General features: G+C 43.5%; 5 protein-coding genes across 7 annotated transcripts; 1 reads left to right on the forward strand and 4 right to left on the reverse strand.

Moving 5' to 3' along the window:
* Positions 1-4,902: 4,902 nt before the first annotated feature.
* Positions 4,903-10,773, reverse strand: LOC109739812 (uncharacterized). Its single transcript, XM_020298851.4, has 14 exons — positions 10,525-10,773; positions 9,954-10,098; positions 9,402-9,469; positions 9,262-9,315; positions 9,073-9,156; positions 8,811-8,896; positions 8,503-8,583; positions 7,720-7,850; positions 7,029-7,070; positions 6,232-6,308; positions 6,061-6,151; positions 5,887-5,968; positions 5,513-5,585; positions 4,903-5,372 (listed from the first exon to the last, which is right to left on the reverse strand). The coding sequence occupies exons 1-14, from the start codon at positions 10,626-10,628 to the stop codon at positions 5,204-5,206; spliced, it is 1,287 nt and encodes a 428-aa protein (XP_020154440.1). The 5' UTR covers positions 10,629-10,773; the 3' UTR covers positions 4,903-5,203.
* A 4,472-nt stretch (positions 10,774-15,245) lies between these two features.
* Positions 15,246-17,086, forward strand: LOC109739820 (transcription elongation factor 1 homolog). 3 transcript variants are annotated; one of them, XM_020298857.4, is made up of 5 exons: positions 15,246-15,491; positions 15,921-16,061; positions 16,146-16,216; positions 16,662-16,683; positions 16,786-17,086. In XM_020298857.4, the coding sequence occupies exons 2-5, from the start codon at positions 15,949-15,951 to the stop codon at positions 16,847-16,849; spliced, it is 270 nt and encodes an 89-aa protein (XP_020154446.1). In that variant the 5' UTR covers positions 15,246-15,491; positions 15,921-15,948; the 3' UTR covers positions 16,850-17,086. The 3 variants fall into 3 exon arrangements, with proteins under 3 accessions (XP_020154446.1, XP_020154454.1, XP_020154450.1); XM_020298865.4 differs by having other exon boundaries at positions 15,254-15,467; XM_020298861.4 differs by having other exon boundaries at positions 15,265-15,459.
* A 2,189-nt stretch (positions 17,087-19,275) lies between these two features.
* LOC109740203 (uncharacterized) lies at positions 19,276-19,975 on the reverse strand. The gene has a single exon (XM_020299243.4). It carries the CDS (start codon positions 19,825-19,827, stop codon positions 19,390-19,392), a length of 438 nt encoding a protein of 145 aa, XP_020154832.1. The 5' UTR covers positions 19,828-19,975; the 3' UTR covers positions 19,276-19,389.
* A 3,273-nt stretch (positions 19,976-23,248) lies between these two features.
* Positions 23,249-32,142, reverse strand: LOC109740019 (uncharacterized). Its single transcript, XM_073506512.1, has 13 exons — positions 32,069-32,142; positions 31,803-31,947; positions 31,560-31,600; positions 31,415-31,468; positions 26,599-26,682; positions 26,314-26,402; positions 26,080-26,160; positions 25,643-25,776; positions 25,146-25,187; positions 24,758-24,828; positions 24,578-24,671; positions 24,186-24,267; positions 23,249-23,274 (listed from the first exon to the last, which is right to left on the reverse strand). The coding sequence occupies exons 1-13, from the start codon at positions 32,140-32,142 to the stop codon at positions 23,249-23,251; spliced, it is 1,017 nt and encodes a 338-aa protein (XP_073362613.1).
* Positions 32,143-53,106: 20,964 nt separating this feature from the next.
* On the reverse strand, positions 53,107-55,946 carry LOC109740031 (uncharacterized). Its single transcript, XM_040398416.3, has 9 exons — positions 55,891-55,946; positions 55,618-55,762; positions 55,368-55,411; positions 55,198-55,251; positions 54,985-55,068; positions 54,688-54,773; positions 54,373-54,453; positions 53,851-53,981; positions 53,107-53,418 (listed from the first exon to the last, which is right to left on the reverse strand). The coding sequence occupies exons 1-9, from the start codon at positions 55,944-55,946 to the stop codon at positions 53,344-53,346; spliced, it is 756 nt and encodes a 251-aa protein (XP_040254350.3). The 3' UTR covers positions 53,107-53,343.
* Between the last annotated feature and the right edge of the window lie 15,159 nt (positions 55,947-71,105).

The following is a 71,105-nucleotide window of genomic DNA, read 5'->3' on the forward strand; positions in this document are numbered from 1 at the left end:
CCAGATCTGCTAGAGATGCTCTAACAACGCTTCGATTTTGTTTTCTTTTTTGCGGGAAGGTATGACAACGTTGCCTCAAAAAAAGGCAAAATCACTAATTGTGGAGTACTCCTTTCAAAGATAACTTCCACCTTCACAGGTTGCGATAAGTGGCCTGCTGCATGTGCGCCATTTGTCGCAACCTGTGATTATTTTTCGTAGATCCGTTTATTCAAAATATTTTATCTCTTAAACCGTTCGTTCGAAAATCAAACCGTTTTCATCATTGGATTCCTCGTGTCGAGATCTTCAAAACTAGATTCCATGTTGATAGGTTTTGCCGAACTTTTTTTTACAAAGAATACAGGACGAAAAAACCATGCTCTTGCGGAAGGAAAAAAAGAAAACGTGTTTTTTCTTTCCGTTTCCGAGAGGCACAACTGTGCCTTTCACGGAAGCAAAATCGTGCCTCTCGCGGAAGCAAAACCGTGCCTCTCATGAAAAAAAAAGAGAAAACATGTTTTTTTCGTTTCCGAGAGGCACGATCGTGCCTTTCGCGGAAGAAAAAAAGAGAAAACGTGTTTTTTTCGTTTCCGAGAGGCACGGTCGTGTCTCTCGCGAAAGCAAAACTGTGTCTCTCTCAGAAGAACAAAAGAAAGAGAAAACATGTTTTTTTCGTTTTCGAGAGGCACTTCTGTGCCTCTCGCAACAGCAAATCCGTGCCTCTCGCGGAAGCAAAAAAACGCGTTTGTTTGCGCAATTTATTGCTTCAATTTTTGTTTGTCCAAAAGCTAAGAGCATCTCCACTAGTCCTCCCAACAGGCCCCCCGGGACCACTTTTTCACCGTCGGCACTGAAAAAAGTCCCCACTCACGCCCCCAGGATCACTTTTTTCGCCGGATTTGTCAAGTTTTAGCGCCGGCAACCTCACCCCAAACCCAGCCCCCCGGGGCGCATCTGGGGGCGCCGGCGATTCGTTTTTGCATGCAAAGGCCCACATGCAGTCTCTCTTTCTCTTTTCCCCTGACACACACGAGCGCTCTCTCTCTCTCTCTTCTCGTCTTTTTTATCACGCACCCGCGCCGCTCGTCCTCTGCTTGCCGCCGTGCTCCTCGCCGGGGCCGCCCTACCTGCCTGCTCGCGCGCGTGCGTCCAGAGCCGCGGCAGCTTGTCGCCGACGCCGTGGGAGCTCGTCCGAACAGGAGACGGCGAGGGACGGGAGACGGCGAGGCCAGGGAGCGGACGGGACGGCGTCCGCGTGGCCAGGGCGGAGGAGATGCGCGTGTGGCCGTGCCGGGCAGAGTAGGAGCGCGCGGCGGCCGGGCGGAGCGGCGCGGGCGCGGCCGTGGACGCCTGCCTGGACGGCGCGGCCGGGACGGCTGGGAAAAATTTCGTCCCAGGGCCAAAATCTTCGCCGGTAGCCCCCCAGGCGGCGAAAAAAATGCCTCCTGGAGGGCTCAACGGCTGAAGATGCTCTAAGACCGGTGGAAAACCAAAATACTGAAGAAAAAAAACGTCTAAAAAGCCGAAAAAACTTGTGAAAAAATAAAATCTGGAGGGAGCGCCTAGAGCGCGACATGTGGCGACGCCTGGGCATTTGGTTTTGACGGTCATTTGCTAGCTCCCACCCCCAAGTGGTCATTGGGAGGCTCGCGAAGGAGCGCTTGTCAACTAGGTAGATATGGCAACACTATTACTTGGGTCATTTCCTATTCGACGCTGATTCGCTAGCTCCTGGACGCATAACACAGGCCCATTTAATCCATTTTTTAAACCTTTCTTGGGGGAGCAACTAGGGAGCTCCTAATCCGCGCTTTAAGCGCCGGTTGGCACTTCTAGCGCTCGCAAGGAACGTGAAGCGGGCCGGCCCAGCAACCTGTTCACAAAGGAAAGGTGGAGAAAAGTAAACATCAATTTTGGGAGACCTAGGATTCAAACTCAGGCACCACAAGGAAGATAATCTACCGCAATAACCATTGTATCAAACTCGCTATGTTATTCACTACAAGAAAACATTGGTAGTTCACCTTTATTTTAATAAAGCATTAAATTATTTAAAAAACGAAATTTGAAGAATAAAGTTCGTTAATTTTTAGGAAAAGTTCACAAATATGAAAAAGTTCATCCATTTTAAAGAAAAGTTCATCAATTTTCAAAAAAAGTTCTCAAAACGGGAATTTTTTTGATCATTTAAATAATTTGAAAATTTTCATCAAAGATTGGAAAATTTTCATTGAATTTCAAAAACCATCATCAAATTTGATAAAAAAGTTCATCAAATCTAAAAAAGTTCATCAAATTTGAAAAAAAATCATCGAATATTAAAAAAGTTCATCGAATTTCAAAAAAGTTCATAAATGTGAAAAAAGTTAATTAAATTTGAAAAAAGTTCATCGGATTTGAAAAAAGTTCATCGGATTTGAAAAAAGTTAATCGAATTTGATGAAAAAGTTCACACATTTCCACAAAATAAAAAGAAAAAAGAATCGCGATTCTGAAAAGTTCACATATTTAAGAAAATCAAAAAGAAAAATAGAAAAGAGCTGCTTTTTTACTATCTGCATTTAGGCGTACAAGAATGAATATAGCACGTCAAGTGTGGGGTGTGAGCTGGTTGTGCTTTCCGTGTTCAACATGATGATTCTTGGTTCGAATTACGCTGTTTGCACAGGTTTTTGGATCTGTAATAAGAGAAACAGTAATGGGCCGAGCCCAACTAACGCCGAGCAACAGGTTTTTGGATCTGTAACAAGAAAACAGTAATGAACTTTGTGTTGTTCTTAATGCAGACCGAGACGGAGAACAAGGGCAAGAAGGTGGTGCCGCCCTTGGAGAAAGGCAAGGAGGATGTGCCGCCCTTGGATGACGACGTCGTGCTAGAGGAGCCCTTGAGTGGCAAGCGGAGGAACTACGAGCACTACCATGAGGAGGAAGGCCCAACTCACTTATGTAAGGTGATCCTCGCCCCGAAGCTGGAGTGCCTGCCAATGCCTCTAGACTTCAAGAAGCACTTCCCAGTCGTGCCTCGGGAGTTCAGGCTGAAGACACACTGGCTGCGGATGGAGGGTGGCTGTCCCGGCTGACGAACGGGAGGGTCACCCTCGATCAGGGTTGGGCCCCGTTCACCATGGTCCACCAGATCAGGATCGGGCACATGGTCACGTTCAAACTGTTGACTCCTGACACCCTGAAGGTGATCGTCTTCAACGACGACGGCATTGAAGTGGTGACCAAGTGCGGGAAGCAGGACGACGCCTTCGCGATGAACATCTAGGAGAGCTCTCTGTTGCGTGTGCTGGTTTGATTTGGACTATGTCATACTTATTTGGTTGAAAACTGCTTGGTTTAAGTGTCGTACTACGTTGAAAACTACTTGATTTGGTTTAAAACGGTGTTACCAGACAACATGTGTTGCATGTAAACAAACACCATGACTTGTGTTTCCGTCTAAAAAAGCGGGCAGCAAAACAACATACTTTTCGTTTCACCCAGGAAGGCTAGAGTATGCATGCAACCAAACAACATGCAGATGTTGATTTTTGGCTTGTGTTTCCTCAGCAATGAACCAACCAAACACACGCGCAGCAATGAACCGAAAAAGCATCGTTGAGGCTGTGCGTCACAGAGCTCTTTATTTTTTTTTTCAGCGAAAATACTATTTTCACATATTATAAAAAACTGAAAAAAAAGTATATACATAGGTGTATATTTGCCGTATACACGTATAAAATTTCATAAACATATATGCTTACATGTAATGTATACAAAAAGATAAATACACAGATTAAGATGAGCTTTATCTTTGTTGTTTTTGACCCGATATTTATCTTTTTTGAGCAGCATGCAAAACGGGCTCCAGGGAGCCACGCCGCTTTCAGCGATGATCAAACTACTACTGCAATGCACTGCGCAATGACAAAGGAGCAGGTCCCCGCAGAGGGCTTCACTGCACAAAGTAGTAGGGGCTCTTGGCTGCCTAGCTAGGCAGGAAATGCTAGCTTGCTGGTCACTGTAGACTTTTTCGTTGTGCCTGCTTATTTTGGTTCATGGCCTTTCTGTGATGATTGATGCCTCAAGCGTTCCTCTCTTCCTCACCCTCCTGATGCTTTTTCGTTCCTTCTTGTTTCTTTGCTTTGGCTGGTGGCTGGTGGCTGGCGTGAGGTGGATAATCTAGTTTGGTTTCTTGTAATGAAAATTGGGGAAAACATTTTCTTATGCGGCGTGCTACGCGTCGGCCGGGTTGCGAGCCATCAGATCGACGTAACCTTGTGGCTGAGCTTGTCCTCACTTTTGGAGCAGATGTTGTGTTGCAAGTTCTCTTTCGCAACACAACATAAAAACATCTTCAACAAAGGTTGTACTGCAGTTTTTTTTTTGCAACATTGGTCTTGTTGCAGGATTTATTTATTTATGCAACAGAGGTCTTGTTGCAGAAATAGGTGTTGTTGCAAAAGGAACTTTTGCACATGATGTTGTAGAAAAAATTATAACAAAATAGTTAGAATGTGCGGTGCGCGGTCCATACACGGGACACGCGTCAGGCGCTGGAGGCGGCGGACACCCCACCGGAACAGCCGGCTAGTCCCAAGCTTTTCGAAAAAACAACAACAAATCCAGTCGAAAGAAGCCTATTTTTCACCCCTCAAATTTTAGGGAGTTTCGACTCTCTCTCTCTCTCTCTCTCTCTCTCAGAGAAAAAGAAAAAAAGAGAAACAAGGAAAAAACAATAGTACATTGTAAACAGTTAACCGGACGAGGTTGGGTGGCGTGAAACGGCGTGCCACGTGATTTGTTTATTCAACCCAACAAGTGAAAAAACAATGTGCTACTCTGGTGATTTGATTTGTTTACTAGTGCCATCCCAGGGTTCCATGGTCATCCGTCCCGCCCAAGAAACAAAACGAAAATCTAGAGCTGGCCAAGTAAATGAAATGCAAATGTATCACATCACATGCCTAGTTCAAATGGCCTTTTGGTCTATACTGCATTCCTGATGCAGCACGAGCAAACCATCTGACGGACTAATACTTCAGCACGCTCGGCTCAACCATCACTACAACTTGACTGCCTACAACCTCCTATTACATGTCTATATAAGTGGAATAGCTGCGCAAAAGAACTAGCAAGCTCTCGCCAACTGAACCTGAAACCGGCCTGAAACTGAAATCTACAAGTCTTTTCACAGCTACTCTACTCGCTCAAGGTCCTGCGACCTCTGGAGATCCTAGATGATCTTGCTCATGGGCCTGAGCTCCGTGGGCAGGTGGTCGAAGTTGCCCGAGTCCACGTCCGCCTGGAACATGGGCCGCTGCCCGAACTCACGCAGGGCGGCCGGCGCCAGGTGCTCCTTGTTCGTCGACATCATCACGTAGTTCGGGTCTGCCCTCTCGTAGCTGCATTTTTTCCAAGACAAAGAATTCATTCTCAGTCAGTCAGTAGCCGGCAATACACCGCAGATGAAAGGCAGTCACAAGAACGAAAGCCTCGAATGGAGACTGTCGCAATCATCCGATGGGGAAACAAACGGTGGTACCTGGGCTTCCTGAGATCCTCCACGCGGATTCCAAATCCGTACGACGTCGTCCCCTTCGAGTGGTCGTTCTCCGCTGCAAACGTCGCAGCAAGAGTCAGCTCAAAGTTGTATCAAGTCCTCCGTCGATAATTCAAAACCACTTTTCCATTTTTTACATTTTGTGCATTCAGTTTCTCTACATCAGAATGCATACATACAACACACAGAATCATTTTTACGTTTTGTGGATTCAGTTTCTCTACTTCATCAGAATGTATACATCAACACACAAAATTGGATTTGGTTGTTCTCAATACGAGCCATTTTGCTTTAGGAAATGCGTGCTGCTGTCCGCTCTTGTACGCACACAGAAGTATAAAGAAATGGTCGCGCACCTGTGACGCTAAATGTGAAGGATGGTCTCCACCATGACTTGAATGCCAAAGCTACGGACGACTTGGAAGGACCCAGCTTTCCCTGTTGACAAGAACAGAGCAACGGTGATCAGAAGCAACTGAGTCCATAAAAGAATTGCTTACAGGTCCCATTGATGTGTGGGTCTACTTCACCTTCAGCAGGAAGTTCTTGTTAGCTTGCCAGCTTGCACCTAACTGAAACAAGGAGTTGTTGCCACTCTCTGCTGGTTTACTTTTATCAATCCTGACAACAGTGAACAGGGAGTTAGTGGGCTGATTTCATGAAAAGAAACAGAGTTATGTTTATTCCAATGTAAGGCTTACCCTGTAGCCAACTCAAGCCCCAAGTCTATGTAGTTTGTGATCCCAACAACCTGATCATCTTCAAAAGGGTTTTTTATCTGATGGATACAAGCAGCATAGACTCTCAACAAGCTTGGATACCATGATTAAAATTAACACACAGCAAACCCAGGAAATATAAGAAGCAAACAACTAGGGGGAAAAAGGAATGATACATATGAACAGTCATAAAGCATTTCTTAGCGACACAGAAATTTTAACTGTAAACATCAATTGCCAATTGCATGGAACATCATCTGTATGCATAATGACATACTGGCATCTTCAATTTCAGTCAAAGCATGGTGGAGTTTAACCAAATTTGTGGCTAAGTACACATCTCTTGGAGATTCTTCTATCCTCTAACAAAAATTAGACTTGGCACCTCTTCTTACTATGTGCCTGTTATCTTGGCAACAGCAGGCAAAGTAGCATGGACCGTTATTTATCTTATGAACTTTGTAATCTTACCCTCTTACTATAAAAGATAATCATTCTTGTGCTTTCTCAGTTTTTTTACTAATATGTATTTGTCTAACATATTGACTATTGCAACACTGAAACAGAACAAAGGAACTATAAGTCAGGATCCACAGAGAGCATAAAAGGCTTGATGTTCTTATTTGTTTTTACCTAATCAAAGACAGATAATACCAATTAGTTTAATCTTATCGAGGACAGGCACCTCCATAACCAAACAATAGTTGCATAGAGATGACAGAAAACCAATAACTCTCTCCGAATAAGCAAAATACAAAATCAAAGAGAAGTGTCCTTACCCTTCTTTGAACAACCAGGTGCTGATAGAATGATGCAATAAGCTGCACATCAAGGAAAACAAAATTCCATTGACCATGAGGCTCGGTGAAGGTAAACACAGTTAGTGTTAGAGATATCAAGGTTTTCTTTAAATACCATAATAAATAACAATTTAGTTTATGTAGTAGTTTTTTTAATGAAGTACACCATTGCTCCCTAAGAGAAAGAAAAGTAAGAGAAACGATATGTATCAGACCAGCTGTTTCATGGCACGCTTCTATGTGACTAATGATAGAATTCTTTGATGCCTAGGTGAAAAACATTTTTTCACAAAGAAACATGTATTGTCACAGTATGTACTCCCTCTGTTTCCAAATTCTAAATACTAGTCCAACTCTAACTATCTAATAGGTGTTGAAGCTTGTCCCCATAGTGATGTGTCATGGGGAGGTACCCATGCATATATGAATTATTCTGTGCAAACTCACAGTTGCCTACATATATTCAGATATATCAACATATAATGTTTTCCAACCAGCATTTTTTTTCTTGAGAAAAGACACCTCAACATATATATAGCTAGTTCTAGATTTCACATCCATTGAAAGGGCCAATTATCCGTCATAATGTCTTGTTTATAGCCTTATTAAAGTATCCTAGCAAATGCAAGCGAACTTTCCAATCAACGAAACAGCAAAAACTAGAACAGACCTGTGTATTTCTGGCAAGCTCTAGGGAAAAATTGAATGAAGGGCTGAGAGGGCTTGTTGAGGCCACACCATAACTGATTGCATAATTCCAGTTCTTCGGGTCAGTGTATGGCATAGGATGTTTGTTTCCGCCTATTACAGAATGGTCACAAGAGCAATAAATCTAATAACACAGAAAATCTCATAAAGTGCAAATAAGAAACTGAATGTCCTCATCTCCTTGACTACATGCATGAAGAAAAAACAACTGCCATTAAAGCAGAAACCGATTGTACATGTCATAACATTACAAATATTACATTTCAGTCAAATATTAGAACAAGAGGGAAAAAATGTTGGAAAATAGAATAGGAATAGAAAATATTCAGAATTGCGATGTACTTCCATTCTTTGTGATTTCATGACTAAAGAAGCTATATGCTAATAGGGCTTGATAAATAGAACATGCATCCTTTGGTGGTGAAAAAAACGAAGCAAATGCAAATCATCAGAGTGATAACTTAAGGGAAATTTACATGCATCTATACACAAAAGAATTGTAACAGATGAACAACCAGTGCTGCAACTCTTTACGGTGCTAATATGCTCCGCTTCAAGCAGAAACCCAGAACCATCATCAAATGTTAATGCGACTCAGCAAGATACAGTGATTTTTTAGTTACATCTTCTACCTATGTACTAAGGTGTTGGAATTTTACAGGTTGATGAACTGGCAGTCTGGCACCGCTATTTGCTGAGCATTTTGCTAACAATAATAAGTTATCATTCAGAGAATAACACTCACTAAGTGGTTTATATTGTGCTCCTGCACATAAACTCCCTTTTCTCCCAACCAACCATGCCCCATAAGGCACCTCAGCAGATTCTGCAAACAAAGGTAATGTCAGCAGGTATTAGTGCTTTCAATATAATATATATTGAAATTATAGTGAAAATAGACTCAATATAACCAAGAAAAGATTGAATATAAGCATATTATTCGGCAATAATTCTAATCCTTTAGATGGATCCAAATTAAGTGGGTTTTCTACTTCGTTATGTATAATCTTTAAACACAATTCAGAAAGTACATAAGACATAAATGACACATACCAGGCAATGGCACAAAGGACGCCCCAATTGATAGATTCTCTGAACCATATCTCACACCCAGGACAGCATAGTCCTCAGAAGACAGCCTGAAAAACATAATTCGCTCACTGTGATGGTTTCCAACTATATCAACTGAAACTGACAATGAAAACGTCTAACATAGTTTGCCCAAAAATAAAACGTCTAACATCATATTGGGGAACATTTCTCAAAATAACAAAGGCTTCCCTGATTTGCAACAGCAACTATATATGTAGGTTACCTGTTTCCCATTAGCAAAGGGATTGTCCCAAATGCACCAAGACGATACTCAGGGAAGTAAGCACATGACCTTAGCTTCAGCATGCTGGATAAACAAGTATGAGCCAAAATAGCATCATCTATACAATTTTCAGAATAAGTATTAACAAATGCAGTAACAGTATTATCCAACCAACAAGAAAGCACATACGGCTCTGAAGTCGACACTTGAACGTCCACAAAGGTATGGGGATCATACAAATATCTAGAAGGACAGTAAAGCATTTCTTGTGTCAGAATAGAACAAGGAATGCATAAATACAGAGTGCTGGTAAATTATGGAATACGTACTTCTGCCAGCGAAATAGAGCGTCTCCTTTTACTTCTGTTCCACTAGCTTTATCTCCAGCTGCAGATACCTGGTGATATTAAGGTAGGCAAAGACTTCACTAGCAATAACTAGATGTCAATCGACAGTGTACTGCATTGGAATAAAACATCTCGACACTTCAACTGCAAGACCTATAATCATTCTACAAGTCAGGAATACAAGGGTATGGGTACAGGCGTACAGCTTTATAAACATGCACATCAGCTGAAAATACTTTCCAGCACCAAGGTGGTATGAAGCACTGTTGGCAATCTTAAATTTGTTGATTGTGCATAGCATAGATGAGGCTACCCAGTGGAGATTGGTTTGCATCAGAAGGGTAGCATCCAAATGGCAATGCAGTTTTATTGCAATTGACAGAACAAGCAAAAAATGTTATCATCATTAAGCAATTGAGAAGTTACAGGAAGGAACCATTTGGAGATCCACTGATCCTCATGCCTACCTAACTTGGACAGATGCAGCAGAATAGAAAACAATGTGGTAATGAAAATTCATGTCTCAAAGGATACGTTGGCGACCAGATCGACGTGAGGATCTTCCAGCGGCTTGAGCATGATCCTCGAGGATATGGTCCCCGCGTTATCGAAGTAGTCCTCAAACAGATTGCGCAGTGGGAGCTTCCCGAACATGAGCTCATACGCCGGCACCGACATCCTGCGTGGTCAACACAAAAGGAAAACACTTGAGTAAATCACAGCGAGGATTCAATTGCCGGTCCCATCTGCTCCCATATGCACATTGACACGAAAATCCATCAGAATTCAAGAATCACGACTGTATAGCAAATGGCCATAATCAATCAACAGGTGTCGGTCAGTGGCATGGTAGAAAAAAAATCACATATCTACCGCTTCATTTACCAACATAGAAACAACGAGGCAGCACAATTTCACAGGGGGGGCGTCGCTAATCACGGTCATTAGTCGATGAATTAGTACGGAGATTAGGAACCCTTGGTCACTGAGCCGCACTGCGCAACCTGAAACTCCGGATCGACCCGTGCTGGAGCAAGAGGGTTCGGAGCGGATTTTTTATTCGCGGGAGAGGGAAGGGGAGGGGAGACGGCGGGGGGTGGGGTACCTGGTGCGGGCGGCGATGGGCGGGTAGTCGAAGAGCGGCGGCACGAGCACCATGGGCGGCGGGGGCTCCGGCTTGCCCAACAGGCTGCTCAGCAGGGAGCCCATCGGGGACGCGCGCGCGCTGGCGAGAGAGCCGGGAGCCGAGGCCTCGACGCCGGCGGCGAATCGCGCGGCGGGGGAGAGATCAACTTGGGGGAGAAGAAGAAGAGGAAACAGAACAGCCCGTTACGCTGGGACTGTGGGGACGGCAGCTGTTGGCATTTGAAGCGCAACACCGCATTGCTCCTTTTTGGGGCGACTTTTTTTTCAGGGAGAGGGATACGTGGGCCGGCCCAACAGAGGTGCGCATGCATCACATCCTCCATTTGTATCCCAAGCACCCTGAACTTCGAGTAATAAAGATTTGGGATTCTCACATTACATTACTTGCTTGTTTTCTTCTTCTTGAGGATCATTACATTACATTATTTGTTAAATATTGAAAAGTTCTATCATCACACATTTTAAGAAAAATGTTCGCGCGGTGTACAAATATTGAACTAGAGTATAAAAAATGTTTTAGATGTGTACCAAAAATCTACAATGTGTATGGAAAGAAAGAGACATCAAAACATATGTTTGAAAAAATGTTAATCATGTATTTGAAAAATGTTAAATGCGCATAAAAAAAGTATCTGATGTGTATGAATAATATAGCTGGCCAAATGGGACGGTTTTTTCGGGCCGGCCCGTGAGCACGCCGGCATGGCCCACCTTGGGCCAGGCACGGCACGGGCTAAACGGGCCGGGCCCAGCACGCGGCACGCCCTGGGCCGTGCCTGGCCCTGGAGGCTGGGCACGCGGGCCGGCACGGCACGGCCCGATTACATTTTTTTATTTTTTTATACATCTATATATGGCCCAAGATGTAAAAATAGGCTAAAAACGCTCGGTGCGTCAAATAACAGGCTGAAAATATGCGGCCCATCGTGCTAATCGGGCCAATGTGCCGGCCCATTTACTAACTGGGCCGTGCCTGGGCCTGGGGCGCAGCACGCGGGCCGGCACGGCACGGCCCGTATAGTAATCGTGCCCTGGCGGGCCATGCCGGGCCAGACACGATTACGATGGGCCGGGCCGGGCCGGCCCATTTGGCCAGGTATGATGAATAATATACAATGTGTATGACAAAACTAGACATTTGTTAATAAAAAGGGAAAAACAAAGAGAAAACCGGTGACAACCGAAGAAATAAACAAGTGGGAAAGGGAAACTGGAGAAAAACGATAGGAGTTGGCTCCCTCAACTTTCATTCCCCTTCCCACTTAAACTCTCATGCCCTCTAATCAGCCAATAGACTTTTAATCTCCTCACCCTTCAACTCTCATTCCCCATTTCTAACTTCCATTAACCAAACACGTTGTCGGGGCATGAAGATGATTGAAAAGGAACGTGGGGGGAATAAAATCCTTGCAAATCAAAATCCCCTAAATCTTCAATTCCTTTGGGGAGAGGATTAACAAAGCGTGCCTCATGGTCGCTTCACGAAAGGGATCCTTCCCCTAGTCGCTACAAAGAATTATTATTTTAGATTGTTTCATTACTTGTTCTTTGCATATTTTAATAATATTTTTTGTGTGGTACTTATTTATTTTTATGAAAAGGCTAAAGAACATATATTAAATTAAGCAAACCCTTACAAGGTCACTTTTCCAGAAATTAAATACTATACACGTGTCCTTGGAGAAATCGACATTGTCTTCCTCCTAAACTTGGCGGTGTGGCGTGAGTGAAGCTCGATGCCGCCTCTACACCTCCTAAACACCATTGAAGCTAGGTAATCATTGTTGACGCAATGGTTAGGAAGTCGTTGGTCGAAGCCACACAATCGGTGAAAATGACTTGGGCAACCCATTGCTATCCTAGAGAGGAAGTCGACGACGAGGGTTGGACGACTACTCCAGATCTTATCAAACAGATCCAAGTATACCTAACTCACAAGTTCTTCAAGGATACCAAATCGAAGCCAAACATTGCCATCAAATAAGTAGCTAGAGGACATACACCAATCGTCCACTCCGCCGACCGCACGTACAACGAAGACACAACCAAATCCACCGCTCTAGGAGATCAATGAGTAGATGATTCCTTGTCCTTCTCTACGCCCCCGACAAGGTCGACCGGGGGGTTGGGGGGACCTTATTCTCGATCTACACGATGTCACCATCACCACCAAGTGCCAGAATCGACATACTCCAATTATATGGAGGTGATACAGTTTCGTCATGAGTTACCTGACGTCTAATCCACCATAGAAACCAACATGCCGTAGCAATGACCTCGGCCACTCCCACACTTTGGAGATTAGAGTACTGGTTTGTAGAGGAATACAATAGTTCTTCCAACATTTGGGAAGCCTATCTGTCAACAGCAAAAGATCCATGTATGCACTCATCAAGCTGCAGATCTGTGGCTCTTTCAGTAGCGATTGACGAGTTCTGCCGGTTGCCGACCCTCATGGATCTGGTCGTTGACGAGTTCCAAAATGCTCTGCCGGAGATCTTCATTGGGTGCTTGACGCCTGTAGATTGTTGGATCGGATGGGATTTGGTCGTGTGCGCCCCTATTTCAGCTCGAGTGGCTTCAGGAGGGTGTGACGCGAAGCTTCGACATCTGTTGACATTATGGGCCACGTCGGTATTTCGATTTCTATGGTGAACACAATGGCGGATGAGGTCTGAGGCCTCATAATGGCGGATCGAGTTTTCATGGCGATGAGGAACTTTGCTTGGTGATTCATGACTCGTAGCAGCGGCAGCACATGTGGAGTACAGAGTCTTAACTTTCAGGGTGAAATCCTAAGGCCTGGCCTTAATTGGTTGTGCCTGGCAGTGACCTTGTTGAAGGCATTGTATTGATAGCGCATATTTTTTCCAGAGTGAAAACCTAAGATATAGGATCGAGGTGATGACGGTGCTTGTGCACTGTTTCTTTTTTGAAGGCGTCTCTTTTGGAGAGGTTGTCTAGGTAGTGGTTCGTGCTGCAGCTACAAAGAATTGATCACTGTAGCATGATCGTTCTTTTTTTTTTTTGGCTGTATGCATCCATGTTGTCTTTACAACATTGCGTTGTTGCAGAGACTGGGTGTAATTGGTATCTCCGCAATATTAATACATTCCCATTGTCGAAAAAATCAAGCTACAGAGTTTTTCCAGAGATATTGAGCTGGCGAGCATTCAAACATGAGATGTGAAATATCTTCATTACATGTATGGAAGATTGGACACAAGGGATCTGTACCTATATGACGGTTTACCAATACACCTTTCACTTGGATTGTGGCATGCAATGCCCTCCAACGATCTTTACCTTACCATAACAGCTAGCTTCCAAATCTTACTCCATATAGGATTAGGCCTAGTTTGGCAACAACGTTTTTCCGAAACTATGGTATTCCAAAACCTAAGTATTTCAATACATGGGCAATAAATACTTCAGTTTCTAAAAATCATAGTTTTTTTTTTCAGTTTTCATAAAAACTGCCGAGTTGTTTGGCAAGTGCTTTTCTCAGTTTTCTTTGGTTTGCATCGATTGTTACGTTGTTGCATGCATATTCAGCTACACTCAGGGATCAGCTTATACTAATTGCCACCGTATGCATTTAGCCTTGCACGAGCATGTTCTCCTAGATGCTAGGATCTGTAGTAGGGTTATCTCTTGTAATGAATCAAAGACCGAGGTAGTTAACACATGCGCTGATGGTCGACGTTTGCAGCTCGTGTACGTGTACGTCCGCCTCTAGCCGGACGTATCGATGGGCTAGCTATCGATTTGTGCATCACAGGCGTTGATGGCCAGAAGTTGGACACAAGAGAGACCAAGCAGCGAGCGCTTTCTCGGTTTTAAAAAAAGAGGCCAGGGCCTCTTTTTTATATACAACAAAAATACCACAGTTTTAGAGATACCATGGTTTGTTGAACTGCAGTATTTTTTTCATCCAAACGACTCAACGTATTGAATACCAAAGTTTTTTCAGAAACCACAGTGTATTCCTAAAAAACCACAAAAATACTTTGGCTTCCAAACGCACCCTTAGTTTTGCGGATGATGATGTGAATTGCTCGATTCCCAAATTGGTGTCGCCACTCAACATGATATGCTGATTTGACCGAAAAGGTTCCAGACCTACTATACTGCCATGCCACAAAATCATCACAGCCATTCGGACATAATGGTATCCTCAAGATTCATACTGCATCAACTATTGAGAAAATGTCCCCAATCAAGTGTTCGTCCCAGACAATGTATCAATTAGACCAGACACTTTATCAATAAGCACAACACCTCTCTGCGTAAGGACCATCCTATTAGGACCGTTTGGCACCCATGGGTCTTTCCAAATATTAATAGATTCATCATTACCCACACGCCAAATGCACCCGCTTTTAAATGTTTGGATACCGGCAACTATACTTTTGCCATGTAAAAGATGACCCTTTCTTTTGCCCAGCATCAAGAATGTCTTGATTTGGATAGTACCTTGCTTTCAAAAATCCTAGCACAAAGAGAATCTAGATTAATTATCAGCCGCCTTTGCTAACATCGCCAAATTAAGAGAATGGAAATCGCGGAACCAAGGCCCCTTGATTTTGCACATTTCGTCTCTAGACGCTCTAAAGTGAGTTGAAATTGGAACATCGGTGGGTCCCAATTTGATAAACAACGACGATTGCGTGTGAGGTTGCCCTTACTTTTTTTTTCTGTGGATATTTAGAAGAAGAATTTTTGGTTTGTCGATTCCCCACCTTCCTCTCCCCTCGTCCCTCCCCTTTCCCCTCCCCCTTCCCCTCCAACGCCGGGGGCGGATCTACCCGCCGCCGCCTGAATCCCTTCCCCCTCCTCCCGCCACTAGGGGACCTGCGCCGCCGTAGCCGTTTCCCTTCTTCCTCGCAAACAGGTCACCAGGTCTCCTCCCTCCCTCCCTTTGAGGTATGTATGTATGAGCAGGTAGCTAGGTTGTTTCTTCGCAGCATCGATTCTCTCTGTCAAACCAATCGGCTAGCTCCGCTAGGGTAGGGACGGGACCTTCCAATTCTGGGCAGATCTGCCCCCCCTGTGGTGTCGCGTGTTCCTGGATCCAAGTTTGTGGATGATACGAGTAGGATTGGTCTGCGGATGATATGATCTATATCTTGCGTCGCTACAAATTTCGGTTGATTTTATTACAAGGGATGGTGCGTGATGGCTCGATGCTTTTTAAGTTAATAATTACAGTAGTAATAATTACTACTCTGCACCTGGATACCCTTGTGTGTACAATTACTGTATCTTTTAAAATATACTAGGAGTATTAAGTAGTGTGTTATATGTCTTATCATCATTTGATAGATAGATTATAACTGCTGCTGCTCTTTGTAGATTTTGAAGTAAGGAGAGAGGCCGAACCATGGGGAAGAGAAAGGCGGCTGCTAAGCCACCACCTAGGAAGAGGATGGACAAGCTCGATACCGTCTTCTCCTGCCCATTCTGCAACCATGGGAGCAGCGTTGAGTGCCGGATGTTAGTACTATCTTCAACTGTTCTCCTGTTAATTGGGAATGCCTATCCATTCAACATTGTGACTGGACTTTTTTTTTCCTTCAGTGATTTGAAGAATCTGATTGGTGAGGCTAACTGTCAAATCTGCCAGGAAAGCTTCAGCACCACTGCAAATGGTATGTATGAATTAGACACACAACCGCAGATTGTACCATCTAATGTGGACGTAGATGCCATACTGAATGACTTTCAGCTGGGAAAGAAATTCCACACCAGACATCTCATTGGTTTTGTTCCATCTCAACCAAAATGATTGATTGATTGCAACTCTAGGAACAGGGTATAGCTTATCTGCAAATTTCGTACAGCCATTCCCATTTCATACACTTGGGGGTTTAGTCACTAATCAACTAGGTCATTAATAGAGCGGCCATGTGTCTCCCTATTTTATCATGTCCCTAGTCTGAGTTGACTGAATTACTCGAAACAAACCTGCATTCATCAGAACTGAACCTGTATGATAATATATCCTGTAAAGGAAATACAGTGTTAAGTAGTTGTTTAGCTTTGTTGAGCTAATGTTCTCAGAATTGTACTAATTCTCTGTTATCTTTGGTGCAGCGCTGACTGAACCTATTGATGTGTAAGTCAGAATCCAACAAATAACTCTTTACTCGTTGTTGCAACTCCGTCAGGTTTATCCGCACCACACCTGGAACTGAAAATTGAATTCCTTGTCCTGCAGATACAGCGAATGGATCGATGAGTGCGAGCGCGTCAACACTGTTGAAGATGATGATGGTGCATGAGCATGTGTAACTATAATACTCGTATGGCCTCAATGTGTTGATGTCATTTACTGCCACCGTCAGCCATATCTGTAGTAGCATTGTAACAATGTACTGGCCGATCGAAACGTTAGTAGGCAGTTTGTCCCGTGCTTAATACACAACCGATGATATTGTGTACCTGTATTTGTAAACCTTGATATAGCGGCTGAGATTACACCTAATCTCGGTACCTGCAAAGAATTTATACTTATGCTATGGTGGTTGTTTGGTAGGCCTTTCATGTGAGTTGTTTCTCTAGCCTGTGGTTGTCCCATGAACTGTGAATCGTAGAATGTATGCTACTTTTGGGATGTGCAAGCCAGTATGAAAAAAACTCTCTTACCAGCTCAGGGACAGTAATTTTCGAAGTATGTCATGTGGTTGAAAGGATTGCCATACATTTGTTAATCAGTCAAACTAGCCCAACTTGTTAGCTGTTCTCAGCAATTTTTCAAAGAGAATAACAAGACTACTCTATCGGTTGGGTGGGTCAAATATATAATGATTGGTTTAGTAGCTTGGGTGTGGGTTAACCTGCATTTTGCAACACATCAAACAGTGGTGGCTTGCTTTCAAGTTGCCTGATAGAAACAGTTTGGTTTGATTTGTTTGCAAGGCCGACTTGATTTTATGCTATGCTGATTGCAGCCAAGATTATTAATCAATTAGCAATTGCCTCCTAAGGTTCCTGGTTTAATTTCAGAGATAAATAGAGGAGGTCAGTAATTGAAACGGTTTATTCCAAACTGCAGCCACTCTAACAGCACGCTGCACTAGTTTTCCAGGATGGATAGATTACTACAAAAGGAATTTATCGCGGTGTGCAGCAGAGCTTCGCGAAGGTAGTGTACTTTGTTTACTTATTATAGCTCACTAACACAGTATATGCAAAAGAAATTACTGCACATTCTTTTGAAGATAAGACAGTGTAGTAGTAGTATTTGGGGTATCAGAAGTAAGGGAGTGACTGCACTTTTTTTAAAAGAAATTACTGCACATTTTTTAAAGAAATTACTGAACATTTTTTAAAGAAATTACTTGAGGCTACTCTTGTGTTTCTCTTGCCTTGTGACTGTTTCAAACTGCAACAATCGTTTTGTTCTTTTAATGTTCGAATGGTCATTTTCGTCTGTTTGGCTGCCTATTTATATTGCTACAGGAGTAGCACCACTCTTGCTGCACATCTCTTGAGATGTATATACATACTCAGAACTTAGGTATCATCAGTAGCTAAAGAAAACAGTTGGATCTCTTTGTAGTTCCTTGCTGAATCTCAAACTGCGGCAACAAACTATAGGTATACCTGACAAAGGGGATGCTGGAACAAAATAGAAATAGCAACAGTCAAGATATACACGAAGCTAGTAGCCTTTTTGTTTTCAGAAGCCGTCTCTTTTCTGAAGTACAGAAACCGCAACCCTCATGACTTGTCTTCTCTGAAAAGTACCCCAATGGAAAATTATTCCAATAAGTAGTAGATACAGAAGTGTACACGAAAAAATATATAAATTTTGACCATCTGTTTTGGCAATAAATAAAGTGAACTTATACCACTTAATATCTTGGCAGGGATCACATTGCGTTGGGAGAAGCCCTAAAGACTCTTATCTCTCCCCATCCCCCCTGTCTATATTACCCTCTTCTTCCGCAATCTCCAAAAGCTGAAATTCCCCCTCCGCGAGCTGTGGTAGTCTGAATTATGCCAAGTGCTGATGAAGAGAACTCTACTCTGACCGTACGTGTGTGCCTCTGTGGATATGGTTAACCTTCTAGGAGAGACCTTTCTGTCCATGTGGAATTCTGAACAAAATTATCTCATTCCTAGACACATCTAGACTTGTGTTTTCGACTATGTTTAATTGTTAGATGAGAGGTTTGTGCTAACAGTGGGCAATTTGCCCATCAGACATTCAGAGTTCCATGTATGCTATGGCTGTTGGCACGAGCCACTTTTAGGTATACCCATTCCCTCGTTACAGTGTTGGGGCCGCCGCTTGAAATCGGTTATGGAAGCACACTCACTCCTTAAGACATCCAAGCACAAAATCAGTGGAGGAAGAATCAGAAACAAACTCTGTTCCTGCAGACACAAGTCATACGTTACAAGTCCTCCTATTCATATTCAGGTCAGCAATCTTATACGTTACAAGTGAATCATCCTCCTATTCATATCATATTCAGGTCAGCAATCTGGTTCCTCTGCTTCTGCACTGCACTACACGTATTTTCTTGATCTGATCGACCCAATTTCATTTTCTCATTGTTATTACTTTGCAATTTATTTATTTTGCCTGTTGCAATTAATATATACTAGAAGAAATCAGAGGAAAGCTGCTTGACACATAAGGTAAGTACAAGGGATGATGATGATCTGACGGAAGAAACCAGAGGGATGATGAGAGAGGTTAATTGATCCACTTCCACGCTTGATTATTATTTATCTTTTGTTACACATATGCATGGTAAACAGAGCGCAGAGGAAACGAAGATCAACACGACACAACACACACGATCAGCTCCTACTGCTGGTGGTCATGGAGGAGCGGCGGCGCGACCTCGACCCTGGCGACGCCGGCCCGGGCCTGGGCCACCTTGGCGACCTCCACCTCCCCGACGACCACCTCCTCGGCCACCTCGTCCTGCTCCCCGCCTTCCTCCTCGTAGTTGGGGTCGTTGCGGTCGATGGCGGCGGGCGCGGGGTCGAGCTCGCTGTCCACGAGCCCCTCGGGGCCCTCCCAGGTGTACTTGCCGCCGCGGCCGGACTTGGGCGGGGGCGCGCCGATGCCGACGCCCCGGGGCGCGTTGGCCGGGTGGCGCTCCAGCCGGTGCAGCCCCTGCTCCTCCAGCTTGCGCTCCACGTGCCTCGCCGTGTCCGGGCGCCTCGTCTCCGGGACCGGCACCTTCTCCGCCACCTTGTGGCCCTCCTCGTCCCGGTGCACCACGCGCATGTGCGCCATCTTCTTCTTGTGGCCTTCCTTGCTGGTCGGTCGGCTCGGCTGCTTGAGCTGAGCTGAGCTCTCCTGTTGTTGGTCTGTGGAACTCTGAGTCGCGCTGTGTGGGTGGATATGGATGTGATGGGGGAGAGCGACACGGCGCAGCGGCGGGGCTTATGTAGGAAGCCGGCGGGCTTGGGTGAGGTGGCGGTGGAGGAGTCTAGAGAGTGCGTGAGCGGTGGAAGGTTGGGGAGGAGTCTAGAGAGTGATGGAAGGTGGCGGAAGCGGAAGGCAACATCTAGACGGGCGCGAGGAGCCACGCTAATATGCTCGTGACGCGACGTTCACCGCCGTTGGGGTCCTACTGCGAGGCGCACGCCTCGCCTACAGAACGTGACTTGTCCTGCTGATCTGTGATCTCATGCTGGCATCATCTGGTTTTTTTTCTTTATATATTAAAATTAAATGCATACATTAATAAACTAAAATTTACTTATAAACTTTAGAAACATGAATCGAAAAAATATCAATACAGTATAAAAGTTTTGTTAGCACAGCTTTACAAAATGTAGATAACATTAAAATATGTTCGTGACTATGGAAAAAATATTTCCGGTTTTCCAAAAATTTATACGAATTTTTTCAAAAAATATGTGTACAATGTAAAGAATTTTTTTGCAATGTAAAAAAAAAAATATAACATGCTACTCGAAAACTGAACGTCGCTTTGATGGAAACATTACCGCGTTTCAAAAAAAAAATCTTTGTGTCGTTTAAAAATGTTATGTACAAGGAAAAAATGTTCACATAGGTTAAAAATGTTTATTTCCATAAAATATGTATCGTGAAATTTTACAGAAATATATGTGTGCTTCCTGAAAATGTATGTGGAAATTTCAAAAGTATTATAAAATGTAAAACAATGTTTGCATAGTTTTACAAAAATATCTATTGCCATTTAAATAATGTACTTAATGTATTTTTAGAAAATGTTACCATGTATTCAAAAAGAGTTCAAAACATGTCTTTAAACAAAAGTACATCATGTATTTGAAAATGTCCAAAGTGGATCAAAAAAAAAATGTTGCACGTGTCCGCTAAAAACGTACATTGTGTACTCACAAAAAGTAGACATTTGTTAAATAAATATCCCGATTAAAAACAACAAAGAAACAAAATAAAAATAAAAGATAACTGAGGAACACGAAGAAAACCAAAAAAGAAACAAATGTATAACGAAAAAAATAAAAGACAAATGTTAGGTGAAAAACAAAGAAACACAAACCAATGAAAATCGGTGGAAAAATAAAAGAAAAGAAAAGAAAACTAAAAACTAAATAAAAAAGAAAATCACAGAGAGTGACCGAACCTACGGCGAGGTATGAGCGGCAACAAGCTATTGTGCTGATGGGCCGCCCCGATTCTCTCGCCTCTAGGCAATTGCTAATAGGAATGTAAGGACGAGACATAACACATGGACCGCAATTGCGGCTATAGCGTGAGTTCTTCATATGTGATTTTAGGTGGGCTTGGGCCATGCAACATTGATGATGGATTAGGGTGTGTGTAATTTTTTAATTTTTATTTTTTTTGCTGGAAGATGGTCAATGTGGATGGCACACCGGTCTGTGGTGAGATGTGGGTGCTGATTTGACGCGGTATATGGTAACTATGTGTTGTATCTAGTTTTCACATGATATTTTGTGTAATGGCCCGTTTTGCTTTGCATGTAGTCTGTTTCTATCTTACGTGAGCATCCGATCTTCATGTATTGTGGACAAGCACTAAACTGTCCACTGGTATGAACAGACGCAAACACAACCAGCTCTAGCCCACAAGGCAATGACCACACCGCTTAACTAAATGGCCCCACAACATGGACCGTCCACAATAAATTGGTCATACCGACGGGAGTGCCTATTTGGCGCCTTCAGCGCCGCAGAGGGCAGTTGGCGCCTACACCAGTGCCTGGTGGGCCGGCCCACGAAGGCGCACGCAGAAAGAATTGTTATTATAGTGGCTCTCTACGAATCAAACTCGCGCCTTTCCACTCGTCTTCGAGTTTGCCTAACCTCTAAACCAACTAGATGCTAGTGGCTCCCTGCAGCGCCAATTGTTTTAAGAACCAGCGTACCTCGCTGAGATTTTTCAATAATTTGAAAACATTATTGAAAACATGAATTTTTGGATAAATAAATTTGGAAAGTTCACAAACATGCATACAAAAATTGGCTAATGCAAAAAAGTTAATGTATTCAAATAGTTGACAAGTTTAAAAAGTTGATAAAAATGAAAAAAGTGCACTAATTTATGAAAATAGTTCACAGCAATGAAAAATGATCATGTGTTTGAAAAAAGTTCACGGATTTGAAAAAAAAGTTCATCAAACTTGAAAAAAATTCATTAATCTTGAAAAGTTCATTGATTTGAAAAAAGTTCATGAATTGGAAAAAGGTTCATCATTTTTTGATAGAGTTCACAAATTTGGAAAAAGTTTGTCAATTATTAAAATGAGTTTACGAAATTGAAAAAAAGTTCATAGATTTTCAGGAAAAGTTGACAAATCTTTTGAAGAAAGTTTTCTAATTAAGTAAAAGAAAAAAAGGAAAAAAGGATACACAGAAAAATCATAGAAAAGACGGCCAAATAGAACAAAAAATTAGAAAGAAAAAACATATAAAGACGTCAGTTTTTTTAAGCTCTACGATTGAAGAAGAGAAAAAAAGAAATAATTGCACAAGAGAAGAAGCTGTCGGACTGAACGAGGAGGGTTGGAGTTCGAATCCTCCCATACACATATTTTTCTAGGTAAAGAATAAAAAATGAAAATGGGCCGAGTGTTCCGCCTTCAACATCAAATAGGAATCGCAAATATCGACTCCCTAGAGACACCCGCATCGGTTGCCCCACGGCTCATCCAGTAGGCCCATGTCATAGGTAGGGTGCACACTGTTCCAGCACGAAGGCCCACCTGCCAGCCAGCGCGAATCTCCAAGTAGCATGAGGATCGGCCTGATTAGCCATGCATAAACTTGGAGAACCACATAAACTTGGAGGGGGTTTAGAATGTCTTTGCCAACATTTTGTCACATTATAGAAAATAAACAGAATAAGATGTTTAACAACAAAGGGGCCAACATTTTCAGAACCAGGTCTCTGCTTGGAGGCTCCAGTCATATGTTCAAGTATTTTGTCAATCTACCAGCAGTGTTGGCCACAATCACCTTCGTAAGGCAAGTTCAATATTGTATATCGGAAGACAACTCCATCATCTTACATCTCCATACCTCTCCAATTTAAGCACCAGTTTTTTTTATCATGTACCATGCCAAGGAGAAACAGCTAGAAATTGTAAGACGCAACTAAAATCCTGTGCAGAGTACATACGACCTGAGCAAAAAAAGTGGCAAGCCCTGAAATGATTGCACCTTGCAAAGCCTAACATTCATGAAGCACAACAATCATGAGAATCTGCAATTTGACAGCATAAAAGATGCTTCAGAATCAGTATAATATCAGAAACATCATTCAAATAACATATATTTTTAACATGTAAATTGCAATTTCGGTGTTATTTTTATAGTAAGAAACGTTTATATGTTAGAGAAACTATGTTGGCTCATACAAAGTTCTCAGAGTTATAAATGGCTTTAAAATTTACACGAGTCAAATTCAACATGCGGGAACAAAGCGATTGTAATAATAGATGTTGGTCCATGTAGAAATCGTCGATGAACTATCAATCAGAAACATTAGCAACATGTTATTATACTTGCTGATTTTTGCAACACTGCATGATGTATGCCTCTAATATTATCATCTCCCGAAGTTAACTAAATGCAAAATAATACATGAAGCATAATAATTAATAAAAATTTCTATTGACAAGTAACTTTTACGAAATCCAAGGTACCACAAAATAAACATAATTGTTCTTGTAACAAGACAACATCCTATGTGTAGGCTCTGAGCCCTGCGGGTAAATGTGACAATGCACATATGCTGTTCTTCCCATTCTCTCTCACAAGATCTGGTGCAAAGTCCTCATTTAAACCGAATCAGCTACTTGGTAACTGCGGACCTGGCTTCTGATCATATATCCTCGACACGGAATCCAACTCCGTATGATCTAGTGCCTTGCTGGTGATCATTTTCGACTGCAAGCAAGAAATTATAATTAATTTAGTTGTGCCACTCAGAGTGCTTAGGGTAAACATTTTTAGCCTATCCCAATTCACGGTGAACAAAAAATTATAATTAATGACCTATGCAGGAACACGAAAAAATAGAAGCAAAACGAGTTTGGTAGTAGCCTTTTGCCAAAAAAATAAAAAAGTTATATTCGCAAATGATTCTTTCTTAAGAAGTTGAAGGATGCGAACCTGTGGCGCTAAATGTTAAGAAGGGTTTCCACCAAGAATTGCACACCAAAGCAGCAGACGACTTGGAGGAACCCACCTTCCCCTGTTTAGAAAACAATACTGATTTTCAGATATAAATAGACATAAATAGATATAGATAACTATATACAAAGGTCTACTCATTGCAATAACACATTTTAGTGGGAACATCTTAGTAGATGCCATGTCTTACTTTGGCTTGCCATGTTATGAAAGGCCAGACTGAAACACAAATTCGAGTAGAAGGGAAGTATATACATATGCAGACGCGCTGATTTTTTTCTTTCTTTTCTATATGCACATACTAATACAGGGATACATAAAACATTTCACAATGAAGGCCTATATAATTAATAAAGAGGGGTGCAACTAACCTTTACTAATAAACTTGAATTAGGCTGCCAACTGGCAGCTACCTGAAACAAGGAATCGTCCGCCTTATTTTCTGCTGGTTTGTCTTTCTCCAAGCTAAAAAATCATACAGAACTGAAAGTTGTCAGGTGCTTAGGTGGATCAATGCAAAACCGAGAAATATCTCCTCATTTGAGATTTACCTTCTGTTCAACTCAAGCCCGAAATCAACGTAGCCTTTGGTTCCAAAAAAGGGAACACCTTTATTTATTTCCTACAGATAGGGACAAAAGGTATCCAATAAAATTCTGATATTTCTTTGCTACAACTAGAGGCTAAAATACTACGATTCAGACAAGGCAAATTAGCCTATCTTTAACAAATTGACATGGTATTTCAATGGAACTGAAAAACTCAACTGAACCTTCGCAAAACAGAAGTCAAATTGAAGTATGAGTGTCAGAGTTTTTTGATTTTTTAAACTTTCACTGGGGGAATGGCTCCCCTAGTAGCAGAGTTATAGAGTTAAATAAGTTGGCAAACGAGAGGAAGTAATCTATCGACCATGAATTGAAATATAACTACACTTACCTTTGTGTCGATAACATGGCGCCTATAGAATGATGCAACCAGCTGCACGTCAAAGAAAAGAAAATTTCATTGTGAGTTCCAATAAAGGTGAAAGTAGCCTAATACATACTATGGTTTTGTTTTAGCAATAAAATTGTTCTCTTTTTTTTAAAAAATAGCCTAAAACAAACAAAGAGAGAATGAAACGTGCATATGCACCATATTTCACTCTGATGGATCATTTACCGAATACTCTGTTAAGTCAAAAACCAGATATTTTAGAATGAAGCACATACTAGTTTTAACTTCTAAAAATATAACTCTTATGTGTAGAAGTGAAAGTTGATTAATCCATTGTTCAGAAACATGAGTTCATATTCACCAGAGTTGAAAGGAATAGCATTTTGCAAGTGTCCATCAGCATACTCTGTTTACAATATTGTCAAAAGACCTTAAGTGTTGTAAGCTAACAAAAAGATGCGAGTCTCTTATCAGGTAAGAAGGAAACTACAACAAACCTGTGTACTTCGAAGAAGCTCTAGAGCAAAAATGTATGAAGGGCTGAGTAGGCTAGTTGACCCTGTGCCATAACTGATTGCGCAATTCCAGTTTTTCAAGTCATTAAAAGGTGCAGTGTTCTCGCTTTCACCTGCTGGACCTGCTGAAGTATTATAGACACAAAAGTAGAATTAAATTCTTGATGCCCAAACTAGAGATAAACTAGAAGATATGTATCTGACCGAGGCTTTCTTGCTTATCTTTTGCACTTGGCTTGGCTACTGATTGAGACTAGTAACATATGGGAAATATACAATGTACATAGACCTTTGTATATAAGGCAGAGTTTCTAGCTATACATGTGAATGGCAATGAACTTTGATGGTCATTAATATTCATGTGGAGTAAAACAAAGGTCCTAATGACGATTGAAGGTTTAATAAGTTATAACACTCACCAAGTGGCTTGTACTGTACGCCTGCAGTTAATCTTCCTTTCCTCGTAACCAGCCATGCACCATAGGGTACCTCACCAGATACTATGCAAAGACAAGTAATAATATCAGCATATCATGGCATGTAATTAGAACAATTAAATTGTTTCAAAGCTAAGATGACCATCTACTTGGGCATAGATTTTTTCACTATACCATACTTCGAAGTTCCAACTAGAGATATAAATAATAGCATACCAGCAAATGGCAGGAAGGACGCTCCAACTGACAGATTCTTTGAACCATATCTTACACCCATGACACCGTAATCTTCTTTACCCTGCCCCCTGTGGGCCAGGAAAATTCGACTTCATTAGTCATTCTTACGGCGTGCAATCATATTCAGAATCAATCAACAACGAGAAAAATCTTTTAGTGAATCATAAAAATACACACTTATCATAACATGAATTAACGGAATTAAGCTATACGCAGCAACTCTAGGCATGGTGTGCAACCAAGAAACACATACAGTTAGCCTACCTGTTTGCCATAAGCAAAGGGAATGTTCCGAAAGCGCCAACGCCATACTTCGGATAGTAATCACATGATTTCACCTGCAACATACTGGATATACAAGTCATAAGAACCCAAATTAACACAAGTCACATCTCGCAACAACACTACTAGTAAATGTTGCTAGCCACGCGCTTACGGTTTTGCGGTTGACGCGAGCAGGTCCACATATGTGTTGGGATTATCCAAATCCCTGCAAAGAAAACAGTAAAATCCATTTTGTGTTTAGGGTACATGTCACAGAATATAATAGGCTTGGTAAACATATGAAGATAATCATGCACCTCTGCCACCGAAACATGGCCTCCCCACCAGCTGGAGACATCTAAGTGAGTTTTAAGTTAGGGAAAGTTAAATGGCACTTCTTTGATCTTTCGCTAACTCAGGAACTATTAACTAAAAAGGGGGTCAAAAATCATTTGTAACACCCTCTCTTCTTCTAATTGAAAAGCAGCGCTCCTGCTAGTTGTTGGAAATATGCCCTAGAGGCAATAATAAATGGTTATTATTATATTTCTTTGTTCATGGTAATTGTCTATTGTTCATGCTATAATTGTATTGTCCGGAAATCGTAATACATGTGTGAATACATAGACCACAACTTGTCCCTAGTAAGCCTCTAGTTGACTAGCTCGTTGATCAATAGATAGTCATGGTTTCCTGACTATGGACATTGGATGTCGTTGATAACGGGATCACATCATTAGGTGAATGATGTGATGGACAAGACCCAATCCTAAGCATAGCATAAAGATCGTGTAGTTTCGTTTGCTAGAGCTTTTCCAATGTCAAGTATCTTTTCCTTAGACCATGAGATCGTGCAACTCCCGGATACCGTAGGAGTGCTTTGGGTGTGCCAAACGTCACAACGTAACTGGGTGACCATAAAGGTGCACTACGGGTATCTCCGAAAGTGTCTGTTGGGTTGGCACGGATCGAGACTGGGATTTGTCACTCCGTGTGACGGAGAGGTATCTCTGGGCCCACTCGGTAATGCATCATCATAATGAGCTCAATGTGACTAAGGCGTTAGTCATGGGATCATGCATTGCGGTACGAGTAAAGAGACTTGCCGGTAACGAGATTGAACAAGGTATTGGGATACCGACGATCGAATCTCGGGCAAGTAACTTACCGATTGACAAAGGGAATTGCATACGGGATTGATTGAATCCTCGACATCGTGGTTCATCCGATGAGATCATCGTGGAACATGTGGGAGCGAACATGGGTATCCAGATCCCGCTGTTGGTTATTGACCGGAGAGGCGTCTCGGTCATGTCTGCATGTCTCCCGAACCCGTAGGGTCTACACACTTAAGGTTCGGTGACGCTAGGGTTGTAGAGATATATGTATGCGGAAACCCGAAAGTTGTTCGGAGTCCCGGATGAGATCCCGGACGTCATGAGGAGTTCCGAAATGGTCCGGAGGTAAAGAATTATATATAGGAAGTCAAGTTTCGGCCACCGGGAAAGTTTCGGGGGTTACCGGTATTGTACCGGGACCACCGGAAGGGTCCCGGGGGTCCACCGGGTGGGGCCACCTATCCCGGAGGGCCCCGTGGGCTGAAGTGGGAAGGGAACCAGCCCCTAGTGGGCTGGGCGCCCCCCATGGGCCTTTCCCCTGCGCCTAGGGTTGGAAACCCTAGGGCAAGGGGGCGCCCCACTTGCCTTGGGGGGTACTCCACCCCCTTGGCCGCCGCCCCCCACCCTAGATGGGGTTTTGGCCGGCGCCCCCCTCCTAGGGAGCCTATATAAAGGGGGGGGAGGGAGGGCAGCAAACTACAGCCTTGGGCGCCTCCCTCCTCCCCTGCTACACCTCTCTCTCTCTCTCTCTCTCTCTCTCTCTCTCTCTCTCTCTCTCTCTCTCTCTCTCGTAGAAGCTCGGCGAAGCCCTGCCGGCATCTCGCTACATCCACCACCACGCCGTCGTGCTGCTGGATCTCCATCAACCTCTCCTTCCCCCTTGCTGGATCAAGAAGGAGGAGACGTCGCTGCACCGTACGTGTGTTGAACGCGGAGGTGCCGTCCGTTCGGCACTCGGTCATCGGTGATTTGAATCACGGCGAGTATGACTCCGTCATCCACGTTCATTGGAACGCTTCCGCTCGCGATCTACAAGGGTATGTAGATGCACCCCTCTCCCCTCGTTGCTAGTATACTCCATAGATGCATCTTGGTGAGCGTAGGAAAATTTTAAAATTATGCTACGATTCCCAACAGTGGCATCATGAGCCAGGCTATGCGTAGTTACTATGCACGAGTAGAACACAAAGCAGTTGTGGGCGTTGAGTTTGCCAATTCTTCTTGCCGCTACTAGTCTTGTCTTGTTTCGGCGGCATTGTAGGATGAAGCGGCCCGGACCGACCTTACACGTACGCTTACGTGAGACAGGTTCCACCGACTAACATGCACTAGTTGCATAAGGTGGCTAGCGGGTGTCTGTCTCTCCTACTTTAGTCGGAACGGACTCGATGAAAAGGGTCCTTATGAAGGGTAAATAGAAATTGGCAAATCACGTTGTGGTCATACGTAGGTAAGAAACGTTCTTGATAGAAACCTACAAACCACGTAAAAACTTGCAACAACAATTAGAAGACGTCTAACTTGTTTTTGCAGCAAGTGCTATGTGATGTGATATGGCCAGAAGATGTGATGAATGATATATGTGATGTATGAGATTGATCATATTCTTGTAATAGGAATCACGACTTGCATGTCGATGAGTATGACAACCGGCAGGAGCCATAGGAGTTGTCTTTATTATTTTGCATGACCTGCGTGTCATTGAATAAACGCCATGTAAATTACTTTACTTTGTTGCTAAACGAGTTAGCCATAGAAGTAGAAGTAATCGTTGGCGTGACGACTTCATGAAGACATGATGATGGAGATCATGATGATGGAGATCATGGTGTCATGCCGGTGACGAAGATGATCATGGTGCCCCGAAGATGGAGATCAAAGGAGCAAAATGATATTGGCCATATCATGTCACTATTTGATTGCATGTGATGTTTATCATGTTTTTGCATCTTATTTGCTTAGAACGATGGTAGTAAGTAAGATGATCCCTTATAATAATTTCAAGAAAGTGTTCACCCTAACTGTGCACCGTTGCGAAGGTTCATTGTTTCGAAGCACCACGTGATGATCGGGTGTGATAGATTCTAACGTTCGCATACAACGGGTGTTGACGAGCCTAGCATGTACAGACATGACCTCGGAACACACGCAATACACTTAGGTTGACTTGACGAGCCTAGCATGTACAGACATGGCCTCGGAACACGGAGGACCGAAAGGTCGAGCATGAGTCGTATAGAAGATACGATCAACATGGAGATGTTCACCGATCTTGACTAGTCCGTCTCACGTGATGATCGAACACGGCCTAGTTGAGCTCGGATCATGTTTCACTTAGATGACTAGAGGGATGTCTGTCTGAGTGGGAGTTCATTAAATAATTTGATTATATGAACTTAATTATCATGAACTTAGTCGAAAATCTTTACATTATGTATTGTAGATCAAATGGCCCACGTTGTCCTCAATTTCAACGCGTTCCTAGAGAAAACCAAGCTGAAAGATGATGGCAGCAACTATACGGACTGGGTCCGGAACCTGAGGCTCATCCTCATAGTTGCCAAGAAAGATTATGTCTTAGAAGCACCGCTAGGTGAAGCACCAATCCCTGAGAACCAAGACGTTATGAACGCTTGGCAGCAGCGTGCTGATGATTACTCCCTCGTTCAGTGCGGCATGCTTTACAGCTTAGAACCGGGTCTCCAAAAGCGTTTTGAGAAACATGGAACATATGAGATGTTCGAGGAGCTGAAAATGGTTTTCCAAGCTCATGCCCGGGTCGAGAGATATGATGTCTCCGACAAGTTCTTCAGCTGTAAAATGGAGGAGAATAGTTCTGTTAGTGAGCACATACTCAGAATGTCTGGGTTGCACAACCGCTTGACTCAGCTGGGAGTTAATCTCCCGGATGACGCGGTCATTGACAGAATCCTCCAGTCGCTTCCACCAAGCTACAAGAGCTTTGTGATGAACTTCAATATGCAGGGGATGGAAAAGACCATTCCTGAGGTATATTCGTTGCTGAAATCAGCGGAGGTGGAAATCAGAAAAGAACATCAAGTGTTGATGGTGAATAAAACCACTAAGTTCAAGAAGGGCAAGGGTAAGAAGAACTTCAAGAAGGACGGCAAGGGAGTTGCCGCGCCCGGTAAGCCAGTTACTGGGAAGAAGTCGAAGAATGGACCCAAGCCTGAAACTGAGTGCTTTTATTGCAAGGGAAGTGGTCACTGGAAGCGGAACTGCCCCAAATACTTAGCGGACAAGAAGGCCGGCAACACCAAAGGTATATGTGATATACATGTAATTGATGTGTACCTTACCAGTACTCGTAGTAGCTCCTGGGTATTTGATACCGGTGCGGTTGCTCATATTTGTAACTCAAAACAGGAACTACGGAATAAACGGAGACTGGCGAAGGACGAGGTGACGATGCGCGTCGGGAATGGTTCCAAGGTCGATGTGATCGCCGTCGGCACGCTACCTCTGCATCTACCTACGGGATTAGTTTTAAACCTCAATAATTGTTATTTAGTGCCAGTTTTGAGCATGAACATTGTATCTGGATCTCGTTTAATTCGGATAGTAATCACATGATTTCACCTGCAACATACTGGATATACAAGTCATAAGAACCCAAATTAACACAAGTCACATCTCGCAACAACACTACTAGTAAATGTTGCTAGCCATGCGCTTACGGTTTTGCTGTTGACGTGAGCAGGTCCACATATGTGTTGGGATTATCCAAATCCCTGCAAAGAAAACAGTAAAATCCATTTTGTGTTTAGGTTACATGTCACAGAATATAATAGGCTTGGTAAACATATGAAGATAATCATGCACCTCTGCCACCGAAACATGGCCTCCCCACCAGCTGGAGACATCTAAGTGAGTTTTAAGTTAGGGAAAGTTAAATGGCACTTCTTTGATCTTTCGCTAACTCAGGAACTATTAACTTTTTACCCTCTCTTCTTCTAATTGAAAAGCAGCGCTCCTGCTAGTTTCTTAAAAAAAAAAAATCTTCCAAGAACACATATCAGGTTGAACAAACAAGCATGATTTTTTTTTTCTTGCATGGAAGGATACAGCGGCGCTGAGTTGAATGGTAGGATCCTCCGGCGTCTTCAAGATGATGCCGGCGTCGAGGCTGCTTGGCTGATGGAAGTAGTCGTCGAACAGGCTGCGAAGCTGGAGCTTGCCGAACATGATCTCGTACGCCGGCACCGCCATCCTGCATGGAGTAAGATTCAAAATAAATTGCAGTGCTTGCATCCTGTGCAAGGTAGTATAATGCATGACTGATTCACATGGAAGCTACGACGGAGATGCATGGAGACATATGACGGCCGGACCTGGTGCGGGCGGCGGTGGGGCTGGGGAACTCGGAGAGCGGCGGCACCACAGAGTCCATCTTCCTTGGCGCCATCGATCCTTATTTGCTTCCTTCCTGCTCGATCGTGCCGATGGACAAGCTAAGCCGACGTGAGAGATGGGGTTTGTGTATGCCTTCGTCTTCGTTCGTGCCTGCTATCTATGAAAGAAGTCCACATAACCCCCTGGGGTTTCACAGACTGGCCAGTTTACCCCCAAGGTCTAAAACCAGCTGTTTAACCCCCTGATCTTTCCTAAACCAGGTTAATCATCCCCTAACACCGATTAGAGTAGTTTTTCAGGCGGTTTTGTTGGACATAGCAAGATGCAGCTCGTTTCTGATCTGCAGTTCTGCACCCAGCCTCGTACATCCTCCTCCGAGCACGAGCGGCGTTTCAATCGCTGGCGCTCGCCTAATCCCTCTATTCTAATTGTGTGCATCTCGACGTCACCCTCCAAGTCTCCTGGACAAGCACGCACATACACACAAGAAGTACGTGCCACCATGTCTGAGATGGACATGACTAACCTAATCGTGTTTAGTAACTAACAGTGGATCTCGACAGCTGCCAGCGGCAGCCGCTGGCGGCACGGGCGCCAGCTTGGTACGCGGCGCATATGTTGTCCACGGAGGACGAAGCGGACGTGGCCGGCGAGAGCGCTGCCGAGGCGACTACGGCGACGACCGCGCACGAGAGGCTCGGTGTCAAGCCGAGATTGCATGCGAGCCAAACCATAGTCGCATGTGCATGCTTTCTAGAGCCCGATGCCGAACGAGGAGCTGGTGCTTCCCAAGGAACCGGGAGCCTTGCCAATTTGCCATCCCATTGACACGCCATGTTTTTTTGCCAGAGGCAGACGCATGCAGAGCTCTACGAAAGGCGCTTCCTGAACCACGCCGGGCTGAGGCGCTGAGCTTCCTCGTGGCTGGCTGCTGGCTGGTGCTGCTGCCGACTAGTACCTCAACGATGCATGTGGTTTGGGTGGGATGACCTGAGCCTGTAATTCATGGCCGCAACGCAAATGAGCAGCAGTAGTTGTCGCAACCTTCAAAACCGCCTGAAAAACCACTCTGATCGGTGCTAGGGGGTGATTCACCTGGTATAGGAAAGAACAGGGGGTTAAATACCCGGTTTTAGACCTTAGGGGGTAAACTGGACGGTTTGTGAAATCCTAGGGGGTTAAGTGGACTTCTTTCGCTATTTATACATCTTCTTTCTTTCTTGCCGGACAAGGTTTTTTTTTTCAGACACAGAGAGATTGATGTGTGCAAGGCTAATCTTGTACTACTACTAGCATTTGCTTTGGATAGTCGTATCCTTTTTAAACCAAAACATACAAGGACACGTTCCTATCCTTTCTCTACAAGCGTGCATTTCAAAAAATAAAAATAAAATGAAAACTCAATAGTGTGATTTTTTTCCCGCTATGTTTCCAGAAACCCAAATTCTAATAAGTGCAGCTGCACTTTTTAACATTCCCGAGCACACCCTGCGAGAGCCGTCGGATGCATCGCGATCGCATGCGATCGCGACCAGGTGGAACCTGGTCGGTACGAAACGTCGCGCGTATATCTGGTCGGGGGAAACGTCTAGCGCGTGGTGGGGCCCGCCATTATCCGTGTCTTCTCCACCTCTCGCAACGGCACTCTCCCCTCATTCGGTGGTGTGGGCAGTTTCTCCTTCCTCCTTTCTCCTCGCCCAAATCGACGCAAATCGACGACGCGCCTGTCTAAATCCGCCTCGCCGCAGTCCAAATCGGTGCTCTCGGGAGTGGTTCGGCGTCGCGGGGTGGTCGGCGCTTCGAGTTGCTCTCCCGCGCGGCTCGTCGGCCATGGGAGAGCTGCTCTCGCAAGCGAGATCGGCGGGCCGTGCAGAGCGGCAGTTACGGCGAAGGAGACGAAGCGAGACGGGAGTCGTTCTGTGCGGGCGGTGGCGAAGGAAGGAGGCGGTTCATCGGCGTGAAGGTAAATCCCGCTCTGGATCTCTCCATTGCTGGTGGCGCGGAGTTTTACTAGGTTCGTCATGCGCTGGTTAGGGCTCGCAGCAGTGCTCGTTTGTCGACCTGGTCAGCGTTTTCACTTGCGCTAGTTCCCTGCTACTGTTTTGGGTAGCCTTGGGGGTGGTTAGGTTAGGTACTTGGTATGAATGGGTTCTAGATATCCATGGATGTATGTTCGCCCCCGCGTCTGGTTCGTGTGATTTTCGTGGTCGAAAATAGGCTTGGAGGTGTGCGTGCCCCCGCTGCAGATTGCGGAGGAATTTTCCTCGACTTTTTTTTTCCAGCAGGCAAGTTTATGCCAAACGTCAGGCAAGTTTGGCCCTGTTTTTTTGGTTCGGGTTGGAGTCCGTGTTTTTATTAGGTACCACGCAAGTTCATGTTCGCTATGAGGAAAGTTAGGTAAAAACGTCAGGCAAGTTTATTATCCACTAGTCCTTTGTGTAGCAGGCAAGTCTTGGGCAGGTTTGGGGTTGGGCAAGTTTTTGGTGTTAGGCAAGTTAATTTTTGTAGCAGGCAAGTTCATTACCTAAATTTAATGACATGCTTATGCTAATTTAATAACGAACTTGCCTGCTACCCAAACTTGCCTGCTACCAAAAAATGTTCGCTATCAGGTAGGCTGTTAGACGTGCTTATGCTAATTGTTAGTAGTATTTTTTGTCTCTTATTCGCGTTCAATTTTCATGTAGGTTTTACAGACAACAATACGATGCTGAAATGAGCATTGCAACATGTGAAGAGTTTAATCCTTTGCTAATTTTCTGTTATTTTTTTCAGGCAAACATGGCTGGTCTGTCAAGCAAAAAGCATGATCAACTGGAGTCAACATCGTCGCAGCACGATAGGGTCCCATCTTCTGCATCTGAAGTCCGAGTGGAGGTTTAACCGGCCCCCACCCCACCCCCCATACCTCGCTCTACCCCTTTTTTTCATAAGCGCATCTTAGTGTTTATCTTTCTTGCTTTTTGGCAGGCACCTGTATCAGAAGAGCAAGTTATTAACCAAACAATTGTTTACGAGTGGAAGCGGCAAAAGCGTGTAGTAAACCGAGGGAAGCGGCCTCCTAGCACCAGCAGTAATGAGGATGCTCCAGTCGAAGGTGTGAATGAGGGGGATGTTTCTCGAGAGCAACAACCAAAGAAGAACCGCCGTAAAGTTGCTGACACTGAGGTATTATAGAATCCTTGTAAACTACACTTCAAATCCCTTAATCAGAAACTTTTTATGTCCCAAAGCAGATGCGATGTTTTTTTTCTGTTTGCTATATAATGGTTGCTTATGTGCCAACCCACACAAAAATGGATTATAATCATGTTTTAATAGGCAAAAAAAGGAGGGGGGGGGGTGAGGCAACTCATGTGCCCAACCCACACATAAGTTGCCCCCCCACCTGTCCCTGGATCATGTTTTTCCTAGCATAACACACACCCAGAGGTGAGGGGGGGGGGGGCAACTCATGTGCCTCACCCACACAAGTTGGTTTTTTTGTTGCATTTTTATGCCGTTTTCATATTGACTATTCAAGGTAATTTCATATCTATACAACCTTTCTTAGGGTCCCAGGAACAGGTCATCACCTGCAAGGCTTTTCAAGTTAAACAAGGACCTTGTCGATGACCAAAATATTGTTATCAGAGACATAGAGTTTGGTGGCTTGTTGGATATAAAAGCCACTAGCATGCCAGGGGATCTCAGTCAGTGGATCATGAAACACTATGACCCAGAGATGTCTCAAATAGTTATACCTGACAGGGGCAAGATCCCGGTTGATGCAGAAAGTGTTCACAGGTTATGGGGCTTGCCAAACAAAGGGAGGAAAGTCTGCTTCGAAATGAATCCCGATGTCATAAGGGAATTCAACAGCATCTACAAGATTGAGGGCAAAAACTCCCCTACACTGACATCGTGGTGCAAAATGATTGAAAATATGAACGGGGCTGCTGATGACAATTTTCTCCGTGCTTGGCTGGCAGTTGCCTTTTCTTGTTTCCTCGCTCCAACAACAAGCTTGAGCATTTCGCCAAGGTGCTTCCCCGCTATCTTGAACAGAAATGTCATCAAAGACTCGAAGATATGCGACTTTGTTGTTGATCAACTAAGGCTAGCATTCATGGGGTTTGGGGAGAAGAAGAAAGCGGTTTGCTGCTGTGTCTTCCACCTAGTAGTAAGTACAAATACAAGATTAACAATTTTTTGTTTGTTCATTCTTTTTTTCCTAATTCAAATATACTATGGGAATGAAGTTTGATGCTTCTTTAATCCAAACAATGCAGATACTATACCTTGATTCATTGGAGGTAGATGGGCCAATTCCTAGCACGCTGCCCAGGGCGGCCATTTGGAATGATGATCTCATAACCAAAGTCATGAAGAAAGACAAGAAAGGGCCAGGCGTGTATGGAAAGTTGCGTGTAAGTTCTCCCCTCTGCTAAACATAAATAGCATGATAGCATGACAAACAACCTTTTCAAATAGACACTAATGAAGTTGCCGTTAATTGGATAAGGAGAGGAGGGGTGTCTATTTTTTGTCTCCTTTTATGAGTGTTTGCAAATTTACGTTATGTTCTGGCAATTGATGGTACAAACACCAGCAACTCCCACTTGTTTTCTGTTGTTTAGGGTTTTCCAGCAGGCAAAAAGAGGTTGCCAGACAGGCAAGTTATGTGCCCCACATACACATAAGTTGCCCCAAGTTGTGTTTCTATTTTTATAGCACCAAGGGAAACTTACTGTTCTTCATCCCTCTTCCTAGTCATATCCACACATGGGTGTGATGTTAGCTTGTGATTCAAAAATCAGGCAAATGATGCTAGAAACACCGGCCACTGTCTCTGTGTTGTTAGTTTTCTAACAAACCAACTACATTTATTCGAAAACTAGCCGAATCAACCTTTTTTTAGGTGTTGTTTTTACCCCTTCCCCCGTACAGTCGCAAACACTTTTTGTTTTATTTTGTACTCACAACCTACAACCACTAGAATTTCCATGTTTTCATGACAACTCCCATAACTTGAGTTCTGGCAATTGATGGTACAAACACCAGCAACTCCCACTTGTTTCTGTTGTTTTAGTGTTTTTTCTAGCAGGCAAAAAGAGGTTGCCAGGCAGGCAAGTTATGTGCCCCACATACACATAAGTTGCCCCAATTTGTCTTTCTATTTTTTATAGCACCGAAGGGAAACTTATTGTTCTTCATCCTTCTCCCTAGTCATATCCAGATATGGGGTGTGAAGTTAGCTTTGTGATTCAAAAATCAGGCAGATGATGCTAGAATCATCGGCAACTGTCTCTGTGTTGTTAGTTTTCTAACAAGCCAACTACATTTATTCGAAAACTAGCCGAATTAACTTTTTTAGGTGTTGCTTTCACCCCCTCCCCCGTATAGTCGCGGACACTTTCTGTTTTTTTTACAAAACATGCTTCTATTGCAGCTCAAGACAGAATTTTCCCGGTGCGCAAAAGACAGCTTGTTTGGCAGCATGGATCACATCATAAAATTTGTTGCAGCCAGGCTCCCTCAAAGCTACAACCAAACTGTAAGTATGCAAACTATATATCTTGTCAGGAAAGTCTTTTTTTTTTCATTTCAAATTTTGTGACATCTTTGTTTTTCCAATGGCCTACTTGTGTTTTCGTGCCTTGTGCAGAAACAAAAGAGGCTGACAGAGATGGTTCATGAGATGTGCACTGAAATGTCACATGCTGTTGGGAAGCTGGTAGTTGGAGTAGGCAAGCTTGATGACGGCGAAGCAACGACAAGCACAGATGCACACTGTACAATGGGGGCAACGTCTCAAAGGGGCAGTAAGAAGGGGAAATCCACCCCAGAAGTGATTGAGCATAGCTCTACCGAGGATGAAGAGTCATACCAGTCTGATAGCGAGAGTGATGAGGACGAACCGGCCGAAGACAGCGAAACCGAATCGGACAATGATGACCCAGGTGGCAGCGAAGATGACGATCTGGACGATGATGATGAGGACCCACAAACAGGCAATACTAACACCAATACAGCTGAAGAAGATGATGATCTGGAGGAGGACCAGGGAGCGGGTGAGAAAAAACATGTTGATGAGGATCAGGGGAAGGGGGACGGTGAGACCAGCTCAGATGGAGGTAATGTAAGCCATCCCACTGAAGAGGTGCATAGTGAGGAGGGATCTGAAAAGGCTGGAACGGAGAAGGATGATCAAGAACAACCGAATGAAGATGATGATCGGGACGAGGACGATGACCAAACAAGCGAAAAGAGAGGGGGTAATAGGAAAGGGAATGACGAAGATGATGAGGACCGGGGTGGAGGTCACAACACCGGAGCAGGTACCTCGGGCGGTAATTCTGCAGAAGATGAGCCGGCAGCAAGTTCAGGTAGCACCAACGAAGGCGATTGCTCTACAGACTTCTTCATTCAAGAGCATGTCGGCAAAGCAAAGGGGGCAGATGACCCAAAAAGTATATCTCTTATAGACATTGTTATGATGGAGTTCAACAAGCAGTGGAAACCGCTAGAAGGCGAGAAGCTTGATCTGCCGAAAGTTTATGACGGGCGAACACCTGCTTCATATAGCAACATCATATTCCAAAGCATTCTGGAGGACGAGAACATGCAAATGGCATGCACTTTCAACATGGAAGAGTTATGCCCACTACACACACATGAGGAGCTTATGCAAGAAATTTGTGGATTCTACGCCCCGATAGCAAAAAGAAAAGAAGAACTAAACAGGATATGCCCCCACTACCACCAAGGCAGCAAAAGAGGGTATCGTTCAACTTGGCACCAACTGAAGCTGGAGCATTCGAGCCAAGACATGAAACTAGGCAGCTTATTTCATCACTCAAGCATAAACAACAAACTGAAAAAGTTCACCACCGAGTCGAGCTGAAAGATGGAGCAAGTGAGCTGAAAGTTGGGGCAACTTGTATGGGAGCTCAGGCAGTACGAAGAACAACTGAAGCACCAATTGCTGACACTTCAATTTTTAGAGAAAAGGGAACAGTGCAGCCCTTAGGCACCACATGTAAGCAAGGATCAACTTATGAACCGCTTACGAAGGAACTGAATGATAAAACCAAGAGAGCAAGTGAGCTGAAAGATGGAGCAAGTGAGCAGAAAGTTGGGGCAACTTGTATGGGAGTTAACAAGCAAGCAAGTTTTTGTGCAAAGTTGCCCACAGTTGATCTCAATTTGCCTGCAGCCTGTCCAAAAAACACCTACCTCCCATTTACTGATTTCAGAGAAGCAAGCTCACATGCAATCTTTGTACAGAATGATCCCAAGCCCCCTGGCAAGCTAAGGCACAATGACAGCAAGCTGGCTGCAACATTGCCAAATTTCATGAGTCAGGCAAATAATGCAGTGAGGCAGGCAAGTCCACTTGAAAAGTTGCCACAGACTGATGCCAAGCTACCTGTACCAGTACTACCTTTTGTCAGACAACCATTCACTACAATTAGTCAAGGGAGCTGCCCTGAGATGATCACCAAGGATGCCAAGTTACATGTAACAAGCCCCCAACTTGATAGACAGCCTACAACTCATCTCAAACCATCCAAGTCAGTCGCAAATTTGCTCAAGACTAATCTCATGCTGCCTACAGGGAGCCATCAAGTTGTTGGGAATCCAAACACCGACATGAAACAACCAGCTCCAGTACCAGAGTCGCCCAAGGTTGATACCAAGTTGCCTGCGAGGAGCTCCAAATTCAGTAGACCTGCTACAAAGGATGCAAACAAGGAGAACTGTCCACCGGAGACACACCAGGAGCACTCCAATGACACACTAAACATAGATGAGATATTAGCAAGATGTGTTGTTCCAACCAATAAAGAAATCAACCTTCCAGCAGCAAACACATGTGAAGAGCCAGTTGATGACCCCCCCCCCCCCCCAAGCAAAAGTTGAAAGGGATATGGGACGAATACTGTCCAGCACCCAACTTTGGGATTATCTTAGACGATTTTATTCCAAGTCATAAAGAATCAACCAATACCAGCAGTCAATCTGCATGGACAATGAGTTCGGAACAACCAATCCGCAATGAAGATGATGTGAATGCGAGTTCGAAACAACCATTTCTTGATGAAGATGATGTAAATGAAGTTATTAATATAGAAGATGATGATTGGGATGCTATAGAAGAAGCATGTGCAGCAGCAGAGCGAAGGCAAAAAGAACCAATTGGTGGGCAAGACGTCGGTAGCTTGTCACCAAATAACTTGCACACACCTATTAAAGATACCCAAGGTATGACTGAAACAGAAGCATGTTGGGGCAGCAAGCATTATAGTAGTAGTAGTTCAGGCGAGCCAGTCACATTTCAACATGAGAGGAGGCTCATCAAGCTGCCTCCATGCCTGAGATCACCATTCATGATTCCTGGGAACAAGAAAGAGTTCCAGTGCAAACCTGAAGCAAACCGTTTATATGCTTCAATGATTTTGCATGCAAGGATCAGTGCAGATGAATCAAAAGATACAGACATCAGGTACCAAACTTGTCTAATCACAACAGTGACCAATGTTTGCTCAAGGCATCTTAATGCGTTTGGGTTACTTTTTTGCTTGTTCATTTTTAATCGCCTTGCTTTTTTCTGTTTCCAGCCCAAAAATCATTGATTACAATGGATATGATGTCACCCTGAGGGAACTTGCAGACTCAATGAAGGTTGAGGGTGTCGTTCTTTCGCACGTGTTCGAAGTTGGCATCGAGTCTATAATGCTGAATTTGCCTGCGGACTCAAAGAAGGTCGTCATGCCTCTTCGATTCTTGGTAAAAGTTTTGCCTTCAAGCTTTTCTATTTATATGTATTTTTTTTGCATTTTTTCTTCTTTCTTCTGCACAATATAGGTCATCATGTGTTGATGGTTTTCCTTTTTCTTTTTCAGATCAGGCTACAACAGATGGAATGGAACACACAAGAAATGAATGGCAGATTCAACAAGTCTAATCATTTGGACCGAAAAGACATGGTGAGTCATTTTCTTGATGTCTACACAAAATATATCCCAAGTTATATATGTGTTCACTTTCTTTTGGAGACACAAGTTGCCTGCAAATGAAGGGAGTCCATTTTTTTGGACATTTTGATAAGGCATTCGTTTGGTTTTTTTGGTAACCTGTTTTTTTTGTGCAACAAAACAGATTATGTTTCCTATATTGGAGAACCTTAATCCAGCAAAGAAGAAAACATCGAACCATTATTGGGTCTTTAATCTGAATATAAGAGACCGAAGATTTGAGGTGCTTGACTCCTGGAGGACGCTCGATGATGTAGATTTGGACACTAATGCAAGGAAAATAGCAGCAACTATCCGTAGCATGTGGGACCACCACTACCACAAGTCTCACATTGTGCTGGATGACTTTAGTCTTGTAAACATCGACGTTCCAAAACAAAATAATGAGTAAGCAAGTCCTGTTTTCTTCTTTTGTGTGTGTATTTTTTGTTGCTTTTTCCCCCTTCGTTTAATGTTCCTCGACGAGTAAGCAAGCAAAAAGGGTGGGTGGGGGAGGCAACTTGTGTGTCCATATCACATTTAAGTTGCATATATGTTTAGGCAACTTGTATGCCCAGAACACACACAAGTTTCCTAACACCCCAAAACTTACCTGATTGGGCGGGTGGGTGGGAGGCAACTTGTGTGCCCAGAGCACACATAAATTGCCCCAACTCCCTTCTCCTTCTTGTACCCCCTCCCCCTCTAACATGTTGTCCTCAAAGCAGAAAGGGGTGGGTGGGGGGAGGCAACTTCTGTGCCCAGACCGCACATATCTAGTCGCCTACGTGTGAGGCAACTTGTGTGCCCAGAACACACACAAGTTGCCTAAAGTCCTTTCTGGTTTTCATACTTTGTAAATTCAGTCTCATGCACGAAGATATGCTTACCCCCACACATGTTGTTTTTGCTTCTTTTTTTGGGTACAAAAGCGTTGATTGTGGGATCTACGGGCTGACCAATACAAGTAAATGGGATGCAAGGGCTGTACCCAAGTATGAACCAGATGACATACCGAACATTAGGAAGCAACTCACCAACACATGGGTTTCAAGTGTCCACAACAAAGCTCCGTGGAAGGATATTCCGAAGTTGCCATAGGTAAGTTTTTCTTTCTATTCACAAGTTTGGTAATTAATTTTTCCTTTTTCTTTTTTTTGCGAAACAACATTTGAATAGGAAACAATAAGGCGACTAGCACCTGCAAACCAACGAACTAACAAATTCTGGTAGCACGCAACTACGGAAAAAGATTTAAAACTAGGCAACTAACACCTGGGAACCAGCCAATTAACATATGTGAAAGCAAACAACAATGCGTACGAATTACTCAAAGTTTTCAAGCTCAGGAGAAATGACATAGAGTTTCGCAAAAAAACTACGATACAAGGTCAACTCATGATATTCATATCATGAACCAGAATTACAAAAACAGCTCATATTTTGCTCATAGCTCCCCCTTTTTGTTCTTGTTTTCAACATGCAACTTCTGTGACCTTTCTCAACTTCATTTCTTTTTTTCCCAAACCTGCCTGCATTGTGCCTATCAAACCAACCTTGCCTCACATTGTCCTGCAGTGTGTTCAACAGATCCACAAAAGCTGCATTTGTTTTTTCGCTTCGGGTGTAGCTCAAGTGCTGATTGAAGTTGTTTAGACTTTGCTCTTCCATTCGTCGTAGATTTTGGGGGGTCTCTAGGGATGGGTTGAGCATGTTCAGGAGTTTTGTGCACGGGCTGATGAATTGAGTGCGTTGAAGTACGAGCAGATCCAGGACTCGGTGCAGCAGTTGAAGTTGAGTGCACAGCACCCCTGCTGGCGGCACAGCAACCCCTGCTGGCGGCACAGCTGCTTCTGGATGCCTACCAGGAGGCTGCGCACGCCCCCCGAATGTTGGTGGACCACTAGTAGACGGCCGAGAATTGTTGCAATGTGCATGTGTAGGGACTGCTGCTTTTTTCTTCTTAGATAAATTTAGGTGTCCAATCTCCGCCCGAGCTGCACGCATATGCCTCTTTAGAATTTCCGCAGCAGCATCGGATGCACAGGCAACTTTGGCCAAGCTTGAAAAATCCATCTGCAAGTTGGTGTGCCGAACTTGCCTCTTCGATGCTGGCAGCATTTCTGCTTCTGCTGCTTCCAAAACAGGGGGTGCATTAGGCACCTGCGAATGATGTATTGTGCTGGTATCTCATCAACCCCGAGGTGGGTGAAAACCTTCAAGATATGGCAGCAAAGGATACCATCTCTGTCCATCTTGCAGCATTCACATGTGTAATTGCCTGCATCAACTTCTTCTGTTACATAATAGTGTCTGGACCCATATTTAGCAACCCATTCCCTATTAGGTTCAAGCTCATACAAATGTGCACCACAGGGGCGTACATTGTACCTCCCAATCATCTCGAACTCCTCACGGAACTTACGGTACAAGTCTCTAGTGTAGGCTTCATATGCTTGCTTTTCAATGGGGAAATGTGACCACGTTTCAGTCTCTAAGTGGCCCGTCCTATAATCTTGTGCACCTTCCCTAGCAAACACATGAGTTTGAATCTTCTGATACTGTTTCACAAAGTTTAGCATAGAGCCATGCGGGTTCACATACCGCTTGAGGACAGCATTGAAGCCCTCGCTTCGCTGTGTTGACTGCAGGAAAGGGAAGAATCTGTGCTTGAAGTAGCACGACACCCATGTTGTCCGGTACTTATAGAGTTTGTCAAAGTGTACCAATAGCAGCCTGATATTTCGCCATTAGAGCAGCCCATTTTGCCTCAAATTCTTCGGGTGTGAAGCTGAAGTCAATACACTCGTTGAAATCCTTTGACAAACCAGGGTTCCTACCCAACAGTGCCCCAAGTTTCTCTTGAGCTTTCTTCATGATGTGCCAACGACAACGCTGATGCACACTTGTAGGGAAGATGTTCTTAATAGATTCAGCCATCGCAATGTCTTGGTCAGTTATGATGTTGTTAGGGGCCAGTCCATGCATTGCTTCAAGGAAACTCGCAAACAACCAATCAAAGCTCGTCTCCAATTCTTGCCTGACAAATCCACACCCCAACATGAATGACTGCCCGTGCCGGTTGATACTAATGAATGGTGCAAAAGGCATGTTGTACATGTTTGTCATGTATGTCGTGTCGAAGGAAATGCAATCATGATAAGCCTCAGCGTACGCCTTGCGTGTTGGTCCATCAACCCAAAAAATGTTCATAACCCTGTCCTCCTCATCATACTTGACCTTGTAGAAAAAAATTAGGATCTGTTTTCTCTTGCTCCTCGAAGTAGGCTACTGTCTCTATCATATCTCCTTCGCTAGTAGCTGCTTTGTTCAAGCTCGATTTAAGATTTGATATTGCTTTAGTTGTATAAGGAACAATTAGTTCCGTCCCATAAAATTCAGACATAATTTGCATCATACGACCTGCACAAATCGCATGCAGAAAGAAAGTTAGGATATGAAAGAAACAAGCAACGAAGTTACTGGAAAACAGAACAACATCAAAGCAACACAAACCAATGAATCAATTTGCTTTTTTCCAGAGAAGCTCAACTATATTTGCGTGGTGGGGCAACTTATGTGCATCAAGGACACATAAGTTGCCCATCCTTTTCTTTCTAACTCATATAGTTTCCATCGATGCAGGCAAGTTATGTCCCCCTGGCACACAATGAATCAATTTGTTTTCCCAGAAAAGCTCAACTTTTTTTGCGTGGTGGGGCAACTTATGTGCATCAAGGACACAGAAGTCGCCCATCCTTTTCTTTTCTAACTCATATAGTTTCCATAGATGCAGGCAAGTTATGCCCCCCCCCTGGCACACAATGAATCAATTTGTTTTTTTCCAGAAAAAACTCCACTTTTTGTGTGGGGGGCAACTTATGTGCATCAAGAACACAGAAGTTGCCCATCCTTTTCTTTTCTAACTCATATAGTTCCCATAGATGCAGGCAAGTTATGTTCCCCTGGCACACATAAGTTGCCCAAAAGTTTTAAGCTTTTAAATTTTGACAAAGAAACAGGGTTGTAGGCGAATTACGATCCCCAAGCACACAGAAGTTTTGCCTCATCCTTTTCATATGCATTTTTTTGACTAGTCAAGTTAGAGGGGGGGGGGGAGGTGGTCGGGGGAGGCAACTTATGTTCCCCCACCCAACAAAAAGTCAGCTGGAGAGGCAACTTATGTTCCCTATCCACACCAGAAGTTGGCTCCCCCACACATAGTCCAGCAGTGAGGCAACTTGCATTCCCAAAAGCACACAAATGTTGCCCAGCAAATCATAAAGTTTTTTTCCAAATTGCCAAACAAGTTTTTTATGCCACACATATCTCCCTAGTAAAAATATTGTTGTACAACAGTAAGTGCAGGATTTTGTTTGCTACTCCTTGAAAAGTTAGCATATAAAGCAGTAAAAATGTGACACACACTTGTAGTCAAATTGCAATTATGAAGATTTGTTAGGAATAGCTTCTCTTCTAGAGGGATCCCTTGGTGCGATCGAAGGTACTTTGTGAGTGATGGCTTGTCAATTAGTGCATGATTGTGTTGAGCAATGAAGAAAATGACTTCCCACCGACCGTCCTTTAGCTTTACAACCATCCTTGCCCTGCACCCTGTCTGCACTATTGTATCTCGTTTTCGTTTCTTTCTTCTCTTCTTTTTTGCACACTAATCATCAATGAAGACTATATCATCATGTGCATCATCGTCATCTGCATGTTCACAAAAATCTGGAATCTCATCTAGGGTAGGGGCAACTTCTGCACCACCATCATCCACTTTTGGTTTCCTAAACTTGTTGCAAACAAACTGTTGCTTTTTCAGCTGGCCAGTAAGATTAGATTTCCTCGAGGTGTTCATTTTGATTGAAAAACCAAGACGGAGAGCATATGCATTGTAGTGTGCTTGGGCACACTCCAGAGTATCGAACCTCATGCCTATGGTGGGTTCTTTTGGCTGGGACCAAGCTTCATCATCATCATCTATTCCCAAACCTTCTTGTGGAATAGTTTCCCCTGTTTCACCAACTGTAGTCGTGTCATTAAAAGTGTCACTATCTGCATGGATGGCTTCGGGCTGGGCAGCAACATGTTGGCCAATTGTGGGATTAGGAGATTGAGCTACTTCATTATATTCTCCACCGTTTTGTGGGGCACCAGGTTGCGTGCAGTACACGGGGTCTTGAACTCCCATGACATCTGTCATAGGAACTCCACATTTTGTATAATCGGGCAACTCATTCAGGTCAATCATTTTCAAACCTGAAAAAAGCAAGAACAATAATTTTTGCAAGTTTCAGATAGCGTTTTAAAGGCAAGTAATAGTAATTTTCAACGCAAGTCTAGCTTGCAAAAGTGTAATAACAATACATGTCCAAATGATTGACTTTTTTCCAGGATACAAGAGTGGGACCATATCAATTTTTTTGAATCTGAACTACATTTTTCTCTCGCGTTTTTGTGTTTTGCAGGAACATGAAGACTAAAGACGTGGCAGAACTGTAGAAGTTGTAGCAGAATTGCGCAGAACATGAAAGACTAAAAACTGTAGCAGAATTACATCTCAGTTTTACATAGGAGTTGCATTTTCTTCTTTCTAGACTTTGTTTTCGCGTGTTCTAAACCTGATTAGGGGGTTCTCCTTTTTCAAGTGCTTATTTGTCACTTCTTAAAACTTTCTATCACACTTCTATAATGGTTGTTACACTATATGCCTTTTTCTGGAAATCATAGTTTTGTTGTCAAATGTTACAAAAACAGCAGGTATGGCAAGAAAGACGAATTCCAAGAGAAAAGCAACTTTCTAGGTATTTTCTCTACTATCTTTCCGCCCTATATCTTTATTTTTTCGTAGTAGTGAACATGTTCTCTCATTTGTACATCACATTTTTCCTTTTTTTATCCATGAAAAATTAACATGGTCGATAGAAGGGGGGGGGGTGGGTATGTTAATTTTTGCCTGCATAACAATTCTATGCATGAGTTGCCACCCCTATGTATGAAACTTGGCCAAAGACTAGATAATGTCTGCTCAAAGCTAACACTGTTTCTTGCCTTGATTTTTTTTGCAAACATGAATTTGCTTGATTAGAAAACTAGTGTAAATGCGTAGATCCCAACAAATTTTTGTGCTGTTTAGGTGGGAAACAAAACTTGCTTGCAGATATAATCTAACTTGCCAACCATGTGGATGCAACTTGCCTACAACCATGCGTTAATTTTGCACACAAAAACAAAACCTACTTACAATTCTATTTTCATGACTTGATAATGTCAAAGTCTTGTTACCAAAAACACATTATCTGCTCAAAACTAACATTGTTTTTGCCTGGATTGCAAAAACATCAAAATTTACTTGACTTGAAACTAGTGTAAATGCATACATCCCAACAATATTGTGCTGTTAGGGTGGGAAACAAAACTTGCTTGCAGATATAACTCAACTTGCCAACCCTATGGACGCAACTTGCCTACAAGCATGTTTTTTTGGAACAACACCTGACTTTTTCAGATATGAGTCTTTGCTAACCATGTGGATGCTAATTTGTCTAAAATTCCTATGCTTTTTTGACTGTTTTTTCGTCCCTCCTAAGTCTTATGCTTTTTTTTGACTTGCAAATCCTTTTTTTGCTGCAGCAATGAGGGAGGCCATGGGGGAAAGGATGAACATGGACGTACCAGCAGATGTAGGAGAGGGCAGGGCTAACAGGGGAGGAGGTGTGGGGGCAAGAGTTCCCTGGTAGGTGTTGTTGGATTTTTGGGGCTGGGTCAAACTTCAGCTGTAGCCATGGAGCTCTGGATCCAGCAACAATGGCGCCCTTGAGGGCAAACGATGGTTAGGAAGAAGGAGAAGGAGGGGGGAGAGGGTCCAGATGCATGGGGGGGGGGGTAGGTATGATGCTACCTGGGGTCAGCGTAGGATGGACGCTGGTTTGGGCAGCAGCGTCCAGCTGCCGGTCCTTGATTTTTTTGGGGGAGCGAATCTTTTTTCTGTTGTGGGATGGGCGCGGGTGGCGGGTGGGTTCCTTTTTACGTACGACAGCTGGCAGGGGGTTTCCTTTTTAAGGGTGTGTGCCGCGATAAGCTATCTGGCCAACGGGTGCCAGCGAGTCGCGTCCTTCCAGAAATCCAGAAAAAGGCTCAAATGTGTGTGTAGTTGATGGGAGTCAAATGTGCCATGTACTATGGGCAAGTCTGAGAAGCTAGAATGTACTCCCTCCGTCCCATAATGTAAGAATTTTTTAACATTAGTGTGTAGTGTCAAAAAAGTCCTACATTATGGGATGGAGAGAGTACATAGGAAATGTCCTTGCAAAAAATGGGTACAAACATTATGAGTTGCTGAAAAACTTATCCCGACAACTTATGCTTTAAATGGGTATTTTTACGTACCGCATAGCTTATAACTTACGTCCAAACACCATGGTAACCTTTAACCCGGGGGGAGTGGAGAGTTGTTGAAGTATATCCCGATAATGTATTTGTAAAGTTACCATGCTTCTCACGCTCTAGTTATCAGCCTTCTAACGATATAGTATCAACCTTACCATAATATTTGTTACGAGGGTGCTAATGTTGAAGTTATCGACCTTATCATGCTAAAATTACCATGCTTCTCACGTTCTAGTTATCAGCCTTGTAGCAATATAGTTATCAACCTTTATCATGTTATTTATTACCAGGGCGCTAATATTGAAGTTACCAAGATGGTAATGTCATAGTTATCACGCTACTTATGCCAAAGTTACCAAGCCTAAAATTATTATTATTGGCTAATATGGTAGAAAGAAAGAAGGGTTTAAATACCTTGTTTATGTACAATGACAACAAGTAAAGGTGGTTGAGTTGGTTCTTGGGCTTAATAATTACTCAATTGACCTAGGTTCAAATCCCTCTTTAAGCACTTCATTTCTTTTTCTGCCATACCGAGAATAATCGCAACTGAAAAAATGAGGAGACATAAAGCCGGGTCATGTGGAAATAGAAATCGGAAAATGGGATAGCGATCGAACCAAGTATCACTATCCATCATCATATTCCTTATTGCTTAATACAACTCTTTGGACAGTTCAATTTGTGCAAAATTATAGATATGTAAAGAAGCTCTGCGTGTGCAGAGATAGGCTTACATGAAGCCATTAAGTGGGACCTTTCATCATAGGATGATCCGGCCAAGAAATCTTCAAGAGGGAAACGCAATTACCAAACCAAACGAGGCGGATAAAAGATGAAATCCAGGCTCTGATGAGCATGAGCAACAAGTCTGTCAAAGAATCACCCGTCACTAAGGGCCCTTGATGACAATAGCCAGTCATTCCTGTCGGAGAGAAATTAAAGGTTCGCAGGAGAACATACACACAACCCCGAATCACAGAACATAAGGTGTTAGTTGTCGCCATTGCATACGTGCTAAACTCACAGTGGCCAGCGCGACGGCCTGACCCCGTCACCGCCAGACTACTACAACAGTCCTCTCATATGGATTGAATAAAACACATTGGTTCTAGGATGATTTCCTTGTGCTGGAAGAGATTCTCGTGAGTGCTATGGATGTACCTGTGGCACATTGAGTCCATCACTTATGGAGCATCAGGCTTAGTGAGCTTTGTCACGGTGATCACGGCCTCCCAGGGTAGCGTTGGGCCAACAAGGATGATGATGCGAAACGGAGAATGTGTGGCTTCCCTGCACCGCTCACCTATATGTTTGTTGATGTTGATTCCGCTAGTGGGCCGATTGCTTATGGGCCAGCGCTACGCGCCCGTCATTTGAAAACCGAGAAAGATCAATCGCCTGATCAGCCGTACGATTGACAGAGTCCAAGTCAGGTCACTGCCGTTGAATGACGCACGTGTCATCCCACAAACCGCGTTGGAGAAAGGACTCCTTCCATGTGGGTGTATCCCACCAATACCATTATACTGTATCATTATTTTCATCATGTTTTCCCAACAAGTGGAATGTCATGCACTCTCTCGTGTGGGACCAACTCGGCCCGTGTCATCCCACAAACTGCGTTGGAGAAAGGACTACTTCCATGTGGGTGTATCCCACCAATACCATTATACTGTATCATTATTTTCATCATGTTTTCCCAACAAGTGGAATGTCATGCACTCTCTCGTGCGGGACCAACTCGGCCCATGTGACTAGTTAGAGCAAGTACAACAAGGTACAGTCAGCAGGCTGTACGGATTAAACTATTATATTTGTGCTGAGTTGGATGAGAGAGAAGAGGAGAGAGAAGGAAAGCGGGCTGTAGATTAACAACCGGCTACATCACGGATTCCAAGAAACAATGTGAGAGTGTAAGGTGGGTCATGCATTAATAAAGTAGTACTACTTAGCAACTAGCTATTATACATGTTGACTAGTGACATGGCAACTCCGTATAGCCTGTTGTTGGCTATATTATTAACCATGCTCTTAAAAAGTGATTGTACTAGTTCTCGTAGGTTGCATGGTGATAGGACCGCCGACTAGGAAAACTTTTGCAACATTTTCTTTCGTATACAACATCATCGTACGTAATTTTTGTGGATGTATATTTGCAAAAATCCTTGATGGGCGCTACGTCATCGGCTGGGTGATGTTTATATCAGGTTGGCTGCCTCGACAGTTGTTGGACGGTGCATGAGATAGCTGTCTGATCTCCGCTTGCGTCAACCGCGGTCGTTTGCAACATGGAGCGTGCTTTGTTCAGGGCTTTGTAACACATGACGTGTTGTAGTCCATTTCGGTCACACATTGTAAAAATATTGCAACATGAATCATTTTGCGGCCACCCATTGCAACATGGACCATGTTATGGTCATCTCCAGAGCCTCCATGATGCGGGCCTGTGGTCACCCATTGCAACATGGACCAAGGTACGATCACCCATTGCAACATGGACCAAGTTACAGTCACCCATTGTAACATGTACCATGCCGCGCCTTTACAGCATTTGCGGTCTGACTTGCAATGTCATACGCCATTTGCAGGTTGGCGACGTTTGGTGCTTGAGGCAGCCACACTAATGTTGCGAGGACGACGCCTTGGTTTGCTGTGATGTCATGCTGCAGGGCGGTGGCCATGGACTCACAGCGATGTCTGCAACACTGACGATGATGCAGGGATAATCACAACATTAGCCATGTTGCGATCGGGCACGTCGGCAACATTGGCGATGTTGCAACCGTGCTTGCGGTGCTCTACTCGTCGGCCCCAACATCACTGATATTGTGTTTGGTTTGCAACAACGACGCTCGATGTGGAACAACCGGGTGCTTATTTTAGAAAAAAAATCTCATTTTGTCACAACAAAAATGTTGAGAAAAATCCATACGTGGCTTGGAAGCGAGCACTTGCAACCATGAAGCAGACGTTGCACACACCTCGGTGGGCATGTGAGAACTGTGATGATGTGATGTGTGGGCATGTGAGAACGGTGACCCAGACCACCTCGTTATTCGTCTTCTCTCTTGGATTTTGTTGAATCAAGCGATTGGTAGCATGAAGTTCAAAAAAATAGAATTGACTGCTTCAATGGAACAATAAATTTCAGTTTATAAGGGTTGTTCATTTTAGTTCAACCTCTTGCTAATTTACCTATCAATCAGCAACCTGCTAATACTTGCAATCTGTGCGATACTACATGATGCATGTACCAATCTTAAAATGCAGATAACAAAACAAGACATTTATGGTATTCTATATATAGAGTTAATTAACGAGCTGTTTTTCTATGTGACACACACAGGAGCTATCACAAAAGAAACATAATTCTTGTAAGTAATTTTTTTGTCTATATGTTTAGGCTTCGAGACTTGTTGGTAAGTGGTAATGAACATATATCGCGCTTCTTTCCAGGCTCCCTGCTCAAAACATGATCCATCCTTGTTTTCTGTCAAGACCGCATGGTTTAACGAGCTTTTGCTAACTGCAATAATATGATAGACATAGTCTTAGTAGCACAACATCTAGAAGATCTCTTGAACAAAAAGTCATTATTGTTTTACAGCGCAACATAGTAAGATCAGTAACGGACCTGGGTTCTCATATATCCTTAAAACAAAACCCAAATCCATACGATCCTGTACCCTGCTTGTGGTCACGTTCAACTGCAAAACAGGAATTCATTGTTGAGACCTTCGATAGGTACTTCAAATGATGCCATCATTTGTGCTACCGACAATCCATGGTGATATTTGCTATACTAAGAAGTAAACTATACAAATATAGTATGTAGTTCTAAAGTAAAAAGCCTGTGATGACAAGGTTACTATCTTTTTCCCCAAAAGTATAATACTTCCTCCCATTCATATTACTTGTCGCTCAAACGGATGTATCTAGCACTGAAATACATCTAGATACATCCGTTTCAGTAACAACTAATATGGATCAGAGGGAGTAAGATTTTTCTTCGAATAAGTCTTTTCCTAAGGATCTGAAGGAGGCAAACCTGCGACGTTAAATGTTAAGAAGGTCATGATCGGATGGTTTAACACCATAGCAAAGGACGATTTGGAGAGACCTGCCTTCCCCTGTTAAGAAAGCAGTAATTATTTCCATGATTAAATGTGCACATACATAGACAATAATTAAATTTAAAGCCCTACTGCAAACCAACATTTCACGGGAAAAAATAACCCATGACACGTTGTAGTTTCTTTCTTGCTAAAATGACCCGTCGATGGCCCAAAGTGCAAACTAGGACACAGATTCAAATGCTAGAAGGGAATCATATACATATATAAGTGCACAACTATTTTGGTAAACAGCCTCATAGTAATTAGCAGAGATACAGTGCACCCCCCCCCCCCCCCCCCCCCTCCCCCAAGGAACATCTCATAAAGAAGCGCAGCTGACCTTTACTAACACATGTTCGTTAGGCTTCCAACATGCAGCTATCTGAAACGACAAATCGTTTGCATTTTCTGGTGGTTTGTCTCTATCCAACCTAAAGATCAGACATAAAGAAATGTAGTCAGGGGCATTGTTGCAAAAATGAAAATATTTTTCTTTTTTTCTTTATGGTTTACCTTTTGGCCAGCTCAAGCCCAAGATCAATGGAGTTTGTCAGACTAATGAAGTCGTATTCAGTATTTCCTTCCTGCAGGTAGGGACACACACAATGTAAATCCAGACGTTTAAACAGAATAATTGCATATGACAATTCAAGATCCATAATTATTTTATTGAGTCTCTAAACGAACTTTCAACGGATGTTAGAAGAATTGCATAGGTAATTTGGTAAAGTAGAAGTTAAACATCTATGGTAATAAATGAAATATAACTACCCTTACCGTGCAGCCCACAACATGGTTCCGATAAAATGATGCAACCAGCTGCATACGAGGAACAGAAATTTCATTGCATCAGAATCAATAAACGTAAACTTGCATCGTATGAGAGTTCCAATAAAGGAAAAAGTAGCTTAAGATATGCAACAACGTTTTCTTTTAGTAGACAATAAAGTTCCATACAAAACAAATGATGAGAAAGAAAAGCGAGAGAAACATATGTATGAATTATATCCAACATCGAAAAGGACGAAAAGAGAGAAAGAAACATATATATGAATCATGTTTCACTGTGATCGATAATTGAGTTCTTTAAATAAGATAAATTTATGCGCGCGTGCACACACACACACACACATGTATGTATAGATATTATACAAGTAGCAATATTTCTAATAAATTATTCTCTGTGTTGAAAGCTAACGGACAATGTGAAACCTGTATTGTATTAGGTAATAAGCAACAACTGTATCAAACCTGTGTATTTCTGACAAGCTCTAGGGCAAAATTGAGTGAAGGGCTGAGTGGGCTATCTGATCCCATGCCATAACTGATTGCACAATTCCAGTTCATTGGGTCTGTAAACGGCACAGGATGCTTGCTTCCACCTATTAAAAAATGTATATAAAACACAAAGGGGAAATAAGTTCTTGATGCCAAACTAGCGAACCTAGAAGATATGTGATGCTCAATCTTTTATATTGGACTTAGCTTCACTACTGATTTATACTGAAACATAAAAGACATTTTTGTTTTGCACTTACTTGGCAAGAAGAAATAAAATAAGCCATCTAGACCTTTGTCTGGAAGAATTTTCCATGTGAATAGTTATGGTGGTCCTTAAGTTCCATGTGGAATGAAACATTGTAAAGGAAAAACCCTCAAAATTGTAAAGCATCATGTGGCTAAATAATAGCACTACTAAATCTACATAAAAGGGGAGAACAGTGGAGTAAAGAAACTACTCTCCGGTGATAGTGTAAGTTTGGTAACACTCACTAAGTGGCTTATATTGGACCCCTGCACTTAAACTTCCTCTTCTCCCGACCAACCATGCACTATAGGGTACCTCACCAGATACTGCGTACAAAAAAAAGGTAATTAGCACATAGTAGTAGCATGCACTGGCGGAGCTAGCCAAGCATATCCAGGGGTGACCAGATACAAAACTTGATTGTTTGAGGGGGCCAAAATTGATTCAAACTAAGATGGACATCAACTTGGATTAGAAAAACTCTTACTCATTTCACAAAGCTCTGTTAGATTTTATAAATAATAATCCGGTCAAGTAAAAATATATAAATATTAACATACAAGCAAATGGTAGAAAAGACGCTCCAATCGACAGATTCTTTGAACCGTATCTTAAACCCATGACACCGTAGTCTTCCGAACGCACCCTGTCAAACAGAGAAAACTGAATTTAGTCATCAATATGGTTAAGTAGCAGTTATATTCAGAATTAATAGTGAGGCTATAACTTCTATAGAAGTATGGATTTTAATGCAAGCTTCTCAACACATGCAGGTATATTTTGCTAGAAAGCTAGCTATGTAACAACTGTGTGCATTATTCATGCTGTGCGATCAAACAAGAGTCTTACAAGTTTACCTGTTTGTCATAAGGAAAGGGAATGTTCCAAAGGCGCCAATACCATACTTTGGATAGTAAGCACATGATCTTAGCCGCAACATGCTGAATATACAATTGAAAGCCAAATTAGCATATGTACGCATGTATGTCTCACAAGAAATTAACTAGAGTTTCACAAGGACGCAAGCAGGTATCTCCTAGATGTGTGCTGTCGAGCAAGAAGTCGCTTACGGTTCTGAAGCTGACGCAGTCAGGTCCACGAATGTGTGGGGAATATCCAGATCCCTAAAAATGGTAAACAAAAAACATTTTATGTTTAGATTACAGCAAGCTAGCTGGAGCACATGACATAATTTAAGTAAATTAGAGATACAACTTTGGTGGACATGTTTGGTTACTACCTGTGCCACCGAAACTGGGCCTCCATGTCGCCACTTGTAGAAATCTAGTGAATTAATTCAAGTTAGGGAACAAATAGATACCACTTATGTCTTTCTTGCAAATAAATTATGTACCGAGCAGCTAATTAATTTATATCTAGCTAGATTTACATAGTACTGATAGAATAGAAAAGGCTAGCTAGATTGGTCGAACTAAAATAAACTTCTGTTTGTGTTTTGTACTAGCAAAAATAGCATGGATGATGGATACGGTGGCGGCCAGCTGAAGGCGAGGATCTTCCTTGGCCTTGAGCACGAAGCGTGTGTCGATGCCCCCGCGCTGCATGAAGTAGTCATCGAAGAGGCCGCGGCGGGAGAGCTTCCCGAACATGACGTCGTACCCCGGTACCGACATCCTGCGACCATACAACGCAGATTCTAGTGCACACGTACATATAGTACTGTAGAAGCTAGCTAGCCTCCTCGGTCTAGTTTTCGGGCCGGTGAGGAAGAAGGGTTGAGAAGAGAAGCCGGGTGAACGGACCTGGCGCGGGCGGCGGTGGGACTGGGGTAGTCGGAGACGGGCGGGACCAGATCCATCGGCGGCGGCGGCGCCGGTGGTTCGCTTGCCAACGCAACGCAATAGAGATATGTCGATCGGTAGGTGCTTATCGACGGAGATCGCGACTAATGGAAGAAGTATGAAACCTATTTAGTCGACTATTTTTACGGAATAGTACTCCTACGTACGAGTATATCTCTGCGCGCTTGGCCCACATGCTCAAAATTTCTTACTTGCTTAATAAATAAACAGGCAAAAATATTTTTTGACCCCGGCACCATACGGAAATAGCTGGCTTATTCCACGACTCCTTATTGAGAATCCCAAATATATTCGCTCCACCCCAGCCATTGGGCTACTGCCCCGTTCTCAATAAATAAAGCAGGCAAAAGTAAATTCATCATGCATAGTGATAGAGTTATCGAACAAGGCTTTCATCTTGCTTTACATCCATGGAAACAACAGAAAAAGAAGAAGAAAAAAGAAAGTGACAATGATACAAGATGCTAATGAACAGCTCACTAACAGGCTCAAAATGGACCCATAACAAGCTAGACCATTGAATCCTATGGCAACTCCACATCATGCCATTGATGCGACCACAACAAGGGAGCAGCCCGCCGCCGAGGAAGACCCGCCATCTATCTCTTCCTCCAAAGAAGCCCCTCGGCCCTCTCGTCCTGGATCCTAGGACACCATGCCGTCAGTAGGAGAAAAACTCACCCAAGAGCGTGCAGGGACAGGACCGACCTATTGCCAGGAGGGGATGACAAGCATGGAGACCACACCCCATACACCGTCACCACCTTTGACAAGCACCATGAAGCCCACCGCAAGTTCCCGAGGAGGAAAACCACTGATGCATAACCGGCAGACCACCACCCACGCCAAGTGTCGGGGATATACCCCGCGGTATGACCCGGCCGGATATATGACCCGGCCGGACTTGCGTTTCATTGGCAACCCACCAGAAGATTGGCGACTCATGTGTCTGGCGGTTCACTGGTGTGACGACTCACGAGCCTGAAGACTCATTGGTGACCCGGCGGGTGTTTCAGATGGATGACAAAGGCCCAAGGCCCAGAAGGCCGGCTCATGTTATGGTGGGCCGGCTTAAGAGGAAGACATAAGGAATATTCTCCTACAAAGGAAGCAAGACTAGGACTCCACTTGTAATAGAGTAATCCTAATCCTACTAGGACTAGTCATGTAACCCGCCCCTTCAACTTATATAAGGAGGGGCAGGGCTCCCCAAAGAAGGACAAGCAAGAAGAAACAATCTCTAGGGCTAGACACAAAGAGCCGGCTTACCGGCGACTCCCTCATGATCATAATGAGACCTAGCCACAAACAACATGTAGGGTTATTACCGGATGATGTTTTCCGGGGCCCGAAGCTGTCTAAACCCTTGTCTTGTGTTGTGCCTCTCGATTCCGATCAACCCCTCTCAAGCTACTACATAGATGCGTTGGCCTCACGACTAAGTCCTTACACTAGGACATCTGCTGTGACAATTCCACGACAGTTGACGCCCACCGTGGGGCTCGCGCACGGTGATGTTGAGTTCTTAAAGGTGTGGAAAAAACCGGTGTGGAAAAATTCACATCAACAATGAGGTCATCAGTCAAGATTGATGAAGTGTTTTTGCGGCAGCGGATATAAGGTTGAGATTGTTTAGGGGTTACAGATCGTGCGGCCGCCTCACGCGCCGTGGAGATTCCGCCGAGTCTGAGTTAGCCTTGGGCGATTCATCATGATACAGGTTGATGGATAAGGAATTTTTGACTACGACACTGCAATCCAGGGGCCGTCAATCATATCTATTGTTTATTCCAACTACTCCCGTCAAGATTAATCAAGCAGTACTACTTAAGTGCTACTATTCATCAAGAAGACACGCTGCCAATCGAATCCATATGTGTACAGTCAAACACAAAATCGGAGATCAACCACGACTGGGATGGATTGGTCAAACCGGCTGCGACTTGGAGAAGGGACCAGGCGTGAGCACGGACTCGGACGACTCTTGTTGTACGTTGAGTCGCGGTCGCTTGCTCCAAGCTGAGCCGCCCGTGTCTGTTGCGCCGTCTGAACCGACCGCTGCCGTCGCCGTGCCTCGCTCCGGCCACGAGCCGCCTCCTTGGCCATCTCAGTCTGCATGAAAACCGAAGCAAACCCAATCATCAAAGATTACTTTCCACTAGTACTTCTTGTCATCACGTGAAGACTACAGAGCTACTTTTTCTTGTTCAATCGTAATGCCCTGTGGTGCTTTATACTACATGCCTACAAGGAATCTACAAGGAAGGAAAAGCTATTGCGTGAGTTTAACACATGAATACCCAGGAAGAAGAGATCAATCAGAGGCAAGCTGTTACCGCACGTCTTACAAACTTTGGTCAATACGGGTACAGTTTTTTCGTCTCTGAGCCGCTGTCACCGGACGGGTCTCTGACTGTCGCTCGGCCGCGGCCCCCGCTGCACCGGCGCTTGCCAAGCCCGCCACCGGTTCAGCCGCACTTGGCCACCTCTGCTTGAGCCGCCAAAGCGCCGAGTCGCGCCACCTCGATTGTAACCTGCTGCGGTCGGCCGTTGCCGCTGCCTCTACGATGAGCCGCCGCGGGCTCTCTGAGCCGGCCACAGACCCGTCTCATCGAGCATAGCTACCGCTTGAGCCACCCGTTCCGAGACGTCTTTTGAGTTCTAAAAATCGGGCTATAGTGTTGTCAAGGAATCGTGCGGTTTGCTGGATCGGTCAATCAAGTTGACTGACGTGCTACTAGCTAGCTTTCGAGTGAAGCTGTTATGAAGCAAGTGTATCAAAGTACTATTAATTGCAATGCACAGAGTTCAAGTACGTGCGTCCATGTCAGACTGTACCTGGACAAAATCATCTGAAAGACCACTCAGCGTTATTGAGCCGCTGAGGCCGCGTTGAGCTGCCTCAGCTGTGTTGAGCCGCCGGGAGTCACCGATCTGCCTGAGCCGCCGAGATTATATTGAGCCGCTCTGACGCGGCATACAGATCATCTATCATTCACAAACATCAGGTGATATCTATCTGAACTTATCTTATTAAACACTTATTGTTTTTTGTCAAAAGAACAATTACTCTGCCCTGTAACATTTTTACACAGGACAATTGTTTATGCCATTATACCGCGGATGCATGTTCGGCTGTGCCGCACAGCTTCACGGACATGTGTGTTGCGGTCCATTTTGCATCAACACGTCGGCCGACTTGCCCGTCCGCACCACCTTACAACGCCACGGACGACTCGCCCGTCCGCTCTCGCGGCCGGTTCACGCGTCCGCACCGGCTTACAACGAGGAGGACAACTTGCTCGTCCACACCAGCTTACAACACCGCGGCCGACTCATCTATCGGCTCCCGTGGCTGGCTCAGCCGTGATTGATTTCAGCTTCACCATGGGGATCATTAACTCCGCGGTGATAATTACTGACGCATCAGGTGAAATTGACCCAGTATATTTTATATTATATATTGCATTCTTTAAAAGAGCAATTACTCTGGCTTGCAAGTTCTCCAGTGCAGGACAAGTTATATCACTGAGACGTTGAATGACTCGTACCGGTTTATATCACAGTTAAATGTGGAGAATCTCAAGACAACTCCTCGAGTCGTCTTAAGACTCGGGGGCTACAATGACATGACTCGGGAACTCCGGGTCATTGGAGGGAATGATAACCCGGTTCCGGAGGACACCGCCATATTGATGAAAATTTAAAGGCCGTCAGAAAATTGTCGGTTCAAAATAAAGATTCCGGTTTAAAATCCGGTTCAAGAGACATCTCTCCCCCGCAAAGCTTTGAAGCTCTCAAATCCGGTTCAAACATCCGGCTCAAGGTAAATTTGTCTTTTACAACGCTTTTAAGCTCTCAAATCCGGTTCAAAGTTCCGGTTCAAAAAGAATTAATCTCTAGCAAGATTCGAGTTCTCAGAAAAATTAAAGGTTTCCAAAGAGAACTTGATGCCATGATGCGCGGTTCAAACATGGGTATCCTGCCTTACGGCTTATCTGTTGGGGAACGTAGTAATTTCAAAAAAAAATCCTACGCACACACAGGATCATGGTGATGCATAGCAACGAGAGCGGAGAGTGTTGTCCACGTACCCTCGTAGACCGAAAGCGGAAGCGTTAGAACAAAGCGGTTGATGTAGTCGTACGTCTTCACGATCCGACCGATCCAAGTACCGAACGTACGGCACCTCCGAGTTCAGCACACGTTCAGCTCGATGACGTCCCGCGAACTCCGATCCAGCAGAGCTTCACGGGAGAGTTCCGTCAGCACGACGGCGTGATCACGATGATGATGTTGCTACCGACGCAGGGCTTTGCCTAAGCACCGCTACGATATGACCGAGGTGGAATATGGTGGAGAGGGGCACCGCACACGGCTGGAATAGATAAACAGATCAACTTGTTTTTCTAGAGGTGCCCCCTTGCCCCCGTATATAAAGGAGGGAGGGAGAGGCCGGCCCTAGAGGGGGCGCGCCAAGTGTGGGGAGTCCTACTAGGACTCCCAAGTCCTAGTAGGATTCCCCTTTCCTTTCTGGAGTAGGAGAGAAGGAAAGAGGGGGAGAGGGAGAAGGAAAAAGGGGGCTACACCCCTTGTCCAATTCGGACCAGAGGGGGGGCGCGCGCCTCCTTCCTTTTGGCCTCTCTCCTCTATTCTCGTATGGCCCAATAAGGCCCAATACTTCTCCCGGTGCATTCCCGTAACTCCCCGGTACTCTGAAAATACCCGAATTACTCGGAACCTTTTCGATGTCCGAATATAGTCGTCCAATGTATCGATCTTTACGTCTCGACCATTTTGAGACTCCTCGTCATGTCCCCGATCTCATCCGGGACTCCGAACTACCTTCGGTACATCAAAACACATAAACTCATAATACAAATCGTCACATAACTTTAATCGTGCGGACCCTATGGGTTCGAGAACTATGTAGACATGACCGAGACACGTATCCGGTCAATAACCAATAGCGGAACCTGGATGCTCATATTGGCTCCTACATATTCTACGAAGATCTTTATCGGTCAAACCGCATAACAACATACGTTGTTCCCTTTGTCATCGGTATGTTACTTGCCCGAGATTTGATCATCGGTATCTCAATACCTAGTTCAATCTCGTTACCGGCAAGTCTCTTTACTCGTTCCGTAATACATCATCTTGCAACTAACTCATTAGTCACAATGCTTGCAAGGCTTATAGTGATGTGCATTACCGAGAGGGCCCAGAGATACCTCTCCGACAATCGGAGTGACAAATCCTAATCTCGAAATACGCCAACCCAACAAGTACCTTCAGAGACACCTGTAGAGCACCTTTATAATCACCCAGTTACGTTGGGATGTTTGGTAGCACACAAAGTGTTCCTCCGGTAAACGGGAGTTGCATAATCTCATAGTCATAGGAACATGTATAAGTCATGAAGAAAGCAATAGCAACATACTAAACGATCAAGTGCTAAGCTAACAGAATGGGTCAAGTCAATCAGATCATTCTCCTAATGATGTGACCCCGTTAATCAAATGACAACTCATGTCTATGGCTAGGAAACATAACCATCTTTGATCAACGAGCTAGTCAAGTAGAGGCATACTAGTGACACTCTGTTTGTCTATGTACTCACACATGTATTATGTTTCCAGTTAATACAATTCTAGCATGAATAATAAACATTTATCATGAAATAAGGAAATAAATAATAACTTTATTATTGCCTCTAGGGCATATGTCCTTCAGTCTCCCACTTACATTAGAGTCAATAATCTAGATCACATCGCCATGTGATTTAACATCAATAGTTCACATCAACATGTGATTAACACCCATAGTTCACATCGTCATGTGACCAACACCCAAAGGGTTTACTAGAGTCAATAATCTAGTTCACATCGCTATGTGATTAGCACCCAAAGAGTACTAAGGTGTGATCATGTTTTTCTTGTGAGAGAAGTTTAGTCAACGGGTCTGTCATATTCAGATCCGTATGTATTTTGCAAATTTCTATGTCAACAATGCTTTGCACGGAGCTACTCTAGCTAATTGCTCCCACTTTCAATATGTATCTAGATCGAGACTTAGAGTCATCCAGATCGGTGTCAAAGCTTGCATCGACGTAACTCTTTACGATGAACCTTTTTTCACCTCCATAATCGAGAAATATATCCTTATTCCCCTAAGGATAATTTTGACCGCTGTCCTGTGATCTACTCCTAGATCACTATTGTACTCCCTTGCCAAACTCAGTGTAGGGTATACAATAGATCTAGTACACAGCATGGCATACTTTATAGAACCTATGGCTGAGGCATAGGGAATGACTTGCATTCTCTTTCTATCTTGCCAAGGTAAGTGCTCATTGAAAAAACTTATCAAGCGTCTTGATCTATCTCTAAAGATCTTGATGCTCAATATGTAAGCAAGTTCACCGAGGTCTTTCTTTGTAAACTCCTTTCAAATACTCCTCTATGCTTTCCAGAAAATTCTACATTATTTCCGATCAACAATATGTCATTCACATATACTTATCAGAAATGTTGTAGTGCTCCCACTCACTTTCTTGTAAACATAGGCTTCACCGCAAGTCTGTATAAAACTATATGCTTTGATCAACTCATCAAAGCATATATTCCAATTCCGAGATGCTTGCACCAGTCCATAGATGGATTGCTGGAGCTTGCACACTTTGTTAGCACCTTTAGGATCGACAAAACCTTCTGGTTGCATCATATACAACTCTTCTTTAAGAAATCCATTAAGGAATGTAGTTTCGACATCCATTTGCCAGATTTCATAAAATGTGGCAATTTGCTAACATGATTCGGACAGACTTAAGCATCGCTACGAGTGAGAAAATCTCATCGTAGTCAACACCTTGAACTTTGTCAAAACCTTTTTTGACAAGTCTAGCTTTGTAGATAGTAACACTACTATCAACGTCCGTCTTCCTCTTGAAGATCCATTTATTTCTATGGCTTGCCGATCATCGGGCAAGTCAACCAAAGTCCATACTTTGTTCTCATACATGGATCACATCTCAGATTTCATGGCCTCAAGCCATTTTGCGGAATCTGGGCTCATCATCGCTTCCTCATAGTTCGTAGGTTCGTTATGGTCAAGTAACATGACCTCCAGAATAGGATTACCGTACCACTCTGGTGTGGATTTCACTCTGGTTTACCTACGAGGTTCGGTAGTAACTTGATCTGAAGTTACATGATCATCATCATTAGCTTGCTCACTAATTGGTGTAGGAGTCATAGGAACAAATTTCTGTGATGAACTACTTTCCAATAAGGGAGCAGGTACAGTTACCTGATCAAGTTCTACTTTCCTCCCACTCACTTCTTTCGAGAGAAACTCCTTCTCTAGAAAGGATCCATTCTTAGCAACGAATGTCTTGTCTTCGGATCTGTGATAGAAAGTGTACCCAACTGTCCCCTTTGGGTATCCTATGAAGACACATTTCTCCGATTTGGGTTTGAGCTTATCAGGATGAAACTTTTTCACATAAGCATCGCAACCCCAAACTTTAAGAAACAACAACTTTGGTTCTTGCCAAACCACGGTTCATATAGTGTCGTCTCAACGGATTTAGATGGTGCCCTATTTAACGTGAATGTAGCTGGCTCTAATGCATAACCCCAAAACGATAGTGGTAAATCTGTAAGAGACATCATAGATTGTACCATATCTAATAAAGTACGGTTACGATGTTCGGAGACACCATTATGCCGTGGTGTTCCAGGTGGCGTGAGTTGCGAAACTATTCCGCATTGTTTCAAATGAAGACCAAACTCGTAACTCAAATATTCTCCTCCACGATCAGATCGTAGAAACTTTATTTTCTTGTTACGATGATTTTCCACTTCACTCTGAAATTCTTTGAACTTTTCAAATATTTCAGACTTATGTTTCATTAAGTAGATATATACCCATATCTGCTCAAATCATTTGTGAAGGCGAGAAAATAACGATACCCGCCGCGAGCCTCAGTATTCATCGGACCACATACATCAATATGTATGATCTCCAACAAATCTGTTGCTCGCTCCATTGTTCCGGAGAACGGCGTTTTAGTCATCTTGCCCATGAGGCATGGTTCGCAAGTACCAAGTGATTCATAATCAAGCGATTCCAAAAGTCCATCAGTATGGAGTTCCTTCATGCGCTTTACACCAATATGACCTAAACGACAGTGCCACAAATAAGTTGCACTATCATTATTAACTTTGCATCTTTTGGCTTCAATATTATGAATATGTGTATCACTACGATCGAGATCCAACAAACCATTTTCATTGGTGTGTATAACCATAGAAGGTTTTATTCATGTAAACAGAACAACAATTGTTCTCTAACTTAAATGAATAACCGTATTGCAATAAACATGATCAAATCATATCCATGCTCAACGCAAACACCAAATAACACTTATTTAGGTTCAACACTAATCCCGAAAGTATAGGGAGTGTGCGATGATGATCATATCAATCTTGGAACCACTTCCAACACACATCGTCACTTCACCCTTAACTAGTCTCTGTTCATTCTGCAACTCCCGTTTCGAGTTACTAATCTTAGCAACTGAACTAGTATCAAATACTGAGGGGTTGCTATAAACACTAGTAAAGTACACATCAATAACATGTATATCAAATATACCTTTGTTCATTTTGCCATCCTTCTTATCCGCCAAATACTTGGGGCAGTTCCGCTTCCAGTGACCAGTCCCTTTGCAGTAGAAACACTTAGTCTCAGGCTTAGGTCTAGACTTGGGTTTCTTCACTTGAGCAACAACTTGCTTGCCGTTCTTCTTTGAAGGTCCCCTTCTTTCCCTTTGCCCTTTTCTTGAAACTAGTGGTCTTGTCAACCATCAACACTTGATGCTTTTCTTGATTTCTACCTTCGTCGATTTCAACATCACGAAGAGCTTGGGAATCATTTCCATTATCCCTTGCATATTATAGTTCATCACGAAGTTCTAGTAACTTGGTGATAGTGACTAGAGAACTCTGTCAATCACTATCTTATCTGGAAGATTAACTCCCACTTGATTCAAGTGATTGTAGTACTCAGACATTCTGAGCACATGCTCACTAGCTGCGCAATTCTCTTCCATCTTGTAGGCAAAGTACTTATCAAAGGTCTCATACCTTTCGACATGGGCATGAGTCTGAAATACTAATTTCAACTCTTGGAACATCTCATATGCTCCGTGGTGTTTCAAAAACGTCTTTGAAGCCCCGATTCTAAGCCGTAAAGCATGGTGTACTAAACTATCAAGTAGTCATCATATCGAGCTTGTCAAACGTTCATAACGTCTGCATCTGCTCCTGCAATCGGTCTGTCACCTAGTGGTGCATCAAGGACATAATTCTTCTGTGCAGCAATGAGGATAATCCTCAGATAACGGATCGTCATTGCTACTAACATCTTTCAACTTAGTTTTCTCTAGGAACATATCAAAAATAAAACAGGGGAGCTAAACGCGAGCTATTGATCTACAACATAGATATGCCAGGACTAAGTTCATGATAAATTAAAGTTCAATTAATCATATTACTTAAGAACTCCCACTTAGATAGACATCTCTCTAATCATCTAAGTGATCACGTGATCCAAATCAACTAAACCATGTCCGATCATCACATGAGATGGAGTAGTTTTCAATGGTGAACATCACTATGTTGATCATATCTACTATATGATTCACGCTCGACCTTTCGGTCTCAGTGTTCCGAGGCCATATCTGCATATGCTAGGCTCGTCAAGTTTAACCTGAGTATTCCGCGCGTGCAACTGTTTTGCACCCGTTGTATTTGAACGTATAGCCTATCACACCCGATCATCACGTGGTGTCTCAGCACGAAAAACTTTCGCAACGGTGCATACTCAGGGAGAACACTTATACCTTGAAATTTTAGTGAGAGATCATCTTATTATGCTACCGTCGAACTAAGAAAAATAAGATGTATAAAAGATAAACATCACATGCAATCATAATATGTGACATGATATGGCCATGATCATCTTGCGCCTTTGATCTCCATCTCCAAAGTACCGTCATGATCTCTATCGTCACCGGCATGACACCATGATCTTCATCATCTTGATCTCTATCAACGCGTCGTCACATGGTTATCTCACCAGCTATTGCTTTTGCAACTATTGCTATCGCATAGCGATAAAGTAAAGCAATTACATGGCACTTGCATCTTATGCAATAAAGAGACAACCATGAGGCTCCTGCCAATTGCCTATAACTTTAACAAAACATGATCATCTTATACAACAATTTATATCTCATCACATCTTGACCATATCACATCACAACATGCCCTGCAAAAACAAGTTAGACGTCCTCTACTTTGTTGTTGCAAGTTTTACGTGGCTGCTATGAGCTGAGCAAGAACCGTTCTTACCTACGGATCAAAACCACAATGATAGTTCATCAAGTTAGTGTTGTTTTAACCTTCTCAAGGACCGGGCGTAGCCACACTGGGTTCAACTAAAGTTGGAGAAACTGACACCCGCCAGCCACCTGTGTGCAAAGCACGTCGGTAGAACCAGTCTCGCGTAAGCGTACGCGTAATGTCGGTCCGGGCTGCTTCATCCAACAATACCGCCGAACCAAAGTATGACATGCTCGTAAGCAGTATGACTTGTATCGCCCACAACTCACTTGTGTTCTACTCATGCATATAACATCTACACATAAAACCTGGCTCAGATGCCACTGTTGGGGAATGTAGTAATTTCAAAAAAAATCCTACGCACACATAGGATCATGGTGATGCATAGCAACGAGAGGGGAGAGTGTTGTCCACGTACCCTCGTAGACCGAAAGCGGAAGCGTTAGCACAACGCGGTTGATGTAGTCGTACGTCTTCATGATCCGACCGATCCAAGTACCGAACGTACGTCACCTCCGAGTTCAGCACACGTTCAGCTCGATGACGTCCCGCGAACTCCGATCCAGCAGAGCTTCACGGGAGAGTTCCGTCAGCATGACGGCGTGATGACGGTGATGATGTTGCTACCGACGCAGGGCTTCGCCTAAGCACCGCTACGATATGACCGAGGTGGAATATGGTGGAGTGGCGCACCACACACGGCTGAAATAGATCAACAGATCAACTTGTTTTTCTAGAGGTGCCCCTTGCCCCCGTATATAAAGGAGGGAGGGAGAGGCCGGCCCTAGAGGGGGCGCGCCAAGTGTGGGGAGTCCTACTAGGACTCCCAAGTCCTAGTAGGATTCCCCTTTCCTTTCTGGAGTAGGAGAGAAGGAAAGAGGGGGAGAGGGAGAAGGAAAAAGGGGGCTACACCCCTTGTCCAATTCGGACCAGGCGGGCGCCTCCTTCCTTTTGGCTTCTCTCCTCTATTCTCGTATGGCCCAATAAGGCCCAATACTTCTCCCGGTGAATTCCCGTAACTCCCCGATACTCCGAAAATACCCGAATCACTCGGAACCTTTCCGATGTCCGAATATAGTTGTCCAATGTATCGATCTTTACCTCTCGACCATTTTGAGACTCCTCGTCATGTCCCCGATCTCATCCGGGACTCCGAACTACCTTCGGTACATCAAAACACATAAACTCATAATACAAATCGTCACAGAACTTTAAGCGTGCGGACCCTACGGGTTCGAGAACTATGTAGACATGACCGAGACACGTATCCGGTCAATAACCAATAGCAGAACCTGGATGCTCATATTGGCTCCTACATATTCTATGAAGATCTTTATCGGTCAAACGGCATAACAACATACGTTGTTCCCTTTGTCATCGGTATGTTACTTGCCCGAGATTTGATCGTCGGTATCTCAATACCTAGTTCAATCTCGTTACCGGCAAGTCTCTTTACTCGTTCCGTAATACATCATCTCGCAACTAACTCATTAGTCACAATGCTTGCAAGGCTTATAGTGATGTGCATTACCGAGAGGGCCCAGAGATACCTCTCCGACAATCGGAGTGACAAATCCTAATCTCGAAATACGCCAACCCAACAAGTACCTTCGGAGACACCTGTAGAGCACCTTTAAAATCACCCAGTTACGTTGTGACGTTTGGTAGCACACAAAGTGTTCCTCCGGTAAACGGGAGTTGCATAATCTCATAGTCATAGGAACATGTATAAGTCATGAAGAAAGCAATAGCAACATACTAAACGATCAAGTGCTAAGCTAACGGAATGGGTCAAGTCAATCAAATCATTCTCCTAATGATGTGACCCCGTTAATCAAATGACAACTCATGTCTATGGCTAGGAAACATAACCATCTTTGATCAACGAGCTAGTTAAGTAGAGGCATACTAGTGACACTCTGTTTGTCTATGTACTCACACATGTATTATGTTTCCGGTTAATACAATTCTAGCATGAATAATAAACATTTATCATGAAATAAGGGAATAAATACTAAGTTTATTATTGCCTCTATGGCATATTTCCTTCATTATCTTATTATGGTCACTTAGGGGCTTCCTGCTCATCGAGCATAGCTGTCGGTACCCTCTTGATCAGCGCGATGCCAAAATTTATATAGTCACTTGGGGGCTTCCTGTTCAAACATAGGTCGTATTCGAACCAAAGAGAACATAGCTGTTGGTACCCTTTTGATTGGCACACTGCCAAACCCACTTGGGGGCTTCTTGATCGTATCTGAATCATAGCTCAACCCCTTTGGGTCCGACGTGGATCGTATTCGAATCAGCGTCGTTAAACAACTCTCAAGGTCATTTGGGGGCTTCGTGTTCAAACATAGGTCGTATTCGAACCAAAAAGAACATAGTTGTCGGTACCCTCTTGATCGGCAACGCCAAAGCCACTGGGGGCTATATGATCATATTCGAATCTTAGCTTAACCCCTTTGGAACGGTTTTCTGATCGTATTCGAATCAGAAGCCTCAAAAATTTTTGAAGTCACTTTTTGCAAACAATTTTTTGGATTTTACATGAAGCTTTTTTGATCATATCTAAAGTGTATATGAGTGGTTTCTATTTAACCCGGCTTGATTGTTGATGATAAATCGCCAGCTTATGACAATCATCATCTACGTGGAAGCATTGGCTTCTAAGGATTGGGTTATCACCCTTACTGCACAGGTCATGTAAACCGGCAGTACAAATTCAATATCACAGTGGTTATATGTGAGATATTATGACCCGCCCTGCGGTAAACCGCGAAGGGATCTTGTGATCTACTTGTGTGCAGGATAAGACTACATTTGGGTGGTTACCGCCCTGGCTTTTGACGTTAAGTCGCCAGGGCATATGTTGTTTAAACTCTGTGCAGGATTTACAGAGCTATGACTTACATAAATGATTAAGTTCAAGCCCATCATCAAACATTGAAATTGGTGTCTCAAAATGATTATGCGTTCTGGATTTTCTCAAAGGTTATAAATAGCCGGGTTATAACAATTCCGGATTACAATGGAGGCATATTAAGTCGCCATCGGCCAAGAGCTGGCGGGTATTTAAAACTCCGGATTTACTTGTCAACAGATAAGGTATTTGAATCTTTAAATAGCCAAACTTGGCTGGATTTTTATTATGATATTGAATGATTGAGGTTTTCAAACCGGGTTATTCAAATCTTTAATAGCCAACATGGCTGGATTTTTATTATTATGGTTATCAGTAACTAATATTATGATTGAGGTTTTCAAAGTCGCTTCAGCGCAATGGCTATTACTTTATCAATGGATATGATTTATTCTACAATGAAAGAAATAGTCCCGAGTCGCTGCAGGCTTACGACCCGGCACTTGGGGGCTACATTATTCAAATTGAGATTACATCGAATATGCAAGTCCCATGTCATTGCCAGCATGCACCATGGCACTTGGGGGCTAATGCAAAGTCATTTTTTGCTCAACTTATTGAAGACCCGGCTAATCACATTCTAAATGAGCCGGCCCTTGGGGGCTACCAATTGCTCCTGTCGAAAATTCAAGGTACACAAGCTTTAATCCATTATATTGAAAGATCCACTACTCAGTTGGTAGAGTAGAAAGCTCTTAACCTTGTGGACGTGCGTTCAAGCCCCATGGTGGAGATTACATCATATGATGTTATTATTAATGAATCATATACAAAGTCCCAGCTCAGTAATATCTTACTGAGCCAGCCCTTGGGGGCTACACGTTGCTGCTCAAGTTTACATGATCATATTTACAAAGTCCCTGCTCATTATTGCATAATGACCCGGCCCTTGGGGGCTACACTGGTTGAAATTTTATGAGCATAAGGCAATTACAAGTCCCAGGTTGCTGCAAGCATGACAACCCGGTACTTGGGGGCTACAGGTGATATGCATATAAGGGAGGAATAACTTCAAATTCTCAGTTTTGAGCAAATCGGGTATTATATTATTACCAGAGAAATATGCAAAGTTTATGACCCGGCGTCATCATAAGATTAACCCGGCATCAGCAACAATTACATGACCCGACATCATTTGTTTATAACCCGACAATTTTGGCAATCATAAATCGGCAAGATCTACATCTTTAAGCTGGCTGAATATCAGTTGAATATTTCAAGACCAATATTTTTTCAAATCAGAGCATTGAAGGCCGACTCAAATGGGTTATTTCTTATAATATTTCTTTACAAGAGCCAATGTTAGCAAATGGATTATGAAGCTGGCTTATTGACCCGGATTTTCCAGGAGAAAATGACAAGGACTTAAGGATGATCAGGTGCCGGCTTACAAGAATATTTAACCCGAAGCACAACCTGTCAAATTTGTTCTTGTTTTTATATTGCAGATTAGTTTAACATGGATAAATCTAAATTAAACTGGGGGCTAATGTCGGGGATATACCCCGTGGTATGACCCGGCCGGACTTGCGTTTCATTGGCAACCCGCGAGAAGATTGGCGACTCATGTGTCTGGCGGTTCACTGGTGTGACGACTCACGAGCCTGAAGATTCATTGGTGACCCGGCGGGTGTTTCAGATGGATGACAAGGCCCAAGGCCCAGAAGGCCGGCTCATGTTATGGTGGGCCGGCTTAAGAGGAAGACATAAGGAATATTCTCCTACAAAGGAAGCAAGACTAGGACTCCACTTGTAATAGAGTAATCCTAATCCTACTAGGACTAGTCATGTAACCCGCCCCTTCAACTTATATAAGGAAG

This window comes from Aegilops tauschii, chromosome 1, assembly GCF_002575655.3.
Source record: "Aegilops tauschii subsp. strangulata cultivar AL8/78 chromosome 1, Aet v6.0, whole genome shotgun sequence".
Classification (NCBI taxonomy): domain Eukaryota; kingdom Viridiplantae; phylum Streptophyta; class Magnoliopsida; order Poales; family Poaceae; genus Aegilops; species Aegilops tauschii.

Bases quoted from the DNA above. Each gene is read 5' to 3' on its own strand.
- LOC109739812 (XM_020298851.4), bottom strand. From the start codon at position 10,628: ATGGGCTCCCTGCTGAGCAGCCTGTTGGGCAAGCCGGAGCCCCCGCCG. The intron at 9,316-9,401 runs GTACGTATTCCA...CTGTCCTTCTAG, and splicing joins GCTCTATTTCGCTGGCAGAA to ATATTTGTATGATCCCCATA. The intron at 5,373-5,512 runs GTACCACCGTTT...GAAAAAATGCAG, and splicing joins GAGGATCTCAGGAAGCCCAG to CTACGAGAGGGCAGACCCGA.
- LOC109739820 (XM_020298857.4), top strand. From the start codon at position 15,949: ATGGGGAAGAGAAAGGCGGCTGCTAAGCCACCACCTAGGAAGAGGATG. The intron at 16,062-16,145 runs GTTAGTACTATC...TTTTTCCTTCAG, and splicing joins AGCAGCGTTGAGTGCCGGAT to TGATTTGAAGAATCTGATTG. The intron at 16,217-16,661 runs GTATGTATGAAT...TCTTTGGTGCAG, and splicing joins CTTCAGCACCACTGCAAATG to CGCTGACTGAACCTATTGAT.
- LOC109740203 (XM_020299243.4), bottom strand. From the start codon at position 19,827: ATGGCGCACATGCGCGTGGTGCACCGGGACGAGGAGGGCCACAAGGTG.
- LOC109740019 (XM_073506512.1), bottom strand. From the start codon at position 32,142: ATGGCGCCAAGGAAGATGGACTCTGTGGTGCCGCCGCTCTCCGAGTTC. The intron at 31,948-32,068 runs GTCCGGCCGTCA...TACTCCATGCAG, and splicing joins CCCACCGCCGCCCGCACCAG to GATGGCGGTGCCGGCGTACG. The intron at 26,683-31,414 runs GTAAGCGCATGG...TTGTATATCCAG, and splicing joins CTCACGTCAACAGCAAAACC to TATGTTGCAGGTGAAATCAT.
- LOC109740031 (XM_040398416.3), bottom strand. From the start codon at position 55,946: ATGGATCTGGTCCCGCCCGTCTCCGACTACCCCAGTCCCACCGCCGCC. The intron at 55,763-55,890 runs GTCCGTTCACCC...GTATGGTCGCAG, and splicing joins CCCACCGCCGCCCGCGCCAG to GATGTCGGTACCGGGGTACG. The intron at 55,412-55,617 runs GTATCCATCATC...TTAATTCACTAG, and splicing joins GCCTTCAGCTGGCCGCCACC to ATTTCTACAAGTGGCGACAT.